Source organism: Tinamus guttatus, unplaced genomic scaffold (genome assembly GCF_059628265.1).
Source record: "Tinamus guttatus ecotype Peru unplaced genomic scaffold, ASM5962826v1 Tinamus_guttatus_pri_ptg000241l, whole genome shotgun sequence".
NCBI lineage: Eukaryota > Metazoa > Chordata > Aves > Tinamiformes > Tinamidae > Tinamus > Tinamus guttatus.
In genome coordinates, this window is record NW_028288775.1 from 490,636 (window position 1) to 560,999 (window position 70,364).

A 70,364-nucleotide genomic window follows, 5' to 3' on the forward strand; every position below is an offset into this window, starting at 1 on the left:
AATAAAAATGTTCAATGTATCCATGTTAAGTGTACGGAGATTTGACCCAAGCTGTGACTTCCAAGCGGAGAGTTGGTTTGTGACTCAGGTTCCCACCTGGCTGCACAGGAGGCAGGACAGACGGATGGACGGATGATGGTGGCACCTCCAAGCACTGGCTGGGACCCTGAAGGGCCAGCGCCTCCCTGCCAAACTCTGACAGCAGCAGTGCTGCTTCCCCCAATGCCTATGCTGACCAATGGCTTCACCACGATGGGCAGAACTAGCGCAGACAGGGAAACTACCCGCACCCACCTGGGCAACGCCAGGCTGCGTCGCCGTCGAGTATTTCCGTTTTGTTTTATTAAAATAACATACAATAAAATAAAGGAAAAATAAAGTAAGATAAGATAGAATAAAATAAGACTAGGCAAAATAAAACAAAAATAAAAACAAATAATAAAATTATAAAATGAAACAAAATAAACCAAAGTAAACCGACCCAACCCAACGCCCAGACTGCGGCGGGACCCCCCGTTTCTCCTGGCACAGGTGCCCATGGGAGGCGCCCGCGAGCGCCGGGCCCCCCCGCGCGGAACCCCCCGTCGGGGGGCGGCGGGGCCGGGGGGCCGTGTCCGGCGGCGCCCTGCCCCCCCAGCGCGGCGCCGCACCGCCCCCCGCCGCGGGCGGCGGAAGTGAGCGGAGGGGGCAGTGTAGGAATTTCCTGTGACGTCGCGGGCCGGACTCCATTAGGCTGCAGCTGGGCTGCGAGCGGGCACCCCCGGCGGGCGGGAGCGCAGCGGGCCGGGCGCCTGCGGCTGCCGGGCGGGGGCTCCGGGCAGCGCGGCCGCCATCGCCAGCGGGAGCCCGGGCGCGGGCGGCGGCGCTGCGGGCACCCCCGGGGGGGGCATAGGGCCCCGCTCCCCCGCGCCGCGCCGCCCCCCCCCCGCCGGCCTCCCACCACGGCCGCTCTCGGCGAGGAAGCTCTGGCCTCCGCTTCCTCCTCCTCCGACTCGGACACCGGCGGCGCCTCCCCGCCCCCGCGCAAGAAAGCCCGGGCCTCGCCGGCGGCGGCGGCGGCGGAGGGAGCCGCAGAGCCCGGCGCGTCCGCGGGCAGAGCAGGCCTCACCCCGTCCCAGCGCCCCGCGCCGCCCGCCGCGCTCCGCGCCGCCGCCCCCGGCAGCGCCATGCAGGCCAACGGCGCGGGAGGCGGGCAGCAGCAGCAGCAGCCGCCGCCGCCGGGCGCAGAGCTGGGCTGCCCGGGCGCGCAGAACGGCGAGGCGGCCGCGGGCCCCGGCGCCGCCGAGCAGCTGGCTCACGCCAACGGGCTCCTGCCCGCCGCCGGCGGCGTCAACAACGGCGTCCCGGCCGCCGCCGGGCCCGCAGCGGCCGCCGCCGAGCTGGGCAGCGGCGGCGGCAGCGGCGGCCTCAAGAAGAAGAAGCGACTCTCGCAGTCGGACGAGGACGTGATCCGCCTCATCGGGCAGCACCTGCACGGCCTCGGCCTCAAGTAAGTGGCGGCGGCGGGAGGGGGGCCCAGACGCCGGGGGTCTCGCCTCGGGTCGGCGCCAGCACTGCCGTCGGTGGCTGCTGTAAACACCCCGGAGCCCTCGGCCCAGCCTGGGGTGCAGATGAGCCCCGAGACACCGTGTGGCAGCTCGCAGGATCCCGACAAAACAAAACTAGCCGTAGGCCGCTCTTTATTTATTTGTTATCTCTAAGAAAAAAATCCTCCCCCCAAACAGTGAAGGGCTCTGTAAGCTTGTATTGGATATTTGCTTTTGATACTGGCATCCAGTCCATGGATAATCTTATTATGTTGGTCCTTCCTTAAAATCAGGGGAAAAACCCTCCCAGTGGAGAGAGGAAGTCTAAGAACTTATTATCTATATGTATAGATAGGTAGAGCTATAGATATGTATATTGACTTTTATGAGTAAAGCCAGGAATGTATCATAATCCTGGAAGGAGGCTATAGCTAGAAGCTCTGCAAGGCCTTTGTGTAGCTGCTCCAAGCCCCATGTTGGTGGCAGCGTGGGATGGGTCGGCTCAGTCGTACAGAGCTCGAGACATAAAATAAATCGCCCCTGACACAAGAGGCAAGTTTATGGCAGCACACAACTCGTGACTGCTCATAGATGACAACACAGTAAATAGGCTATTTTTAGTGTAAAAGGGGGAGGGCTGCAGGTTTGGGAGCTTGCTTATTGTGTTTTAGGGAGCAGCTAGTTCTCTAATACATAGTGAAGAAAAAAAAGTAAGGCCTGTTGCACATGTATTTCATGACCAAGTAGTGATGGCCCTTTCTGTTGCTCTCCTTTGGGGAGGGGAAGCGGAGGGATCCTTTGCAGTAGCTAATAGGTTTACAGTCTGTATCTTCCTTCATGAAGCCTGTATCTTCCTGTCATGAAGCCTATTCAGGGATGCCCATTTGTGGGGGCTGGGAAGCAAGATTCCAGCAGAGCTTTCAAGCTCATCCACAGCCTGCTTTAGACCCAGATACTCGAGGGGATCTTCCAAACAAGCTCCGGAGTCTGCTCATAGTGTTCTTACTCTGTTAAAGTTGCTTTTAACTATGGTAAACTGCTGTCATTGGAGGCGGTGTATTTGTGAGGGTAAAACTGGTCGGGTTTTTTTACACTGTATCTCTCCTGCAGCCAGACTGTTGATCTTCTCATGCAAGAGTCAGGATGTCGTTTAGAACATCCTTCTGCTACCAAATTCCGCAATCATGTCATGGAAGGAGAATGGGATAAGGTAACGTAGGGCTTAGGACTGTACTAGCCGCTGTTTAAATTTATAGTGTCTGTGAGAGAATTCGCAATCCAGTCTCCTCATACATTTTTTTTTTCCCTTATGCCAATTTCTGCAGGCTGAGAACGACCTGAATGAACTTAAGGCCTTAGTGCATTCTCCGCATGCAATTGTGGTAAGAGGCACTTCGACTATTTCAGAGCTTTGTAGTGGACTAATTGTAGCACTGGAATCTTGCACGTTTGGGTTAGTCATCCATAGTTCTTGTTTATTTTTTTTGTTGTTCTCGTTTGTTTTTAAGCAATTCGCATGGTATTTCAAAAGCTGTACTGATTTTACTTTTTTATATTCTTTCTTAGAATGTGATAGGAAGCCCAAAAGCATTAAGGCTGATATTCAGCACTGAGTGATAAGATTTCTTGAAACATTCTTAACTGCCAAAATATAAATCCTATAACAGTCCTAAAGTAGGGCAGTTTATGTAGAAACTGCCCATTTTGAAGGCAAATTTCAAATTTAAAATACTTTACAAGATTTGTATTTATTTGGGTTAGACTCTATGGAGGGAACAAAATGCAGTAATACTAATGTGTAGTTGGCAGCAGTGTGATAGGATAAAAATATAGTGGCTGCTGTAGAATATGAACAATATTGTTGTTTTTCCAGTTGGCTTCTAGAGAGTAAATGTATTGGTTTTGCTGTTTGGGTATTTTATTTGGGTATTTTTTTCTCTCTGGCTTTTTTTTTTCCTCCTCCTCTCTCAAGTAAGAATCTAGAAACAGGTTTGTAGATCCCATGATTTAACAATTATGTGTTTTGCTATGAGTTCAGTTATTTCGGGGAAGTGTGCTGACATACAATACTGTTTCTTGGCTTGCTTTTGTAATCTTGAGATCAAAATAATTAGTTACTTAGCTCTCTTCTTCAAATAGCTTGTTATATTGTATTTAAATGTTTATTCTAATGAAATGTAGTTAGAACTGCAGTGGTCCCTTAGAAAGAGGAAAGTGGCACTGCTTTTTGAAGTGTCCGTGCCTGTAAACAGTGAAGAATCAGCTGATGGCTGCTGAGCTCTACTTCTAGCTGATTCATTTGTTGTCAAGACAATTTCCTGTCTGGTGGGGGAGGGAGAGAGAGAGAGAGAACAGGAAGTGAAGTAGGAAAAACAGATGTTTAACAAAACATCAGAGAATACTTGAGAGAAGTTTGTTCTGTTAATCTGGTTAATGCTTAGCACTTTTTAATTAGACTAGTGTTCCAGTTTCTTCTTTCTCAGATTTAATAAGTGTAGGATTTGCTGCTGAGATAGAGTATTGGATGCATCTTTCAATATAGACTATGAATCTTGAAAGTATAAAGGCATTGTATGTGGGTAAGAACATAGTAATCGAGGTAAACTTTCTCCTATTTCCAGCTTTTGAATTTACTCAGCTTCATACTATTCTATTTACGTATTGATTTTTGTCCTAGAGATAGAGGGTTTATCTAACTACGTATCAGCAGCATACTTGGCAGTAGAATTTCATTGCAGGGTGGGGGCATCTCCCTTTTGTAAATCTGGAGGATTCTGCAAGTATGTTCCTTTCCTATCAGCACTGGTGTTTAACTACTTGACTAAGATGTTGGATTATGTAATTTTTTTTGACTGAGATATCTCTGAATTCACTAAATACTGCTTTTTTTTTTGTTCTCCTTGTGTACTGAAACTTTGTCCCAGTTAAATCAGATAATCTTATTAAAGATCTTCAGTGTACTTATTAATAAGGAAATATGGGAAATATATTTATTCTTTATCTTTTTTTTCTCAAAGTTAGGTAGATCTTGTTTGCTGTCATGTGCACGTGTACTCCTTCCTCCTTCCTCCCCTCCTTCCTTTGAACTTAGTTGAGGTTATGGATGGGTATTGCTATAATTGGTAATTAGCAAAAAAAAAAAAAAAAACCCACAAACAACAACAACAACAAAAAAACACTAGCAAAAGACCATTCCAGGTAAGCAGGAATGTGTTATGCTCTGTGCATAATCCAGAGTGCAGCAAAGTTGGACTGCTAGAAAAAGTGACAAGTGTCTTGATTAGGGAAAGTCCAAGCAAGATGATGTTGCAGGTAATGCTTAAAAAACAGAAAAGGCGATTTTGGATTTCTTGACTCCTATACCTGTTACTCATACGGTATGACTAGATATCTGAAAAATGTGTGCAAACAGGAAGAATGAGTTTCTGTAAGTTTGGGTGACAGAGTATTTAACTAAGTAGGTTGTGAGTGTGGCTTTGATATTTTTTTTTAATGTATGTATAAAAATAAAAGCTTTAGTGACCTGGTCAAAATAACCAGAACAGCTGTTTTTGAAGGTTGAGTCATTTTAAGGGGATTTGCTTGTATTTTGAAGGTTTTGTCTCTGTTTTCATCTCCTTATTTCTTCATAGTGCTACCAGTTCTACAGATCAGAAGCGTGAAGGTGAAATGACTGTTCTCGATCTGTACTACTCCACTTTTTAAACGCTGCATGTGGATGTATGGTAGAGGGAAGAGATGCTCTGCTCTTCCTATTTGTCTACACAACTAGGTCCTATATATTAGTAGTATAGTGTGTGTGTGTGTGTGTGTGTGTGATAAGTCACGTTTGCTTATCTAGTTTTTAAGGTACAGCTGTCTTCAGACAAGTTGTTAGAAAAGTTTAGAATTGGACCAGACGTGATAACTATAATTTTTCCTTGAGTAACACTTAGAAAATGCCAGCTCTGAGCCAGCCCAACACTTTGCTTTGTTTAGGGCTGCCCAAGCATATTATGGCATCTATCTTGGGTAACTAGTTGAAGCTGGGAAGTCATCTGAGGTTTATACATCTGTAGTCAGCTAGAGTATACTTTCTAATTGACCTTTCTTTTTTATTTTTGTTTATTTGAGCGGTTTTCCCCAAATACTGGAACTGTACTGCCCACAGTAGGAAAGCCAGCATGAAAAACGACAGAAGTCTCGTGGTACGAGTGAAGTGCTCCACCTGCCTGTGTGGTGTATGGATTTGCCACCAGTATTAAAGGCACAAGCCACATGGGAAAGGATTGCTTTTAAGTGACACGATTAGGTGTGACTGAAGCGTTGCTGATTCCTGTAGGTGCAGAATATTCTGGCCTTTACATATTAAATACAAGTTTTAGATTTTTTTTCTCTTCTTTTTTTAGAAGTGCCGTTTATCATCAGTGTTGTTATTTTACTGCATTACCAGATGAAATAATAGGAAATAGGATCTTGGTGCTGGAAACTTATGAATGATCAGATAATTTGTTAGGTGCCTGTTTTGAAACATCAGCCGATAAATTCAGTGTAGGTTTTTGGTTACCTTTCTTATTTCAAATAGGAGTTTTCAGTAGTGTTTGCTTATTTATTTTGAATTCCTGACTCTTCAGACAATAATAAAACTGTTGTTATTATTAAGACATGCAGGTCAAAAATAAATTCCACAACAAATCTAATCCCAAGACTAGGTTCCTGTGTGCTTTAGTCTTTATACTACCAAAGATTCACTGCTGTAACCAGTGATCAGAATGGCCTGTTTTCTGGACTATGGTAGGATACATTGTCCTATTATTTTTGCAGCTGTAAGTAACTTGTTCAGGCTTTCAACTTCAGCTGCTTAGTGCTGGTGAATCATGGTGTGAGCACAATTTTCTAGAACTTGCCATTCTGCAAGTGACTTTTCTGCCAACAATTAGGATGATAAAGCAGCAAAGTAATCCCCCACTTTAATAATGTAAGGCTCCAGTTTGGAGAAAGCATGCTAGCACTACATACACTTTAAAAAGAAAAAATCCTGTAAGTCTGTTTCGGTTATCACTGCTTTACACTTGATCAGTAGTTTGTGGAAATGAGCGGCACACCTTTGTATCATTATTGTCCTCTTTATAGCATTGAAAAAGCAGATTTATGTAGTAGTAACTGAAGGGAAACAGGCTGCTGTGATGGAGCTGCTGCATGGGATATTCTGTGGATTCTGAGTAATCGTTGTGGTGAGCTGAGCAGCTGCAGTATCTTCCATTTAAGATCATTCAGCAACGAAGAGTGCGCTGGTGGTGAATCTCCTGTGCAACCATTGAGACAGTAACAAATATGAGGCACTTGTGTTGTATGTAGTGTCAATTGGCTTGCAATATGCAGGAGTAAGCTTTGTTTGTGGGTACACTGCGTCTGCTTAGTTGGATGCTCTTCGTCTGTTATACTTAAATGGTGACTTTTATGCTTTTAGTCTATAATTGTCAATATTATAAACAATTTTCTTCTATGAAGAAGTTGCTTGGTTAGGAGAGATACAGTTCTTTTAAATGGGCTTGTCTACCCTGAGAAGATGGAGAAGAATTGGAATTAATTAGCAGTACTGTCAGTATGTGCTATAGAAGTAGTTAAGAGAATGAAGACAAAATTCAATTTGTCAGAAGAATCTGTATCAGAGAAGAGGCAATGTTTGCACAAAAGTCTTTTCTGAGTGGTGGGAGGTCATGAATGCCCTAATATCAAAATGACTTGGTGTGAAGTCAGTGGAGTCTGACTTCTGCCTTAAAGAGTTTGTATTTGTGCTCGTAGCAAGTGTGCTGGGTGTAGGGCAATTTTGGTGCATTTATCAAAATAGCTCGGAGGATGTTTCCCTGTGAACATTTTACCTACTCTAGTCCCTGCATTTTTAAAATCACAATTTCAAACTGCTAATCTTTTATTCTGATTCTCCAAGTGTTTCATGCTATGTGGTTCTGGAGGCTTTTGTCTGCTACTAAGCCAAAGTCATGCATGGTGTTGATTACTTTCTTGGTAAATGTTCTTTCTTACTCAAAGCTGAAATTACACCTCTTTGGAAGACTTGGCAAGAGCATACTGCATGGTAGGGTGTATGTTTTCATGCTTCCATGGGATTGTTGGTGTTGGCAGTACAAAAGCTCTACTGTGGGACTTCACAGTAAATTCTTTAGGGAAAAGGAAGTAAAAAGAAAACTAATGTGCCGTGTTCTAAAAGCAGGGACAGAGGAAAAATAGTAAGATACAGAGGTTAGCACATCTGAGGAAAAGCCAACGTGATTTAATAAATAGTATATGCCATGACTGAGGAGGAAGAGTTGGAGGAAGCATAATTCTTGTTGAGGGCTAGAAATACTGGATTATTTTTGAATGTTGGTGATACTCAATATCAGGTGACCAAAATAAGTGAAAAACGTGAATGCGACAACAGCATACTTGATGCAACCTTCTGAGCATGTCCATGGCTAGGGAAGGAAGCTCTTGCCCCTCCTGCTGCTGGTTTATAAGCAAGCAAAGTGTGGGGCTGCTGGCTTAGTGCTTGAAACCACGTGCTGAGGCTTTAAATAATTGGGTAAGAGTAGTTTAACATTAGTGCTTGGGACTTCTTTTTTATTATTATTTATTTATTTTTCTTTTCACTCTCTATTGGAACACCAAAATGTGATGTCTCACCTTGAAAAGTTGCAGAGTGGTGTTTTGTTTTCATACACATTTCTAACAATTCCAAACACGAAACTAATGTGCTGGATAAGGAATGTAGTACGGGCTTGCCTCTCGTGTACAGAACAGAAATACTTGAATGTAATTACCTTCACTATGTAATCTCTTATGCTTCAGAAAGCTGTGTGGTAAGTTAATAGCTTTGTATATGAAAACTGTATTAAACAGGGCTGCTTTTGAAGATGTGAGCAGTGTTGGAAGTTGATTTCTAACTGTGGGGCTTTAGAAGACTTTCCTGCAAGCTTTAATAGAACAGGACTGTATGCAGCTTCTTGATTATGCATTTACTTAAGAGGTCTAGCAGTGTGCTCAAAACTAGTAAGTAAACATTGACCAAATATGAGCATGAAAATAGTGAGGTGCTTGAGATGTGGTGAAGCAAGGGAAACTGCTGTTTGAACTACTATTGTCTGCATTAGAAAAACGAATATGATATGTTACACTTAATTATCATTTCTTACTGATATGCTGAAGAACACATTTTTTTTCTTAACTTGGTGAGTTTTGTGGGCCTGAGATATCTTCTTCTTCTGAAAACCACTAGCAGTAATGAAGATGTGCAAACTCAGAATAACTGATCTCATCTAACAATCCCCAAAATGTCTATATAATAAGTTGCTACAATAAAATTCCTAGGTCTCCAGGTTTTTAATTGTAGTAAACGAATGCCTTTTTATCCACAGATGTTAGTTGTTGAATAGTGGGCTTGATTTGACCAAAGGACTTGGAAGATGAAAGAAAAAGTATGAAGTACGGCAAATATTTGAGAAAAGTGAATCAAGCAAGTCTTAAATATAGGAAGTTATGTTATTTCTGAGTTTCTGAAAAATAGTGAAACACCCAGGAAAACAACTTAACTTGGAACTACAAAACAAGACCTTGGGCAGTGTCAATTTGTTACTGCTGTATGTTATGCCGCTATGCAAACAACCAATCTCATTCTGTTTATAAAGGAGCTGAGAACTTGTTGAGTTGGCCTGGTGTGCTCTGTGCTGTCATGCAGTATTAAATATGTGGTTAGTTGCTTTGGGCTTTTTTGCTTAACGAGCATGGGATTGGGAGCCTGATCTAATGCAGGCTTGGAAAAGGTGCAGACATGAAATGGAGAAAAGCTGAAGTGGGGAGGGATAGGGTCTAAGGAATGAGCCAGGAAGACATTTGGAACCCTGTAAGTCAGGAAAAAATCATGGAAAACTTAATTGCTGCAATGTTATTGAAAACCTGGCAAAAATAAATTAATAAACATATAGCTGTATTTCTGAAGGGCATAGTAGAATGGTTTCTACTGTTCTGTTTAGGCTCAAACGTTTTCTGAAACTTCCATCAACCTTTTTCCCCTGACTGCTGCTTTCTGTCATGTCAGAGGATGAAGTTTTTGCTGCTGCAGCAGAAGTACCTGGAATACCTGGAGGATGGCAAGGTTCTGGAGGCACTTCAAGTTCTACGCTGTGAACTGACACCGCTGAAATATAATACAGAACGCATTCATGTCCTCAGCGGGTAAGTGTTTGGCTTTTGAGAGCTCTATCTATGGAATTTGCGAAGGAATTCTATACCTTGGGAGAGAAAAAGACCTGGTTGTTATTTTCTAGTCTAAAATATTTTAAAAAGCCTTTGAGAATAAATGTAAATGAAATAGTTACAGCACGAAGGCAAGGCATTTTTTGCCCATCTTTGGGCCTCACTCTAATCTTGTTGAAATCAACAGAAGAACTCTAGTTAAGAGGCATGCTTCCTCTACCTGCCTTTTTAAAAAAAAAAAATTACTGACACTTTAAAAGAAGTTATATTTTATCAAAGCTCTTATCCTGTCGATTAACATGCAATAGTGAGATGCTTGAGATGCTGTTTAAAATAGTGAGTAAAGAAAAACATTCCATAGACAGTGTTCTTTTAGATGAAAGTAACTCATTTATGATTTACTTTCATAGTGCTGGAACCCAGATCAATCCATACATGTGTTTGGTTGTGCGTTTTTGAAAAGTGTTAGTCATCTTGTAAATGAATAAGTATTCTTAAGTAGGTAGATATCATTTGGTCTGTTTGGTTTTGTCTTCACCAAAATCTGTGCGCTGTGTGTGTGTGGTGTGGTTTTTTTTTGTATTGGCAATTTATAGACATTAGTTTCAAAAAAGATGTATGAATGTGTGGAATAGTCCCTGCTATTGTTCTCATCAGTCTTTAAGTCAGTTAATTTCAAAATATTTAGAGTTGGAAAGAAGAATGCTGTGATACATATCACGTTTAAAATTGGAAGGAATGATTCTAGGAAGACTTGGTCTGTTACTGTGTGTGCTCTCTCCCCCCCTTTTTTTTCTTGTTTTCTTTCCTTTTAAACAGGTATCTGATGTGCAGCCATGCAGAAGACTTGCGTGCAAAAGCAGAGTGGGAAGGGAAAGGAACAGCTTCCAGATCTAAGCTTTTGGATAAACTCCAGAGTAAGAAGTTCTAGTGTTTAGAACTTATTCCCATCTTTGTAAATCCAGTACGTTATGCATAATTGCATATTCCAGGGAATTGATTTTTGTTTTTAAATAGCATTTGCCTGTTGGTGTTCCTGTAGTTCTTGATTAGGAAGGATGAGCAGAGGTGCCTTCAGCACTTTGCTCTACTAAATCTTAATGTTGTCTCTAAGAGACATTGTAACGGCAGCTCTGGCCTCTTAGCTATGTTGCATGCAAAACTAGTATAATCTGGTGTAGAGTTTTTCTTCCTTTCTATACCAGCTACGTTGTATGTCATTTAAATGTCCTATAATCACCCTCATACTAGTACTGCTTGATACTGGTGTAAAACTGTACTAGAGTAATGGTTTTGCCTCACAGTTCCTTGTGGCTGATGTAATACAAATTTTTCAGCTCTTAAGAGTGTTGTGTTTGGGCAGTATTGATGTTAGAGTCCCTCAAACATGAATGCTGTATTCCATAGTTTTATAGATTTTTTTCTTAAATATAGTTTTGATTAAGTTCATGTAAATGATCCTGTTGGCCAGGACAACATACTGTAACTACAAATGTTCTGTATACAGCTCTGCTTTCCAAAAGTTTATTCTTTCAGTTTCAGCTGTGCAGCTATAAACTTCACAAGCTATGTGCACTCTTGCTTGTAACATTTAAGTTGTAATTACTTTAAGTCACTTCCAAAAACATTCAAATATGCTTTTACTTGTAATGTGATTTTGATATATCTTTTTATATAACTCTTCTAAAGCATACCTACCCCCATCAGTGATGCTTCCTCCAAGGCGTTTACAGAATCTGCTGCGTCAGGCTGTGGAGCTACAACGGGATCGGTGCCTATATCATAATACCAAACTAGATAATAATCTAGATTCTGTCTCGCTGCTTATAGACCATGTTTGTAGTAGGTAAGAAACCTTTGCTATTTTTAAGATGGACAGTGATGTCTCTGTCTTTTGCTAAATACTCTAATTGCACCTGCTGTTTAAAGGAATATGAATACAGTTTTGGTTGTCAGTTATCAAAGAAGAATTTGATAATAGGCTGTGGGATAACAGGGACAGGCTTAAGATTTTAGTCAGATTTGTATGAATAGAATATGTTGCAATGCTAAGGCTTAAATGCTTGTTGCTTGACTTTGGGCAGCTAGTCTGTTTATTTATCAATACCTGATTCCAGAGTTATAACTGGAGAATCACTAGTACGTTACTTACCCAGGCTGTCTTTAAGTTCAGTAGCTTGTAGAAAGCATACCTGCTTCGTGAGGTCGTCTTTCATCTTCAGCTCCTAATAGTAATATATTTTTAGATGCACACTAAAGCAGGAATGTTGTTACATGTTTCTGCTCTGTTCTATCTAATACATAATATGACTGACAAAGCTCTATTTTTCTTAGATTTGTAAAGGTATAAACATTGAACTTTTTTTTTTTTCTGTATGTGTTAGTTCTTAAGGCTATTTGAATTTTAAAAAGTCCTGCTCCTGAACCTTAAAAATGCTATCTTCCTGTGGAGATCAGGCAGGAAGACTTTGTTTCATACAAATGGCTGACTTGACTGCTTTTTTTTTTTTTTTTTTTCAACCACGGAAAACTCAATTGAGGACCGAACACCTCAGTGTGCCCCTGTAGCTCTTGTGGGAAAACTGCTGTGCATGATGTAATTGGGGGGAAGAAAGGGCTATAAGCTCTAGGATCATAAGGCACCTAGCAAAAAGGGGCAGATATGATACCCTTGTGTGCTTTTTGGTGTAGTAAGTTAACACTCAGTCTTGCAGGGAAGCTTTTTCCAGGTTAAGGTTAGCTGATAAGCTTGTTTTTAGAAACTTTCTGAACTCCAGCTGCTTTTACTTCTGTTCTCAGGTTACTTGGATTTATTTTATTTTTGACAGATTTCAATAGTACTTCATTACCTATTACTTGAAGCCATCTTTAAGTTTTAAAAGTTAGTGTCTTGGGCACTTCGTCTACTTGAGTAACAACTTAGACTATTTTCTAGCTTGCATTTTTGCCACATCTGATTCATGCTATTGCAGCAGTTTCTTGTGTATGTGTGGACATATGAATGACTTTACAATTATAAAAGATATTGGATGACAAAAAGATATTGGATGACAAGATACGGGAATTGTGGCTTCGCTACTTCAGAAATGAGTCTTAACATTAGACTGAGTGCAAGTAGTGACTTTTAATTTTAGGCTTTCTGCAAGTACATAACACTTGATGTTCCCTAGCTCGTTTGTGATTAATCAACCCCCAAAGAGCATTCAAATAAATTGTGAAAGATGGTTTACTGAAGATAAACTAGATTAGAACCAGATATAAAATATACTATATGCTCCAAATCTGTACTTGAATTTCAGCCATCTGAATCTACTTGCTGACATAAGTTTGGCAAAGTATCTTTCAGCTAATGTGGTGCTCTGTAGGCTAGCACAATTGGTATGTATATGTACATACTCATGGCTATAATTTCTCCCCCATCCCCAAAAAAGAAACATCCCAAAACAAAGGCTTCCATTCTGTCCTCAACTCAACCTCTTGTACCTACCTATTGCAGGGGTCAGAGATCAGTATGTGGGGCGCTGTACATGCTGCAATGCTTGGGCATAATGAGGTGAGTTAAAGACAGTGGAAGCCAAATTTTGATTAAACTCACAGAAGTAACAGTCTAATAGTTTTGACAAGTTCTGTAATGCTTAAATGATAGAACACTGACAACTTCCACGTTTTTGAGTTGGGACTAATCTGTATTGAACTTGTGGCAGTGCTCTGCTTGAGCACGCATGGATTGTACTAGGGAGCACAATGCTGGGCTAAAATTAATCCCTTGGTAAGGGTGGGAGATAGGAGGGAGTAGCTGCTGACAGTGAAGATGAGGGGTTTTTCTCCTTGCTTTTTCTGAGATGGGTAATAGAAGGTAGATGAGGGCAATTGTTTAATTTGTATTCACTTTATTGTTTACTCTTGAGAGCTGTAAAGCTAGTCTCTTTTTGTGGAATTCTGCCCTGTTTTTTCATGCAAGTTAGGCTGTTTTTAGAAACAGACATTGAAGCCCAAGAAAGAGGTGAATGCTGTTTTTTAGTTACTGGGCTAATGTAGCTATTTTGAAAAAGAGTATCTTAACAAGTGGAGGGTATATCTTTAATTGTATGTGTCAGGATTAGTGAAGCTGTTGCTTGAGATCAAATTTAGAATTTAAAACTTTGTAAATACAGTAGCAGATGACTTTTAGAAGCCTTTTATCGGTATGTGAACAGCATGATTTAAATTTATGTGCAGAACAATTTGTAATGCAACACTTACTGTGGCCCGAAGAGGTTTTACATTTTAATACCTAATTATCTAAGATGGAAACTGTTAAACTCCTATGTTAAGTTCCTTGTTTTGAGACTGCTGCTAACTTGTGGAAAGTGTCTTTAATATAAACTCCACGATCTGTCAAGTCAGACTTGCTGGATTTTGTGCCTCATCCATAAAGTGAGGAGAACTTTTCATGAGTGAGCTCTGATCTAACTGGATTGGGATGTGTCTGCAGCAACTGTGTTGGCTCTGCCTGTTACCTTTCCCAGGATATAAAGACTGCTTAGAGTGAAGACTGAGGACTATGGCATTACTCTGCTGCTTTTTTAGGACTTTAACTTGAGCTTTTTTTTCTTAAGATGGAAAAGTTGTTATTTTTTTTCTTCAATAAAATATGCTGAAGAGGCTTGGCACTATGTCCCTTGTACCCTGTAGGATTTAGGGATAAAGACTCTTTTACCTTCAAGAAGCAATTGCAGCTCTGAAGAAAAACATTTAACTTACTGGATTATGGCTAAATAATGATGCAATCCTCTTCCTGTAGGAGCATGGACTCATTTGAGGGTTTGCTTGCCTCTCTCCAGACCCCAAAAAAACCCATTCTCCATCATGGATGCAGCTTTTTGGTGTGGCCTTAGCAGCAACCAGGCAACTCCTGGTCAGCTTCAGGCGAGAGCAGACCAGCCTTGTGCCTCTGTGTAAGAGGAAGCCAAGCACAGATGTGGATGTGTGTGGCTTGTTGTTTATTCTGTGCTGTGATAAGGTGGTGGTTGAGTGTTGTCTCAATGCTCTCTCAGCATGGAACTAGTAAGTGTCTTCTAGTAAATGAAAATGTAATGGCAGGGTTTGGCGTATTAAGTGGCACTTTTTCTGGTAGGAAGTAGTTTTCCTGGTGTCTAAAAGCTTTGTACATCCAAACTTTGTTTTAAATGAAGTTCCACAGGAACTTAAGGAAAAATTTCTTGACAGTGATGGTGACGGAGCACTGGAATAGGTTGCCTGTTTCTTTGGAGATGCCACCCTGTGCCACATGCTCCAGGTGTCCCTGCATGGGACTAGGTGTCTAAAGGTCCCTTCCCACCTTAAGGATTCTGTGATTCTAAGAGTTAATTCCCTGTTTATCTCCAGTGTTTCATACACCAATGCAGCGTTTTCTCGCTATAGTTGCGTCCCTGTGTCCCATTGTGGGCTGGTTTTGCTCTGGCAGGCCGAGTACCATTTAAAAGCTCGGTATAAGAGGGAGCTTGGAGGGGGCTGGTTTTGTTTAGGAAAAAACGTGAACAGTTTGGCAGGGCCTTTCAGTGTGTCTGAACAATTAGCCTGTAATAACTGCAGTATTGCTTAGAAAAGCACTCTGTGTGAAAAGCTTGGACTTGTTTTAGGTCTACAGCGGATGACCTGTAAATTAAAAAAAAAAAAAAAAAAAATTTGTTACCTGAACTTATTCTTTTGGCCCTTTGCTCTTTCTTGGTGTAACTGGCTGATTAAGTGCTAGCTACAATAGAAAGTCAAACTTTTTACAAGTTTCTCTTTCTATAGTTTAATAGTTTAGTTAATAGTTAAGGTATATAATATTTAGCTTGATAAACATTTAGTATTTTATGAAATCCACAGCATTTTGTGAGGGGAAAACCAGTTGAAAGCTTATAATGGTGCCTTGCTAGTTATACTTAGATGCTGTATGTGATTCTCTGGCCCAGAGAGTGGGATGAGGGAGGGGAGACATAGAATAAAGGCAAAAATCACTAGCTTATTGCAAGATCACAAACAAGAAAAAGGTGTTCTTATTCAGCTGTTATGTAAGAAACATTTCTACAGATCTGACAAAACATTAGATACTTTCAGTAGCTGTACATACAACACACCAAATATTTTCTGTAGGGCTCAATGAGCCTGGGACTGCAATACTTTGTACTTACAGGAGTATATAGGAATTAACTGTTACTGTTCTAAGAAGATCAGTTTTATTCCAACCTACACGAAAACATAGTTCATTATGGGGAAAAAATTATCAGAGTAACTCTAAATTCTTTCAGTTAACTGCAGTCACTTGGCAGCCTGATGTTTTCTCCATCTAAACTTCATCCTGTACTTGTTTGAAGCAGCTGCTTTTCTAAACTGTCTGGTTTCACATCTAATAGATTTTTATTTTTAAGTAGTCATTTATCTAGCAGCAAAAATGAAGTCTTGCTACTTTCTGAAGCTGTTTAATACATCCTTGTTCTCTTCCTCAGGAAACAGTTCCCGTGCTACACACAGCAGATACTTACGGAGCACTGTAACGAAGTCTGGTTTTGTAAATTCTCCAATGATGGCACTAAACTAGCAACAGGATCAAAGGACACAACTGTTATTATATGGCAGGTTGATCCAGTAAGTTTGCAACATCTTCTAAAATGTGCATGACTTGTCTTTCTCTCCTTACTTTTTCTCGCTAGGATGGCCTTTTTTATTTATAAGGCAGTCTAAAACTTACTGTAGCCCAGTGGTTAGGGCATCTCTTCAGGTTATGAAAGACAGAAGATCAGTCTGATCCAGGTTAGGTAAGGAAGACAGCTGAAAACCAGATGCCTGAATGTAAGAGGAGTTTTAGTGCCTGAGCCGTTGCCTGCTTTGAGGCAGGATTTCCCTGTGCTTCTAACCAGCATCACTGGGAAGGAGGAAGCACTGGGTGAGAGTGGAAGGAGGAGAATGGCCATGAGCAGAAATGGCCTTTTATTCCCTAGTGCTTATAATGACTATATAATAGCAAGACTTTTGATGTATATGCCTGACTAACCTTTTTCACATGTTTATTTTATCTGGTTACTACTAACATTTTTAGGTCTAAATACTTTAGTCCACCATTTGTCATATTATAAAATGGTGTGTGATGAACTAAAACTGCATTAGTCCACCACTGTGCTAGTTGTCACTGTGTGATTTGCCTGTGTTTAAGATTTAAGCACCTGCCAGAAATTACTGACACATCAAAGTATATCCAGTCACATTTTGCAGGCTGCATTTCTAGCTTTGATACCAACATTGGCACTGTTCTTCCTATATGAAATATAAATCTTGTTGCTGCAGGATATCTTTCCTACTTGTATATATTACTGTGTAAATAAAGAGCTTAAGCAGTGAATCAAAGACTGTTTTAATTGACTCTGCTAGAAATGGGGTGAAAATGTCAGTGTTCCCTAACTGAAACCAGCTAACTAACCAGAGCCTGTGCACACAATTTCTGGAGTTTTCTTTTATTTTTCTGTATGTGTGTGCTGTTGTTGAAAGGGTCAGCTACTGAACTGAAGGGTGGTCTGTAGTGGGAAAGCTGGTGTGCGTGGTGGTTCTGCAAGCAGCTGTCACTGAAGCTTTCTGACAAGCTTTGAATTACAAGTTCCTTGGTCAAGGCAGCAGTAGAATAGTGGTGGCACAAAGGTGATAACGAGAGGCTCTGTGAGCAAAGTATGTGTGTGTGTCTTCTCCCACTAATTCTGGCAGAAGAGATGCACAACTTGTTCTAGGCAGCACTTCTGAAATAAGAACAAAGCTCAAGCTCTCTATTTTTTTTCCATAAAGTCTCTTGCTTGACCAACATGCACAAGATGCCTTCTGCTTGTAGAAGCAGCAGTAGGATGTTTCTTCTCAGCATTCATGAAGGTTTTAGGAGCTCTACTGCTTAACCATAGCAGGTTTCTAGCATGTTTGTGCTATTTTTTTTAAGAAAGTAACTTCATTCTGTAAACTCTGGATAATTGTACTTTTCTATTCCAGCAAATGTAGAGACTTGTTCTAGCCTGCGAGGTTCCTGTTATATCAAATGTTATGTAACATACATAGTGTATGCAACAACCTTTTGTGAATTCCACATTCAAAATTATGGGAGATGGAAACAGGATCCCTACTACATTTGCTCTGCATGCTTTGCTTTTTCTTTTTATGGGTCTACTTGGTAAACTAGCAGCTACTTTTTGAGAAAACTCATGTGACTTCTTAAGAAGCAGGTGCCAAGTTCCTCTGTGCAAACTTTCCATGCTGTGCTTGGACGCAGTGTGCATGCAGAACCTCCAAGGAGTTCATCTGCATTGTCTTAACAGCATCTCTCTCATGTTTCAGGATACTCATCAACTAAAACTGCTTAAGACGTTAGAAGGTCACGCATACGGGGTCTCTTACATTGCTTGGAGTCCAGATGACAACTATCTTGTTGCCTGTGGCCCAGATGATTGTTCTGAACTTTGGCTCTGGAATGTACAAGTGAGTGGTGCCTAGGAGTAAAAATAAAACTTCATCAGCCTGCTGACTTTGTTCAAATATTTAAATATGTAACCATAAAGGAAGTCATTTCAGAAAGCTTGTTCTACAAAGGTGTGAATGTGAAAGAGTGATCTTTCTCCCGGTTTTGAAAAATGACAGCCTAATAGATTACTAGTAGTTTTTGAGGAAAAGATGGATTAAATCTGTAGCACCTTGGAGAGCTACTGAAGAGAATAACAGAGAAAGCTAATGAAGAAAAACAAAGGGCAGGAGTTTGACCTGGAGGGGTGCAGAGTTATGGGAGAATTGAACGAGTAGCAAAAATAAAAGCTTATTTTTCATGTCGTGTAAGTCTCCCAGAGATTTTAAAGGAAGGTCCAGAGAGGCTTAAATTTATAATCTCAAGACTTTCTTTCAATTAAATGCTACAGAATTTGGCCATTGTCTTAAGTTTAAAAATCCTGTTTTGCTTTGGTTCTTATGTGCAGCTGTGTTGATATAAAAGCTTCCCCTGCCTCTGTTGTTGGCTGTGTATTAGTCTAGCATTGTCTTGTACTCTGGAGTAATTTAGCTTCCTGAAACGTTTTTTTCCCTTTTCTTTCATTCTTTGGAGACTTTTCAGCTGTTTTAATTAATTAAATTGGCTCAGTGAAGAGTACCAGGGCTGGCATAAAGGAGAGGAAATAAGTACTTATAGTTTTGGTGGTGGTAAGTGTATATTGGCTGTCTTGTGGAGCAGTAGCATTATAGCTCAGGGATGAAAGCAAAACTTTGGCATGGAGAGCTTCAGTTTGGGAAGAAAAATGTTCTAAACACTCTTACTCCCCCTGCTTACTCAAAGCTATTTTTATCATCTCTAGTGTGTGTGTTTTTTTTTTTTTTTTTGTCTTCTGCCTCCTCATTTTCCATATTTTTCTTCTATTCCATATTTATGTTTTATTGGTTCTCTTGCATTTTTCAACTTCTTTAAAATTCCTTTTTAAAAAATAATTTTCTTTGAGTTTACTGATGCACCTGCCATGTATTTCATCTCTCCTGATTTGAGGCACAAAAAAAAGAGATATCCCTAAAGTCAGAGGTTTCTGGACATGTTTGATTGAGTGTCAGTATTTATAGATTCACATTTCTCTTTAATTCTAATTAATACGATGAAACATACCTATTGCCAGACACAGCATGTGTCAGGTGAACTTACCCATGCCTTTTGAGAAATGGGTCTGCTGGTTGGTATAAGGTCAAGCCATCTGTTTATTTTCCAGACTGGGGAGCTGAGGACAAAGATGAGCCAGTCTCATGAAGACAGTTTAACAAGTGTGGCCTGGAATCCTGATGGGAAGCGCTTTGTCACAGGAGGTCAGCGTGGACAGTTCTATCAGTGTGTGAGTACTCTCCATCTGTCTCCTTGAAAACAAAGCTAGGCATGAAGGTTTTGTCACGGTGAAATGTGAGGTACATATCTTTCGAGGTTTTCTGTCTGTCTTTGCGTGTGCATGCATGTGCTAAAAGTTAAGTTAATCTTCAGAAATTGCAGTTTATGTATATGAAAAAAATTATTTGTAATCTTCTGTAATTCAAAAGCAGTGCAGTGCATTAATGCTAGTATTCCAGCAGCACTTTTCTTTGTTTTGTAGCAATTAGAAAGGTTCAGCACCTCTTAGAGAGTCTCCTACTTAAAGGAGAATTTTTGCACCAGGAATCTTTTTTAATAGCTGCTCTGAAAAATGTATTAATTAAAAAGTAGTGCCTTTGCCCACAAAAGTTGTGTGTTTCGTAGAACTCTGGCTATGTTGTTTTACTTTCTGAAAGCTGTTTTAGCTTACCATAAATGGAAGATCAAAATAGAAACCTTATTACTTGAAGTGCTGGTTTTGGGTGGTGGTTTAGTCTTACTCTGCATTTGTTGTTACTGGAATCAATGCCCTGCATAACAAGGTGATATGCAAAGCTCTGTCCCCACCAAGGTTAGGCAGCACATCTGTTTTCTGGCATGAACTAGATGTTACATGATCAAGCAGGAGGAAATAAATGGATTTTCAGTTCTCCAGAACAGGTATCTACAATAACCCTCGGTTAACCCAAGGCATGTCCTAATCTAAGTCATCTCTGCTGCAGGCTAATACCACTTTCTGCAGCAACTGGGTGAAGAGGAGACAAAAATACATGTGTCACGGAATTTGACAGAAGTCCAAGACTAACAGTTCTTTCTCTCTCTTCTGTAACCAGGATTTAGATGGTAATCTACTTGACTCCTGGGAAGGGGTGAGAGTACAATGCCTTTGGTGCTTGAGTGATGGAAAAACTGTTCTAGCATCGGACACACACCAGCGAATTCGGGGTTATAACTTTGAGGATCTTACAGACAGGAACATGTAAATACCTTTTTCATCTGTTTTCTTCCTGGTTCTTATCATGAGAAGATTAAGAATGGGGTTATGTGCCAGGGTGGGAAAGATGTTCTTACTATGGCCATATATAATATGGAATAGGAATTAGTGAGTGTGAGATGCAGCAAAGAGGATAAGATCAGTTGTTACAAACAACTTTCTAAGCATTGGAGTGGGTTTCTTGTGCATGTTTCTAAATCTCATTCTAGAGTTTTCTTTATACCTCACAATTCCTGGCCCATTTTAGATCTGTGCAGGAGTTGGGAGTTGGGTATGAGTCTTGGGATTCATTGTAATGCAAGCAGGCTATTGCAGACCTAGCTCGTATGGAATACATGCCTAATTTCAAAGGCAGTTTCAACTTTGAAACTGTTTATCGCTGATAATGTTGCAGAAGCAGTGTATGCCTTCTGTTTTTGATGTGGTGTTACTGTTTGGTTAAATGTATTCTTAACACTGATGCGTTTTGTAATTTCAGAGTACAAGAAGATCACCCTATTATGTCATTTACTATTTCAAAAAATGGCCGTTTAGCTTTGTTAAATGTAGCAACTCAGGTGAGTTGATGATAAATGGAAGTGCAAATAAACCTGCTTATAGCCGGTAAGCCTTTTGCAATATTTTGATGGAGCTTGGGATGTTTGCCATCAATCAGTTGCATTTCACATAATATGAAGACCTCAATGCTCACAAGTACAGAATAACATTCTCTGACAAGAAGGTGATCTTATTCCTAATAACAATTTTCACATTGATTTATAGTCAAGAGTTTCATACTGTGAACTATATACTATTGAATATTAATATCTGAGTGTAGTGTTGGGAAGCCAGGTACAGCAACGGTTGAGGTGTTGATATTTCACAGTCTTTACCTGTTGGAAGATTTTTATTTCTTCTGAGAATTGTGGACTTCTGGAGGTTGTTTTTTGGTGGTGTTTATTTTTTCTTAACTTGAATAAGAATAGAAGTTTTTGAAATAGAAGGGACTATAGAAAGGAAATGTAAGCTAGTAATTTGGTATAGCTAGTAATTCACCTTTACTTGCTTGAGCTGTTAACAGTAATGAAGTTGGCTATAGTAGTGTACTTTGTTTTTCATTGTTTGAAATATTTCAAGAATGACAATAGATAATGTTTAATGATAACGTTTTCTTTACTTCTTATTCCCAGGGAGTTCACTTATGGGACTTACAAGACAGAGTTTTAGTGAGAAAATATCAAGGTGTTACGCAAGGATTTTACACAATCCACTCGTGTTTTGGAGGTCACAACGAAGACTTCATCGCGAGTGGCAGTGAAGGTAATAGCATCCCCCGTTTTGCAGAAAAGTGGCACATCATTTATTTCCTGTATCTACTCATACAGTGTTCGTGCCAGCAGCTGTCAATCTCTAAAGCAAGCAACTGGTTCATTAAATAACCGTTTGAGCAGCAATGAGATTGTTGCATATTTCAAAAAATAAGTGTGTTAGAAGGGGGAAAAAAATCTTTAGAGAGGCTAGTGCTAGTAGAAAGCATAATTAATCTTCTGTCTTGCTCCTTTCAGACAGACCATCTGCATAGTTTTAATTAAAAGTGGAGGGAGTCTTCTAGAGGTGTTTTTTTGTTTGTTTTTGTTTTGTTTTTTAAACAGTATGACACTTGGACTCATGGTTTGAATCAGAAGTACTTTTTCTTGGAAGTAACAGCTTCATCTACATGTTCATGATAGGTGTGGCCAAATTATTTTAATTTCGGTATATGAAGGGAATGGTGTCCAGTGAAGCAGTTATTGATGTAGTATTTATGGTAGGGTATCCTGGTGATCAAAGGCTTGTGATGTCTTCTAATAAAACTGTAGATAGAGCAGGAATTAGTTAATGCTACTTATCTTCAATTGGTTTGGTTCTGTTGCTGATGTAGTCCCATCACCTCCCATCAAGGTCAAGTAAAATTCAAGCCTGCAAATTCAAGCAAAAATTTGTGCATACCAGATAAGTAATCAATTCTTGTATGAAGTAACTCACAGCTATTAGGAAATGTTGACCAGGATAAAGGGACTTGGAAAATACCCAGATGCATCTAAAATCAAACCAACCTTCCCACTCTGACCGGACCCAGTGGAAGATAGTGACTGAAGGACAGCATCTCCAATCCCAGTGTCCCTTCATCCTTGAGCCAGATCCCTGGTGTGAGGCTTGAGTACCAGAAAGTTCAGAACATGTGTGTAGAGCTCCACTGATGATGTGCACATATGGTGCACATACAGTGCACCAATCTCTCTTATTTTTTCTTCCTTCTCTCTCTCTGCTCACTTTGTGGGCATTTTGCTTGTGACCTACTATTTTGTGTGACATGGTGTGGTGATGACTTTGAAAAAAAATATTATCTTAAGAACAGCTTTCTCTAAGTTTCGCTGTTTTTTTAAAAAAAAGTACTTGATTGTAGTTGAAGCTGATGGTGCCTTATTTACATTTGGACTGCCTGCAGCTCTTGACTGAATTGTTGAATATGTGGCTGATGTGAAAGACTTTCTATGTATATTAAAAAAAAAAAAAAAAGAATGGTCATAGCTTCTTAAGTGAAAAAGGGTGTGTTATTGTCTGGATAGGGTTTTTTTCTAACACTTGCATCAATAGGAAAGAAACAGATGTCTGTCTGAGAGAAATAGACCGCTGCCTTAATCTAGCTGTCTTGTTTTTCTATAGTTAAATACACTGATTCTGACAAACACCAAAATCCTGGTTTGTGTTTAGGCTTTGATTCTCCCAGGTAGCAGAGGCTTGTGTGTCCAGTGTTTAAGCAGAGAATGAATTTTCTTATTTGCTGAATAGCATGGATATGTAGTCTCTCAATCGTAAGTGGAACGTAAGCACAACTGGGACAATTGCATCAGTACAAATGCTGTAGTGGTATTTTACTCAAATTCAGCAGAAGACAATTGAGTTATCACGTGCTTCTGTGATGCTCTTCTAGCAGGTAGGTCAGAGAGCAAGTTTGTTTTGTAAGGGGCTGGGAGGAGGAATAGCGGAAGAGTGTGTTGTCTGTTAAGGCTTTAGAATGACTTCTACATTAAAGTGCTTTCCTTTGATTTCCCAGGACTAAATACTAGGCTTTTGTATATAACTAGTAATATGTACTAGTTCAGTTCACATAGCTCCATTTGGAAGACTCCAAAGACATTCCTAGAGAGATCAACTCCCAGGTTTGTTAAAGGTTGTTAATGTACAGTTTGAGCAAAAAGAATTCTTTGTTTAGAATCATTACTCTTAAATATAGTTGGTTATTAGACCAGTAGCACTTAAAAATTACATTGAAATGTTTGACTGGTTCACTGTTCTCATATGTCAGTAGAAATAATTAAAAACTTCTTATCACAAAATAAAACATGTAGGGCTGTTCATTGAATCTTTTTTAAATAGGGATTCATATCTCTAAGTATCACACATGTATTAATTGCTTTCAGACTGTCAGCAAGAGCTTCATATTCAAGGCTTTAGGCTTAGTTGCTGTCCCCCTGCTTCTCCGTTTGTACTTTTACTGGAATATTTTTAAATCTTTGGTACCAAAACAACCTTCATTAACTACAGAGCTGTGACCTTATCTATTACTCATCAACAGATGGTTGTTCAAAGATGTTATGCCTTAGTATGCATAGTTTTATAATGCACATAAATATGATTGTTCAAAATAACTCTGCAAGCCTTTTTTTGATAAGGTTATGATCCCATATGCTTAATTCTAGAATAGCTCAGTTTATTTTTCTAGCTATGCATCAGAGTGAAAAGATTTTCTTCAAATGCCAAGCTTGGTAGACTTGCAGATTCCAAGAGAGATGTGCTATTAGTGGAGGAGCTTTGCCCATTTAAAACCAACAAAAAAACATATTGTTTTGGTCAACTCTAGGAGGGGAAAAAAAAAATCTTGTTAGTGCTGATGGACATCCAGCAGAAGTGGGATGTAGAATTTGCAACATTAATGATATTTTAGCTGCCAAGAGTTTGTTGTGTGGCAGTGTGATTTGACGTGACAGTGGTCTGTTCAGAACGACATTTCTCATAATGTTTCTTGAACTGCGTGTTTTCTTTAGATCACAAAGTCTATATTTGGCACAAGCGTAGCGAGCTGCCGATAGCGGAGCTGACGGGGCACACGCGCACGGTGAACTGTGTGAGCTGGAACCCGCAGATCCCAGCCATGATGGCCAGCGCCTCTGACGACGGCACTGTTAGAATATGGGGACCAGCGCCTTTCGTAGACAACCAGGATATTGAAGGTAAAAAAAACAAAACCAGTCCCCTGTGTGTGTGTTCTAACTACTAAAACTGCAGTGGGTTTAGTGGGCTTTGTTTGCTGTAGACTTCTCAAATGTTGCTGCTAGTGCTTTAAATACCTACAGCATTATTAAAAATGTAAATCATGTAGTTTAACCATTGAATTATAATGCCTGCAGAAAGAATTTGCCAAGTCAGGAGACTGAAGTCTTTGCACCTTAAAAGCTGATAGAGCACAGAGTGTTTCCTAACAGTTAGCACTCTCTCTCCTGGACATAGATGAGATCTAAATAAGTGTTTGTCCCAGTGCCTAAACGCACCCTTTTGTTTTTCCCAAGTTACATGCTTGCTTATTTTTTCCTGGTTTCTCCAGAAAATCAGTTGGAAATTTCATAAAAATCAAGCCAGTTGGAACTCTGGTTTTCTCATAGCCATGTATCTACAGCCAAAGTTTAGATGCATGGATTCATGCCTAACAACTTAGGAGTCTTCAAGGGATGACAGGCATCTTTGTTGTTAGCTTGCTTTGCTGGAGCTTGTGTGCAAATGTGTGTTATTTATTGGTATGCCTCTTTGGAAGAGGTAACTTTAATGTGCTAGCAGCTAACCTGCTGAATTAATCTTTAGGCACTAGTAGTCATTCCTTTAAGGTAGGCTATTTTTAGCATGTGATTTAGTTGCTGTGTAAAGATAAGCACTATTGACTAATGCATGCTCAGTAAAACATCTGTATTAATGATCTTGTAATAGAAACGTTGAACTGTTGGTACATTCTTCAAGAAGATATGATTTCTTTCTCTTGTATTTTTGTTTTTGCTCAGAGGAATGCAGTAGCATGGATAGTTGATGGCGAATTTGGAGCAGACGACTTCAGTTTAACTTAATTAGTCGTATTTTAAATGGCTTGGGATTTGGTGCAAACAAACATGATTGATAGCTGGACAGACATGCTCGTCATGAAAAAGAACCATTTCTGAAGCCCAGTTGGGGCCAAACATTTACCACCTTGCTTCATAGTAACCAGTCAAGATGAAGCACGTCGTTAGAACTTTGTTGGACACTGTGTTGAAATTACCGCCCCATCGGTTGTGAAGAACTGTGCTACATTCAGGCTAACCATTGAACTCAGTATATATATTTTTCCCTCCTGCCTTTTTGTCTGGCAGGCTACTGTTCTTGTTGCTCTTCTGTGTAATGAAGTTTAAATGCTTGTTTGGAACACTTTATTTAACAGTTTAGAAGGCTTGATAGAAAGAGTGCTTTAGTCTGAAGAGTATACATTGGATAGGAAAGTATTTCCTTCTCTTGTTTCTCAAATCTCTCTCCGCCTTACTTAGCTTGAGATCTTTGCAGCTTGGTTCATGGATTCTAGCCTTGCCCGTTGCGCAGTATATATATAAATTGAGATCAACCAATGAACTATGTCAAGAGCACTCTCAATATCACATTTGACAAAAAGTTTTGTACTTTTCACATAGCTCGTTGCCCTGCACAGGGGTTAACAGCACAATTTTTTAAAAATAAATTATTTATAGGATTAAAATGACTTCATTTGTATACATTTGGAATTAAAACAATTTAAGAAGTGTTGTGAAATGCAGTATCACTGATGCTCTTTCAGTGTCCTAAAACCCTTTCAAGAGCAGTGGTTGGAGGGAACTTTTATGTAGACAGTGAAAACTGTTCTGAAGGAGAAACTCACTGTTCATCTTAACAGAAAACCTGTGTTATTTAGAAGCAAAAGCCTTCAGAGTGCACCACCAAACCAAGATTTTAAACAGGACAAGGTGTTTTTGGTGTTTTTTTATTATTATTATTTTTAAGCTTACATAAATATGAGCAACAATGCTAGTAAAAGGTAGACTACACCTGGAGGGAAGAGTTAATTGTTTTTTAGAATAGTTAACATCCAAATCATAATTCAGCACTTGTATTATGATGGAAAACTTTATTTGATAAACAAAGATGTAGAAGTTGTCTTTTTGAGAAGATCCTTTTAAGTTTACAGATTTGAATGTCTCTCCTAGACCTTGCTGAAAGCTGGTGCTGTGAACATCTTGACTCATTTAGGAACAGTTCCACTGATATCCTGAGTTTAAAAAAAGACAGACATTTATAACTTAAGTATTTATTCCTGTCAGAATAAGCAGATGGCCTGGCATCCCTGTGCTGCTGCGCGACGTGCACGTCCATGAGGGGAAGGTGTTGGACTCCCTCTTCCCACACTGAGTGGAAGGTGGTGCTGTTGCTGCCGCAAGGTAAAGCGGGGGCAGGGAGAGGCACAGCACCCGGAACGATAGCGAGGAGAGTGCGGACTCTGTGTCCTTAAATGAGATGACAACTCCAGCGTCCTTGTTGGTGCTGTGTGGGAGAAGGGTTGGGGAAGGTTTGCCAGAGTTCCTGGGAAGACAAGGGTAGCTGTGTTGAAAGGAATGTGGTGTTCAACATAAACAGCCCCTTTTTTTTTTTTTTTTTTTTTTTTTTTTTTAACTCCCTAGAAAAGCCAAGTGAAGCTGAGCAGGTTAGATGTTAGATCCCAGCCATCAGGTGGATTGTTTCTGGCCTTGTGGGTGATCTTAAATGTGGTTCAGGGTTTCAGTGTTCTTGTGGAGACTGTCTCTGAATCTGACATGCTCTTCTTGGTCTCGATACTTCTAAAATGAAGTAAGGGCTTCATTTGTTATTGTTAATCTAGTTCATTTATTTTAAATATCTTAATTTTAAGGTGAATTTCTTATACAGCAACTGCCATTCCACAGGACTGGGCATACATGTATAAACTTAGAACCAGGAGCACTTTGTAGCCTGTTAGCTCACTTTTGGAGAAGCTGTTGGATTCTCCTGGTAGTTGGCAGCATTTCTGATGGTGTAAGGTTAGCCTTGATGTTGGTGTTGCAGGGAAATGGGCATCTTTCCTCATGTCACATTCTAGGAAGCTAACCCTTTTGGCTTGAAATAAACATTGACTACCTAAATTAATTGTAAACGGTGTTTTATGCATCCAAAACATGGTACAACTCGTAAGCAGTGCTAGGGTCTGAGTCTTTGGTAATTACCCCTGTGTACTCTTTCTCTGGAATATGTCTGAAAGCAAAACATCATTTAGGGGGGAGGCGGAATGGAGGTTTGTCCCTTAAACACCCTGGTCTGGCACTATTTCCTCACCCCATGCTCATGGGACCTGAAAGGGAACGTCAGGCAGGTAGTAACGGCTGGGTCAAATCTCAAGCTTAGATTTGAAGTCTTGCACTTGAACAGACATTTTAAGGTGGTGGCCATACCTGGTGAAAGCTGTGTGGTAGGTTATGCTGGAGGAGATACCTCCTCTCCACTGCAGTGCGTCATAACCAGAAGTTTAAACTTTTGCCAGAATGCTGCCCCTCTGTCCCTGGGGCTTTTCTTCTGGACACAGCATGTACCTCTGAATACCTGAAGCGTATTTCAGAAGCAGAGCTTGGGAGAAGTATGTGTGCTGGCATCTCTGCTTTGGCTTAGTTTTGTGGCACATCAGTGCAATATAAGGGAGAGCTCGTTGCTTGGAGAGGTGGCCCTAGTGCCAGGTCATGTAGATAGCTGTTTCCTACAGGTGACATGTGGAGGATGAGAGGAAGGGGAGACTAGTCTGAACTTGGCCACAACACTTGGTCCCACAGTGAACCTGCATGGCAGACGTGATAGCAACTTCAACTGTGAGATTAAAGAGGAACTTGAACTCTTTCTAACATGTCAGATACTCACATTGTATGAACTGAAAAGTACCAATACTTTTTGTGCACAGACCAGAATGAGACTATGGGGAGGGAAATTAACTTGCAACATTTTGCTTTCCATGTGCTTAAAAATGTTCATAGACTGAAGTCTTAAGGTTGGAAAAAGCACACATGTGCAATCAATTACTGTATTTCTAGTGGACTATGATTTTTAAAGAAGAAAATACTGTAAATGTGTACTTCTAGCTTTTTTGCGTGAGCTAGTAGCTACAAGCTATTAGCAAGAAAGTTCTTTTAACAAGTTATGCTGAAGCAATTTATTTATCTGGATGTTCTTTAGCTGTTCAGGTAAGTAACTTTCAAGGGACAATGGAGCACGAAAGGGAAAAGCAGCAATGCCAGATCTTCCCCAGGGCAGGTGGTGGTAAGGGAGGCACAGTGGACACAGAACACTTGTTTTGAATTCCCTCTGTCTCTTCTGAAGTTCTCCAACTTAAAAATCAACTTCTTCCTTAGCGCAAAGATGTGAGCTAGAAACCTCTTCAGGTCTTGCCAGTTACTTCTTAACTCGGTTGCCAGCAGATAATATTTAATGAAACTCGGTTTACTCTTGGGAGTTTGTGCCTAGTTGAATCTCCTTATGCTGAGAAATGATGCTGCCATCCAAAATCAGGTTTGAAGGCTTCCTTAGTAAGATGCTTCCTTGTGGAAACCAGGATGCTTATATTTAGCCCTAATTTGAGGGGACTTGTAGTAGACCCAAATGGGGAGGGAAGTAGAGAAAGAGGAATTAATATAAAAAGTAGGATTTGGTGGCCACCAGACAAACTACTGTAACTTGAGGAGGAGGAGGGAAAAAAATGCACTTTCAATAGCTTGTCCATATCTTTAGCTCCCAAATACACTTCTTTAAAATAACTCTTAAGGGGGACATCCAACCCATACCTGGGTAAAACTTTTTATTTATTTTTTTAAACCTCCTCCTCCTCTTTTCCACATTGGCTTGAGTCCATTTTCAGCTGCCATACTTAATTTTGAAAACTGCTACTTTTAATGATGATGTTGAGGGGGAAAAAGTAATCTCATTAATGCTGACACTTTTTTAAACAGGGTGGACTTAATTGAAGTATGCAGTTTTGAACTACTGCTGCAGAATCTGCCTCTAGGTGTTGAAATAAACTGTAGACAAGTTTTTGTCTATTAATCCAGGTTATCTGGAGTCAACAAAACGTCTGTGAGTGTTCCTTCCATCTGGTGTGAGTGTGTGTATGTGTGTGCGCGTGTGTGTGTCACAAACAGACATAGAACCAAACATTTGAGGTACTTGTCATGTTTTCTTGCATACTTTAAGTCGTGTGTATGTGAAGTGTCCTTTGACCTGAAGCTTTTGGTTAATATCAGTATATTTTTATAAATTGGAAATTCATTGTGCCCCATCTTTTTCTTAAACAGTTTTTCATTGTTAGGGTAATGTGCTAGATTTGAATCTTAACATTTTTAGGCACAGATGGAAAAAGTCATTGGCTCCTTGAAAACATATGGGACAAAATGGATCCTCAAAGCATGTATGTACTTACAAACCAAGCTGTAGAGATCAAGAAAAGAACTTTATTGTTGATCTCAAGATTTCTAAATTGTCAAGATTTATATGGAGTTGTGGTGGAACTAGTTAACACTTAGAGCTTTTGGTATGTAATGACTATTTGCTATGGACTGATATTAAATGTTTCAAAGGATTGCGTTCTTAAACTTTCTGGATTTTTGTTACTCTCCTTGGATTATATTAAGTAGTTAAAATTTCTTTGCTATATTACATTAAAAACATAAGAACTTGGGTCTCGTATTTATTTTCACTTGTTTTACTAATTATTTACAGAACACCATTTAAACTTTTTTATTTTATAAATGTGTAGTATTTTAAACATATCTTAAACTTGTTCAATTGGAACTACATTAACTTCTGATTTGTTTTTATTAGGATTTTTTAAAAATACACTTTTTTCCATGTTGGTGCACAGCACAACAGAAATGTTTGTATTCCCTTTCTTTCAATTCAATAAACAGAATGAATAACTGGAATGAATAGTTTTTAGTTTCCTAAGCTTCACCCATGACGATCACTATGTTCATTTCTTGATAATTACAATTTTCTTCCATAGTTGTATTGTTTAATTTCTTCAGTGGGAAGAAGCGCTTGGCACTTTAGCTGACAAAAAAAAATCCACTGGGGAAGCTGTGCCAAGACTTTCCTGTTCTTGTTCCTGCCATTTGGCTCTAACCAAGGCCATGCTTGTTTTCGTTGGGCACTTCAGCCACTTGGCACTGTACTTGCTTGTGCCTTGTTTTGTGCTTGCTGGAGCTGCTGAGTGTCTGCTCCTTTGAAGGCTCAGTGTAAGCCTTGTGCTGGATGCTCACTGAGGTGCCCTTTAGCTTGCTTAAATACAGGTGGTTCTACCTCCTTTTTTTTTTTTTTTTTTTTTTTTTTGTTAAAATATTTTTCTGTGTTAAAAAGATACTTGTGTTAAGAAGATCCTGAGTACTGCCATTTCTTGCTGATGCTTCTTTTGCCAGATGTTGGTAACGGGAGCTTGGGGAAGTGCTGTGGTCACCACCTCAGGCCGATGGAGCTGGGCTTGATGGCTGGCAGCTCTTGAAGCTCCATTGGTGCCTTTGTTCCCTGCACCCAAGCCTGCCATCTTCAGCCTCCCTTCCACACACTTTAAGCAGAACATTGTTTTTCCATCCCAAGCTCTGCATCGTGTATACCTGTGTCTTAGGCATTTTTATCGAGCTTTAGCTAAGGCTGCATTTAACATAAAGCTTTGTCCAAATTTGCTCCTTTGTAGTGTTTTTTTTTTTTTTTTTTCTCCAGATTAAACCCTTTCCTGATTATTGACTAGACCAGTTCTTTAGTAGCTCCCCCTTCACCTTCTGTACAGCTTAGGTGGTGCTTCTGTAGCTGTGTCTGCAACCCAGCTGCCAGCAGAATGGACCACTGTCACCTGTGCCCCCCATTGGCAGACATCTGTGCAGGCTGATTCCTTTCAATGCCAGGATCTGCTCAAAGCTGTTAAGCTGCAGAGCTAATTCAGCCATAAACCATCTACGCAGCAGATGAAGAAAGCCTCTGGAATGGGTTGTCACACTTCAGCTACCATCCTCGATCTGCCTCTTACTGGAGAGAGTAGAGAAAAATAAAAGAAAAAGGGGTATATGATCTCCTAAACTGAAACTTCAGTGTGTGTATTTATAGGATATGAAGAGTTGTGGTCTTTATTTTTGTTATTCTTTATGCATTGAAGTCACCTTAATGTAATATTTCTGAAACTTCTTGCACAGGTTTTGACTTGCAGCTTGGCTTTTGTGGGACCAAGGGGAGCCCTTCAGGTCATACAGAGAGATGATGTAAAGAACCCGACTCAGTGTTAAATATTTCATAATAATCTTAAACCCAAGCTCTGCCTGAGCCAGGGCACATCTCCAGAGTGATATTTTCTGTTTTATTCTGTCACTTGAAGTCTTTCCTTAAGCTTTCTATGCTTCTTTATGTGCATCCTGCTATTTTGCATGTGTTCAGGGAATACACGCACCATTGAAGGATGGCAGTCTGTTTGTCCTCCCTTTAAAAGGCCCATATTGTTACGGAGGGAAAAGGTGCTTGTGTGTTTTAATTACACCCTCCTCTGGCTGAACACTGTGTGTACTGAGGCTGTAGATGGTAGGTGAAGAAAAAAACAGCATTCTCATCTTATACAAAAATCTGAATCTAGGTCAGCTTCAGATTTATTTCCATGGGTTAAGCATGTTCTATAAGGCACACCTAGATATGGATAAAGTAGCAGCCCTGTTGTGAAGTTGTGCTTGGATACCTTGGCTCCAAAGGGAAATACATCTGAAGCCATGGACTGAAGCCAGGCTGTGCTTTTTTTTGATGTTTTCTTCTACATTTTTAGCAAATTAGAGCATTGCTGACTGAGTTGTGTAAAGATGGCTGTTAATCCCAGAAATGATCTGTGTGCAATGAAGGCTTCAAAGGTACCTGGGTGCCTGTAAAGGTACTCTGCACAACTGTGACCTTCAGAGCCTGCGAATGTGGGGAGGTTGCAACTCCTATAATAAACTCTTAGATGAACACTCAGAGACTATATTCTCTCTCCCTCAAAAAGAAAGTGGATGTGGGAAGCTTGCAATTATACGTAAGTATAGTTTGTTTAATATTGACAGCTACTCTTTAGAATAAATTTCTGTACTTTTTGTTGTTTCAGTGTGGTCAGAAGTACATCCTTAAGGAAGGAAGTAGGAAAGAATCCATGCGCTAGCATTCTTCTAGGTAAAGGATGTGACTTAAAACCTTTATTTATTTATTTATCAGTATGGTGTTCTTTCTCCTTATTCTTCCCTGTCCAGATCCCCTTCTCTGGGAGGGGAATGGAAGACTTTCCCAAGGACTGATGCATCTTACAACTCCGACAGAGAAGGCCGTGTTGGTCCTGTCTAAATCTAACAGCATAGCTCTGGAGAGTTAGCAGCTAGAAAGTAGCGAAGACAAGGAAAATGTTTAAGATACACTATTAGCAAGGCTCCTATCTCAAAATTGCATCTTTAAAATAAAATACAAAACTTTAGGTCAGTTCTAATTGTTCTAATATGATCAGGATAATGATCACATTTCCCCCGGTGCAATTTCTTTTAATGAAACTTATTTCCTGTTGGCACTGCAGGTGCAGGACTTAAGTGGCTTGCTTAAGAAGTGGTGTTCTGCTTAACCTCTTTCTTCCAATGGATAAAAAGCAGTATGTGTAGCACCCATTTTTTCACAAGGGTCAAATAAGTACAGCTATCTTCACCCACAACTAAAATAACTAATCGCCTAATCTGTAAACTACTGACATTCCTGTTTTTAAATTGTTTGCTCTCCTCTTTGTAGCCCCTCATCCTGTTTGGGGTTCAGCTTTACAAGGCCATACTTCATGGATTTTGGCTGGGTGCCCTGTCAAGCAGCTAGTTATTTCTTACTGAGCATATTTTCAGCATTTTTTTAATCTTTAGAAGAGCTAAACTTAGAATCCATTCCATCATAAATTTAAGGATAGTACTATCCTAGAAAAAATGTCAAATATGAGAAAGCTAGAGGAATAAAGCTCCAGTGTTCTACATCTCTTCACTGCTGGACACAAAACCGGTCTGTCACACATAAATAACATTAAAACCTCTACAATCTTATAGCTACAGCTTACGAGTTACAAATTCACATGAAAGAAAAGTTTAGAAGCTTAAATATGTAACTACAGGGCACTATTTCTGAAGTGTTTCTTGAGGCAGAATTGTTTCAAAAATGAATCTATTCGTTCTTATGTAAACATAGCTAAGATTTAAAAACAAGTGTTGGACAGTGAGAATGCAGGCTCCAGTTTATTGCTAATGCAAGGACAACAACAAGAGTTTAGTTTTGAGCTGTCTTTGAAGCAGAATCATGTTAGTCCCACACTTCCAACAGGGCTATTCTCTACCCCAGTATCTGCCCTGGTCGGATGGGTTCTTCATTCACCACCTCGGATAGGGGAACTGCTTCATTGACAGGAGTCTAAATGATCATGCTCTATTGTGGACTCTAAGGCCTAGTGTAATGTGTTATTTACTTTATAAGGTAGATCTATGATGTGTTTCAATGATAAAACAGCTACGGAAGGGAAAAAAACAAGTTCTCCTTGTGCTTCTTCATTTCCTCATTTCCGAGTTGCACAAAAGCAACACTTTTACCATAGGCACCTTATTCCATCCAAATATGAGACTGCATCTAGAGTGTCTGGGGTGGATGAGAAAAAAGTCCAACTTTTATTCCTTTACTTTTTAATTGAAAAACATGGATGTGTAAAGATGCAAGCTGTGTTAGCATTCCCCCTTGAAAGATAGTCTAAATGTTCCTTCAAGCTACACTCTAATCTTGATGGCCAGAGGCCCATTATGAGACACTTCAGAAAGAAACAGACATCAGAACTGCACTTCAGTTTCTTCTAGAACTGCCACCCCAAGCTCTTGGAAATGGGTTTTCCTCTCATCATCTCCTTCCTACAGGACCAATTTGGTAAGCAAGGATTTCACCTTCCAGAAGCAGCAGCAACCACTGTTCAGGTTGTTGTAAAAAGAACAAAAACAACTGCTACACAAGTCCAATGTCCTTTGAAAATATTTTATGTTAAAAATACAGAAAAATATTTCTTGTTCAAAGAGAAAAAATATACTGCATGACGACACTGGTCTAGGTATGTTCAGAAGGTGTCTGTGGCTCCACAACCAGTCACTGGAGTGATGACCCAATTTAGCAGCTAACCGTTCAACTTCTCAATCATTTATCAAAGCCAGAATCATACTGTGATAAAACAGAAAACATGAGACCAGAGTATTACTGAACCATTGCAAGTAGGAACCGCTGCAGTTTTTCAGGAGAACTGCACTTGAATCTGTTAGAAAGTCAAGGCCACCATGCAAAGTATTTCATTTATGAGGACACAGATTGCAGCTGTAACTGCAATACATTGATCTTTTATCTTGTACTGACTGACCCCATCATAGGACTTAGCAGGTTGCATCTTAGCCAGATCAACTTCATTTTCTCCAACAGAACTTATAAAGTACACTTTACCTCAAGATCATTCCTATTCTAAACAGGTCCTTTATTTTAAGTGGTGAAATCATGCAACTCAACTCTTCTTATAGTGCTAATAGTGTTTTTGAGACTAGGAAGTAATCAGAGTTTCCAAGCAGAGTTAGAAAGAATAAGAGCATAAAATGAAACTACAGATGGGTGTCAAAATATATTACTGAGGCTTTGCAAAGGCAAGAAGATGCTTATGAATATCAGCAATTATACCAGCAGCATAGAAGGATAAAAATAGATGGCAGACAATTCCTTTGTTACCTGGCAGCAATTTGTGAGACTAACCTGTAAAGGTACATGAAGAAACAGAGCAGATGAAAGCCAAGTTTGATCATGGCTTCCTTCATGTGTGATTTCAGTTGTCCTCGGTTATGGATCTCTGTGGGATCAAATACCCCCATGTTTCCGCTAGGCACCATAATAAACCTGGAAGTTTAAGAAAAAACAGAAGTGCAGCTATCAAAACAGCAGTGAGTATAAGGGTGAATGGCAGGGGGTGGGAGGGAGTTGGCTCAGAAGGGATTTTTTTACTGCATGTTTTACAGTTCAATATAAAATCCTGCTATTTTTCACTTCTAGGCCAGTCTCAGATATTACGTGCATCTCTGCCATTACTATTTACAAAAAAAACCCAAAAATATCAGAGGACAGGAGACATTAAAAGCATTAGCCCAGCCTCCTTTGTATAAATGGAAAATGTTCTGGGTAATAGTGAATTCCAGAGCAGTCTGATTACTGCTTTCAGTTACTCCATGTTGTTGGAGGACCTGCAGTGGCAAGATGCACTGGATGAAAGGGACTAAAAATTTTGTTCTTATCCAAAACAAAACAAGCTCTAGATAATCACAAACTCTAGTGGTCCAGTGGGATTGCAAAAGGCAGGGCAAAACGTCTGTATTTCTGTATTTGTCACAACTCTCCTATGTTACTTCAGCAAAGGTAATGAGCTTGTTTATAGCTGGCAAAACAGAAGTAGTAGTTTTCCTTCACTTTCTGAACCCACAGAAAAACACAAATTGAGTGGGAACAAACAGATAGGCAAAAGGAAGAAAAAGCCCAGCCAAACAAATGAAACAAGGGATCTGAAAAATGCAGCAAGCAGGATGCTTGCTTGACATGCTCATTTCTCAAGAGAGATGTGAGCACCTTAAGTTCTCCAGCTGAGGTCAGTCTAGAACAGTATTATTATTCTACTTGAAAATCCCAAGGGTTTTACCTTCCTGCAATAATGTTCTTTCGACACAATAATTTAACTCCTGCTCTAATACTTGGAGCAAAAGAAGAAAATGCTTTTTTATTTTCTTTACATACTGGAGGAGTGCCACCACTTGTTCTCCAAAAGGCATTCACCCATCCCTTACAACATTCTCCTTACTATGGATAGGAGGGGAAGAAAGGGAACATGAAACAAGAAGCGTTTCTAGCAGCCACAGGAGACAAAAAAAGTTAAGCCCACTGTGCATGTGATTTTTTTTAATGTCCTTATGAAAGAATTTACCGCGATTTACCCCAGAAATTAGTTCCTGAAATACTACAACATATGAAGAAGTTTAACACATTCATCTCATGATAACACTCCATATGTTAATGCTTAATTCTACTTTACTCATTAACACCTCTTCTTTTGGTATTTTCCAGCTGACTAGCTCACAGCAGACCTTACTTTTTGTCCATTAAATATCTGGGGTTAAATCTGAATTTTATTCCAAAACATCTAATTTCCTTTTTAATGCTAAACAACATAACCTTTTGCAGACTTTATCTTCCTCTGGAGCTATTAACATATGTGACATTCCTTGACCACTGAAGGCAGGCTGGATTAGCAATGTGGGCTTAAAATTTTTACCTCTTGTACCAAAACAGGCCAGGTATCACATTATCATATTTATTATATACCCTGCACATCTAAAATTGAGAAAACAAAACTGGATTTGGGATATTTGAAGTATCCCAAATAACAATAACCATAAACAACTATAAAAAGAGAGTTGTCAATTCAAAACAGCATTCAGGGGTTAGTGCCTGAAGCTTGGCAAGAGAATCATTGCACTATCCTTTAAACTTCTTTCTGATCAGCTGGAATAGAGAAAGCAACTGGCTACTTTAAATGCTAACATAATTAAGCAGAAGGAAGCAGCAAAAAGGAAACTAGCATGAAAACTTTAAGGAAAGTGCATTCTCTTTACAGTGTCTGTGTAGACACTATCTAACCAAAAATAAAAGACACATGCTAATTCTGTATTTGCCAAGAGGTACTAAAATGAACAGCATTTTTCTATGCAACAATTGATAATTTCATGGAAAAGGTCACACAAATGGAAGTATCTCTGTGTGTATATTTAGGCAACGGTCACCTATGAAGCACACAAATTAATGCTCTCTCATGGTGCTCCAGCTGAAAAGTATTTGAAGGCTTTAATAGCAGTTTTGTAGAAAACAAGGGTGATGAATGCATGATATTTTCCTAAAAAACAACTGAAATATCAGTAAAGGCTTTTCCACCTGTCCTTAATAATACCTAGGAAACCTCTTATTTGGATTAAGAACTCACCACCTCAGCAGTTAGTCATGGAAGGGTCACTGAAACAAGAAGTACAGTCAACTCTTTATAGCTAAATCTTAAAACACTTGGTCTTTTAACTTCCTGCGGTGTGGTGCTTAGTGGTTAGCTGCCCAAAAACCCACATTCACTATTGCACACTTTTGAAGGGTTCATCTGTATGGCTCAATTTTCTGAACATCGAGGGACATAAAACAGACAGGTTTCTGGCCTAGGACTCTACTATTTCTAAACAAAAGAAAATATATTAATGTTTTTTGAGCTGTCTCCCCACTGCCACCTTCAAACCCATACTAAGCAAATTATTTCGGGAGCCCAGTGCACAAAGACAGTTTACACCAGTAGCAGTAAAAGTTGTCTAGCATTAAAAAGACAGGAAAACTTTAAAAATGCAAAGAGACAAAATGGGGGACCAAAATTTCCCGTGAGGGAAATATACCCGTGAGGGAGAAAAACAGGAACATAAACCTACAAGTGCACCGTGTGTGCCTATGCGTGCCGAACACCACAATCTGACACTGGTTTTACAACCATCAGCTATGCTGCTCCAAGTACCTTTATGCCAGTATCTTCATTGGGCTTGGTAAAAACTCTTAGCAACCGGTTTTGCAGTAGTACTTTACAACCCCAGTTAACATGTTGCTACTTCCTACAAACCTGTGAATGATTCACAAATCAAGGGTTTTGAGCATTAGGGAGAATGCAAAGAAATGCCAAAAGCTTCAGATCCTGAGTTCTGGTGTTTTTTGGTGTGATTTTAATTGAAAAAAAGGGAGAGTTTAATGTTGGTTACATCCATGAAGACTGTTAGCAGCTCAAGAATCTAACTGAAATATCTCATCATGATATATTGTTTATCTCTACCCTTGAAGCTTACTCAGTAATAGTGGATGAAAAGAACATAAAATTCTTTGCACTTACCTATATATATTCCATGTTGCTACTGGCAAATTAAGGAGAAAGATGAACCAGTGCAATGAAATAAGCATTAATACCGTTACAATAGCATGGCCAACCAACTCAGGGACCACCCACTGTAAAAAGAAAAGCAAAGCAAAAAACAGTTATATCCACAAATGTGATTTACTTTCTGGAAAAAAAAATCCATATGCAGCTACTGTCCCATTCTATTCACATCAAAGTAAGACTAGATAGAATATTCACAGAGAAGCATACAGCCAGATTCCACACAAATAAGCCCCAAATCTGGCCCTAACATACTGTAGCAGAGGTAGTTTATTGCATTTTAATATTTGTGAAGAGAAGCACAGCAGCTGCTTACACACTATATTCCTAACTACATTAGGCAAATATTTTATTTTAGCAAGTTACTTATTTTATTTTAGCAGATAATACTGCATTTAGGAATAGAGAAGTAGATAACAGAAATCTGCACAGATAAAGGGCATATAAACTCCCTCAGGCTGGGAACAGAAAATTGATCGGTATGGAAACTGGCATAGCTAAACTGGGTCAGCCCCTGATCATTGCAGATTTTTGGTTTAAAAGTACCTTGTAGTGATTTCGCTTCCATTAGGACAGAAAACAGTTCTCAAAGTGAACCACCAGGCAGAATGAGATCAGCTTTATGGAGATTTAGTTAAAACAGTACTTTTCCCTGTTACAGAGAGCCACACATAGGATCAGGGAAGTGCCTTTTAAGACTAACTTGCTGAAAGACAGTGACATGGAAAAGGCGTGCGGACCCATGTAACGGGTGAACGCACGGGAGAAATACTGCCAACCCCGACTCTTTGGGTACATATTATACTCCGTTATTTGTGATGCAGAATTGCTTTCTGTTTCTTTTTTTATCTTAAGACGCATTAAATGCAAAGAAGAAATATTTACTTTATTGAGTTTCGAGCAGCAAGATCTGGCATTAATGTAGTCACATTCCAGATCTGACAGTGTAATTATCTGAAGCCTAAGATAAGGAAAACTTGTATGGGAGCTAAGAATACCCAAAGCCTTGTTTTTATTCCAATAAATTGGGAAATCTTGATCAGAAAGAGAGTTATTTATAACTCTCTACTCTCAGGGCAGATTTTCTGTTTGGTTCTCCATGAATTAATTACAACACATAAATCTACTTTAGGTAGAAGGTTGGGTCATAACTTATTTATTAATCCAAATGATTTTATGATAGCTTTTTTTTTTTCCCCCAACAGCAATGTTGCACAAGTGCTAAAGTTCAGCTCGACTAAACATAGACCAAGGAGACACACTAGCATTTTTACTACCAGACTCATTAGTACAGTACTTAAACAACCCTGAAGGGAAGAAAAATACAATGCACTTTTAAAGTCTTTACAATAAATCCAATCAGGATGGTTTTAATAAGTGGATCTCCCCATTTTATACTTAGTGCAATGTTGAATTATCTTATGTTCTACTAGGAAATGAGAGGATAGCATTGCTATCAAGCGTACTTTTAATAAATGAAATTACCAAGAGATTTAGGTAGAAATTCTTTTCAAAATAAGGCTTAATATTACCACCATTATGTTACATCCACGAAAGCTCACAGACAACCCCTTCCCTAGGGAAATGAAAAACATTAAATTTGTTCTCTCCTTAGAGTACACAAAGTCTTTTAATTTTAGCAAATATTATTTTGGTTTCCCTCATCCCCGGATTAACATAAAAACACATGGAAGTTTTAGCCTTGCGCGGAGCTTTTGGGGAGGTGACACACGCTTCCAAGCATCCCTCCCTCCACCCCCAAACCCAACGAGGTCTCCCCCGAAGGAAGAAGCCACCGTTGCCCTTCATGTCGCGCCGGCCGCTCCCGCCGACGCCCCAACGGCCGCAGCGCAGCCGCGGCCGTTGGGGCGTCGGCGGGAGCGGCCGGCGCAGGGGGACCCTCGACGCCCTCAGAACGAGGCCGCGACCGTTGCCCGCCCCCCTCACGAGGAGGATACGAAGTAGACGGCGAGGAAGATGAGGGCGCAGCAGTCGATGAGCGAGAAAATGAAGACCACGGCCTCCATCCCGCCCCGCCGCGCAGCACGGGGCGGTGCTGCAGCCTCCACCGCCCAAAGTGGGCCTTAACGGCCGGGCTGCCCGCGCGCTGCCTGCGCGCTCCTTTCAGCGCGCGCGGCGCCGCTCGGTGCAGGCGGAGCGCGCGGGCAGCCCCGCGGGGTCCGCAGCGCGGTGGGCGCGGGGAGCCGCGAGGCGATGCGGAGCCGCGTGGGGCCCTACGTGGACCTGCGACTGAAGCAGCGCGTGAAGCAGGTACCGTTGGGCCGCCACGCCCCCCGCTCCAACGGCTGCAACGGCCAGAACGGCCGCTGACTCCCTCCGAGCCCGCGCCCTCCCCAAGGGCCCCCCCGCTTCAAAGCTCCCCCGCCCCCCGTTCAGAGCTACCCACCTGGGTTCAAAGCTCCCCTGGTTCAAAGCTCCCTCTGTGTGTATGTGGGCAGATTGGAAGTATTTACATTTGGAAATCAGCAGTGTGCCCAGGTGGGCAAGAGGGCCAACGGCCTCCTGGCTGGTATCAGGAACAGTGTAGCCAGCAGGACCAGGGAAGTGATCGTCCCCCTGTACTCGGCACTGGAGAGGCTGCACCTCCAATACTGTGTTCTGTTTTGGGCACCTTACTAAAAGAAAGACATTGAAGTGCTGGAGTGAGTCCAAAGAAGGGCAGCGAAGCTGGTGAAGGGGCTGGAGCTCAGGTCTTATGAGGAGTGACTGAGGGAGCTGGGGTTGTTTAGTCTGGAGGAGGCCCAGGGGAGACCTTATCACTCTCTGCAACTGCTTGAAAGGAGGTCGTAGTGATATGGGGGTCCATCTCTTCTCCAGAATAACAAGAAAACTAACTAACAGGACAAGATGAAATGGTCTCATGCTGCGCCAGGGGAGATTCAGTTTATCTATTAGGAAGAATTTCTGAATGGAAAGAGTAGTAAAGTAGTGAAATTTGAGTGGCCGATTGAAGGAATGTGTGCATTTTTCATTTACAGCATCATTGTTGCTGTGTCTTAACCGCTATGATTAAAAGAGAGTCCACTGGACTGTGTAGCATCCTCACCTTGTCTGTAGGCCCATAGCTGCCCCTGGCTACTGTGCTGCATGGCAGTTTAAAGCTGTGTCTGATTTTTAATGTTTTCCGTCTCTTTTTCATTTTGTTTTTTGATAATTACAATTTGGAACAGGGGTCATCTAGGGTCCTGGTGAAGCGATTGACAGAGATCTTATTTGCATCTTAAATGTCTTTATTTCAGTACCTAACAAGTGGTAAATGTGGCCAATATGTAGACATTGGGATTTTAGCATCAGATTTACAGAAAACCTACAGGTAAGCAAAGGCTTATATCCTTATATGCTATATTAAAATAAAGAAGTTATATATATTATTTTGTTATTTTACAGTGGAAGATTACTAAGATTTGATTTTTTACATATTATCTTCATAAACAATTGCTGCCGTTAAGACAGGAAGATCTTTTCCACTTCAATGTTTTTCTTTCCTGACCTGTCCAGTAACAGTTATAATTGCATTGTCATTGCAAGGTTTACATGCTGACTACATATTTTTAATTAAACAGCTATGGATGCATTACAGCATAATGATCCTTATTCCTGAAAGCTTAAAATATGAGAGAAAATAACAGTTCAATGCAGACCAGTGGAGGAGACACAGGATTCAGTAAGACACTGTTACTCAGCAGGATAGTCAGTCCTGCTAATTGCTGTGTTTTTAGGCTGTTATACTTCTTTGGGTAGGGAGAAAGGTTGTGTATCAGTGGATAACTGGAGAAAGTGAAGGATTCATGGTCTATTTTCTTGTGTTTTATTAAAGAAAAGGCATCCTTATCGGGATTTTTGAAGTTCTTTACTAGTGATGAAGGTGTCTTTTTTTTTTTTTCTCTCTCTCCATTAATTTAAATAATTAAATATTCCCTCAGTGAGTGAAAGTAAAAGGTTGATGATTGCTGTTTTCACTTAAGGATGCTTTTGATAAGATTTTCATAGAATCATACAATGCTTGAGGTTGGAAGGGACCTCTAGAGGTCATCTAGTCCAACCCCCTGCACACGCAGGGTCACCTAGAGCACGTGGCACAGGACTGCATCCAAGTGGGTTTTGAAGATCTCCAGAGAAGGAGACTCCACAACCTCTCTGGGCAGCCTGTTCCAGTGCTCTGTCACCCTCACTGTTAAAAAATTTTTCCTCAAGTTCCTGTGGAACTTTTGGTGCTTCAGTTTCCAGCCGTTTCCTCTAGTTCTGTTGGTGGCCACTGCTGAAAAGAGGCCGGCCCCATCCTCCTCACTGCCTCCCTTGAGGAACTTATAGACACTGATCAGATCCCCTCTCAGCCTTCTCTTCTCCAGGCTGAACAGGCCCAGCTCCCTCAGCCTCTCCTCATAGGGCAGATGTTCCAGGCCCCTGATCATCCTTGTAGCCCTGCGCTGGACTCTCTCCAGCAGCTCCACATCCCTCTTGTACTGTGGAGCCCAGAACTGGACACAATACTCCAGATGCGGCCTCACCAGGGCTGAGTAGAGGGGCAGGATCACCTCCCTCGACCTGCTGGAGAGGCTCTTCTTAATGCACCCCAGGATCCCATTGGCCTTCTTGGCCACGAGGGCACACTGCTGCCTCATGGTCACCTTGTCGTCCACCATGACACCCAGGTCTTTCTCTGTAGAGCTGCTCTCCACAAGGTCGGTCCCCAGCCTGTACTGGTGTCTGGGGTTATTCCTCCCCAGGTGCAGGACCTTGCACTTGGCCTTGTTGAATTTCATGAGGTTTTTCACCGCCCAGTTGTCCAATCTGTCCAAGTCCCTCTGGATGGCAGCGCAGCCCTCTGGGGTATCAGCTACTCCTCCCAGTTTGGTATCATCAGCAAACTTGCTGATTTTCTCACATTGAGCTGTTGTTTTTTGTCGCAGGTAGACCTGGTTGGACTGATCTTTCTAGTCCTGTGTCTGTATGTTCTTGTGTGAATGAAAATGTGAAAAACAGTAGCGTTGTTCTGAAATAAAATCCAGTGGGTATACGTACAGTTAAAGAGAGCCTTGATAATTTGTACCAAATACCTGTTTAGGGACCACTGTAGTTTACCATTTTTGTTTTGTTCCAGAAATATAGAGTTACACGTTGCTGTTCGAGCTATTCCAGGTTTAAGAATAGTCACGTATTCACATAGTTGCTTCTTGATAAGAATTTAGAACGTATTTCTTCAGTGAGAATGACTATGTATTGTAATCTGTTATTTTGTTTTTCAGTGCAGAATATGGACGAAGAAAAAGAAATGCTTTCAGAATACAAGTTGAAAAAGGTAGCTTTGTTAGTATTATGTCTAAGATGCTAAGCACTAACGATTTCTTTGATTATACTTTTGCCATATTCTAATTCTATATTTGAAATTTTTCTTCAGTGTTTGGAATAATCAGTAATGAAAAAGGACGTGAAGATCTAGCAGCTTTGGAAGCTGAACATGTGGCAAAAAGAGCAAGACAAGGGCAAGAGAAAAATGAGTAAGCAAGAGGATTTTTTACTGGAAAATGACTTTAGTTATTTTGTTAACATTTAACATTTATTTAAAGCTTTATTTACATTTTAGTAGTTTCATGATAGTGTCTGGATTTCCTGCCTTCATCAGGACTTACCTATAGTTATTAAAGCACATTTTCCTGCTCGAGACAAATACATGCAGGAGAACTGATCATCATTTCTCTCTTGTGGTAAAGACATGGCTATGAATTAGTGGGTATCCTGATGGTGCTTCCCGTAGTTTTCTACATAGCCAAATGATTTGTTTCCTTTGTTTGATTTTGTTCTTGATCCTTCTGATATGTATTATCCAAATCTAAGAGATATGACTACAACAACAGGGTATTCAGAGTAAATCACCACTGGATGTGAGACTGGAGTTAAGATTTCCTAACTCCTAGTCCTGTGTGTAGTCTGCTGGACCATTCTGCTTTCTAACCTGTGATAGAGATGAGGGTCCTATGGGGAATTTAAGACAATGTTGTAATCAGAAGGGCTAGTCCAGGCCAGCAGTGATTTGTTACAGCTCTCCCAGTGCCAGCACTGGTTACTGTATGGTCTCCTCGTGAGCAGATTCAGTCTGCGGGTCTTGCATCACTTTTTCTGTGGGCCAGCCAGGTTGCTAACTTCTCCAGATCCAGCTTCTCACAGCCTTTGGAAATAACATATTTTTTTTTTAATTCTGCATGGTGGCAAATTTAGAGCATAGTAGTCAGGAGTTGTTTTTCAGTCTTAAACGATGTATTGTGGCTCTCCGTTTGGGAAATGGTTCTGTTTCTGAGTATTGTACTTGTGTGCTGCTCTGATGCATTAAAAGAGTAGTTTGTCTTTTTTTCTGTAAAGGACTGCAGAAAGTGGCACAGATGACTCTGATGATGATGATTATCCAGAAGATCTAGTAAGTTGTTTTTTATTGTGTTTGTGTAAATATATATATATACACACACATAACATAACATACAGTATGTTGTGCAATCCCAATGCTCTTGAAGTGTATAAAAGTGGAGATGACAAATAGGATGAAGCTGCAATTACAACTGAAAATCTTTAGAGGTTATTTTCTGAAGGGGAAAAACAAACAAACAAACAAAAAAACAACCACAGAAAAAATCTGTGGTGGTAATCACTTTTGAGAAAGTCCTCTGGAGGTCCAGAAGACTTGGGTATCAAATGAAGTGATTGAAGGAAGTGACAGTGGCAGAGGTCATTTAAGGATAAATTGCAGAGGCTGTTGCCTCTTCAACTCTCAGATGCACTTCTACATACAGTCATTTGATTTGCACAGGATATGTCAGAGGGTTGGAGGATACATCATCACTTTCCCCAGTGAGGATAATGCTAACTGATGTTTATGAAATAATTTTCATTTGTACTTTTTGCTCTGTGTTGATATAAATAATTCAAATTATAATCTGTCTATTTCAAAGTTTTTAAATTTATTTATTTTGATATATATATATATATATTAATAATGAATTTGCAGTCTACAAATCACATGAACAGCTCCTTGCTGACCTTATACAAGAAGGGAAATCCTGATTCTGTTCTGACAACTCCAAAAAATGAATCATTGGAAACGCCTCCTCCTGTGCAAGCAGCAACCCCCCATACAAGCACTCTGGCACCAGGGACTCGAGTTGAAACAAGGATCTCTGAAGGCGGTTGGTTCATTGACAAAACTCCCTCTAGAAAAGACTTCTTCACTGACCTTTCTGAGCACGGAGAGGGAGGTGAGAAGAAACTGATTTCTAAGGTAATGTTTTTTTTCAAGCCAAATATGATTTAGGTGGCAAGTATGTATATAATTTCTTACCTAAATTGACAGGCTTTTGAAGGATGATATTAAGACTAATAGGATTGTGTCTTTCTTTCTGGATTTTTAAATGTGCTATTATTATAAACATTCATGGTCAGTTAAAATTACTTGGCTCAAGCATAGTAGAGCTTTGTTTCTGAAGAAAACAGGACTTTTCCCATTTTTATCCCCTGCCGCATATAATTTTACAGTTATGCCTTAGTGAGCATGGGGAAAGCTGAAGTTCTGTAGATTGACCAGGGTTATGGAAGTTATGAAGGGCTTGGAAATAACATTGAGTTATAGAACAGTTGAAATAGATGTTACCTCTCACCCAAAACATATTGCTGATTTTGATTATTTTTTCTTTTTATCATATTTTTTAAAAAAACCCTTTATTTAGCTATTGAAAACTTTCCATTCATGTGTGGGAGATGACCTTTATAGTGCTGATTTTTTGTCTTTTTTATGCCTTTTTTATGTGAAGGAAGGACTGTATTTACTGCTACCTTCTTATTACAGAAAATGCTTACTGAATAGACAGGTTTCACAAGCAGTTCCTCTATCCTAATAGTACTGCATCCTCTTATAGAGGGAAGTGAATAGAATGAAAATGCCAAATTATAACTTGTCTGCAATGCTATATTTTAAAATAAAAGAGAAGTTACTGACGATCCTCCCTTCTACTCGTCGCCCTCCACCCTCCCACCCCCCCAAATATTGGTCCTTTTCTCACATTCACTTAATTGTGTCACCACTGCATAACACAAATTTACAGCTCTCATGATTTACTAGTAATTAATATTGCTTCCAGGGGAGTAAATATGTTAATACTTTTTTTTTTAAGGTATAAAATGGATTGCTATACAGTATGTATTTTTTTTTTTTAGTCTGTGTAATTTTAGTATATATTTTTTTACATATATTATATTTGGTATGTATTTTTAGTTTTAAAAAAGGACTTATATAGGTAATCCTTAATAGAAAAAAAGTCTTAAGTAAAATAATTATTTTCTGCAGAAAGAGTTAAAGATCTGCCTTAAAATAACTTTCATTTTAAGTGTTTGCAGAAATTCAATGACTGTGAAGGTTTTAGGTATGTAATTTTTTTTTTGATGCCCTAGAAATCAACAGATTTTTCTGTCTTGGAGAGTGAACAAAAGAAAACAAAGGGGAAGAGAGCAAAAAGAAAAAAAGAAGAAATTCCAGATGTAGATGAAGAAATTGAGTCTATCTTGCTTAAACAGAAGGGTGAGAAGTTATTTTTGGCATGCTGTTCCCAACTGAGAGATAGGATGGTGGGTGACTCTGGAATCCATGACCAGAGGAGTGCTACTTTTTCCGAGGTGCAATTGAGTGACCTTGAGTGTTTTAAGAAATTTAAGTTTTCTGTTGTACTAGCATATATTCCAGTCCCTTATCTGCTAGAAAATAATTTTGTTCTGTGTTCTTGATTGTTTAGGCCGTATTCTGTCCTGTTTTGTCTTGGCACCTACCATTATGCAATGCCCAAATTCATATGATTTATTTTTTCTCCCTTAACAGTTAAAAGTAAAGGACCAGAACTCTACCACCCTTCAGTGAGGTTTGAGGATGTAGGAGGCAATGATGAAACTCTGAAGGTGAGTTATAATTTTAATTCTGGAGCAGAAAAAGTATTGAATAAAATAATGCATGGGAAATTAATTTTAAAAAAGGAAATCTGGAACTCATCTGCATGGAACTGAAAGTGGTTGCATGTACCATCAGAAACGGATTCTGTTCCCCCCCCCCCCCATTAATGTTTCCAAAGGTAGTCACTGAAATTTTATGAAGAAACAGAACTTTTGTTTTGGTCTTTCTGTAATATTAGTAATCCGTGCTCCCAGTTTCCGCAGTTTAAATGTATGTCCATCCTGTCTTTAACAGGAAATCTGTAAGATGCTCATTCATGTCCGTCATCCTGAAGTCTATAACCACTTAGGGGTGATCCCACCTCGTGGTTTTCTTTTACATGGACCCCCAGGATGTGGAAAGACACTGCTTGCACAGGCAATTGCTGGGGTGAGCTAACCTTAAACTTCTTCCTTTTTACTTTTTGAATTAAATTTAGGGAAAAAAAAAAACTTCTTTTATGGCCTTTTTCTCTGTCTCTTCTCTCAATCCTATCTTACTCTAAAATACATTAATTTTTATTTCCTTTTTTAAATTATATCGGAATCTGTACTTGATAAAACCCTGCACTCTCTTATATGGTACTTAGCTTTGTCAGGAGCCTTGCCAGGAGAACAAGATCAGCATGGGTATTGAGAAGGCAATACATAAAAAATATTTCTGGTTAAAACAGTCTTGTCTTTCAAGGCTGGACGTCTTTTATGAGGTATAACAGTGATTCTAGAGGGTGGCATCTGTTAAACAGTAATTTCTGAATTCAGAAACTTGTGGCTGCCTTGCCGCTGCCTAACTAACTATTTCAGAACACATGATATCATCAGTGTAAATAACTTGGAGTATGGTGGAACTGTTTTGAGCCTGTTTTGGGTATAAATTTAGGCCTGTTTAGATCTGTTTGCTGATATTCATGGTCATACTTTTCCACTTGTTTTTAATACAGCCATTCTTTAGAAATTACAAAATATATGCATATATCAAAGTGTGTATATCAAAGCCTATCAAAGTGTTTTTTGTTGGTGAGTTCTTTAATAGCGGAAGACCTTGAATTAGGGGTTTGCAGGTATTTGGTTTACAACACTGCTAGGATACTTCTGGGGCAAGACTAAGGGAACCAGGCTTGCTGAGATCATCTCCATTTTGCTAATCAAGGTTTGTTGTAGAAGGAAATGGACAATTTTCTCAAGAAAGGAGGCAGGGCTTGTGCTGAAGTATATGTGTTGTGAAGGGTCTGGTCCAGGACCATTGAGTAAAGTTACTAGGCATTCTCCAGTGGAATTAAGGGAATCTTGTTTCTATGTCAATTTCTGTTCACTTGGTCAAATAACTCAGATTTGTTTATAAAAGGACGATACTACTCATCTTTTTAAAAGCACTTTAAGGCTTACTCTTGTTTACATGATCTTTGGGTACAAAAGATTTTGTATAGGAAAATACTTCTCCGTTAGTATTAACTTCTGTTTTTATGCTCTGCTTATATCCTACAATGTCCCTTGTCTCTTTCAGGAACTTGAACTCCCAATGCTGAAAGTAGCAGCAACAGAGATGGTGTCCGGAGTGTCAGGGGAATCTGAGCAGAAACTGAGAGAATTGTTTGAACAAGCTGTGGTGAGACATCTGTGGGAAATAACACTGAATTATTTGCCATTTTCTTTGTAAAGATTCACATGGCAAGATTCACATGGCTTGATTTATAAAAATTAAATAGTAGCTGCAGTTTACCATCTTTTATTCTGTTGCAAACTTTCTTTTTGGTCTGGCATTAAATTTTAGTGAAGATCTTGGGGATTTTTTTAGGCAGAAAATGAGAAATTTATACAAGTATTGGAAGGCAGGAATAAAGTTACAGTTAAGTTTTCTCTATCTTAATATCAGCATTGAATACACAGGAGAACTTCTAAGCTACTGTGTGACAATTCTACAGCTTTGTAGAGTCGTCATGACTTAGTTGCATTTGTTCTTTATCCAATTGAGGAAAAAAGTGAACGACAACTAGATGGCGCAGTTAGCGTCTGATAACATAGGAAGTAGGTGTTTAAACTGCTATTTTTATATGAGAATTTAGACTTTTTTTGAAAAGGATTTCGGTGTTTTCCTCAAATATTCCTTTGCACTATTTGCACTTCTTCATGATCTTGTATCATGTAAATATTCTTTTATATTAGTTAGACTGATTATTGTTATGTTAGTATTAGCTTTTTATGAACAAGTAATACATTAAATGTTAGAACCCCTGTAGGAGTTGCTTACTGCCCACTTCCTACAGCTCTTTTTTTTTTTTCTTTGATTACGTATGTGTGAAATACTAACTCAAAGTTCTACAGCTCTAATGTTGTTTTTAAAAAAAAAAAAAAGAGAGACCTTTTTCCGATTTCTTTTTTGGACTAAAGTTAACAAGCAGTCAAGAGGGAGCAGTATTTGTAGAAGACATAAAGCAACATAGGAGTACATCTGAATTTTAACCAAATATAGAGACATATTGAATCCCATGCCTTAATTGTTTCACAGCCTCAGCTCAGCACAATTTAATAGTTTGGCTGCTCTCCTGACAAGTGAATGAGAAGAACAAAATTATATTGGAGCAGTTTGATTGTTCAGTGAATGCAACAGACTTAAAGTTTTAAAACCAAGAAAATGTGTGATTTCTTTCTCTCTTCTAATACATAAGCTCAGTGGAATTTTGTAATTATTAATATTTTCTTTTTCCTAGTCCAATGCGCCGTGCGTCCTTTTTATAGATGAGATTGATGCAATCACCCCAAAAAGAGAAGTTGCATCGAAGGACATGGAGCGAAGAATTGTTGCCCAGCTTTTAACTTGCATGGATGGTCAGTCTCCAGAACAGCTCTGCTAAGCTTAACTTTCTAATCAACAGTTTCACCATTTTATTCCCTTTAGTATTGACCTATGCTTACTTTTGTGGCAAATGTGGAAATATGGGTAAACAGGAGTTGAATGTGATTTTCAGTTACCTTGTTTGTACTCTTATGAGTATTATTGTGTGCTGCAGAAAGAGGATAACATAAATAGCACAATGACATTGAAAAGGTGAGTGTAAGCACGAACTACCTTCCTTTCTTCCTTCAGACTTGAATAATGTGGCTGCCACTGCCCAGGTTCTTGTGATTGGAGCAACTAACAGACCTGACTCACTGGATCCTGCACTGAGACGAGCTGGGAGATTTGATCGAGAAATTTGTTTAGGGATTCCAGATGAAGTGGCAAGAGAAAAGTATGTGTTAGAAAATTTAAGCTTGTTTTTGGTTGGAAATTGTTTTAAGCTGGCATATAAATTAAGGAAAAGTGCTTTATTGTGTTTAAATGTGTTTAGTGCCTTGCACACATCTTTAGTATGTCAGCATATACTAAAAAGAGCATAAGAAACTAAGTGGTATTTGCTTTGTCTTAGCAGCTGCATTAACATTTGATGTGGTTTCCTTTTTTATGTGCAAGGTTGTCCTTACCATTATTTTTAGTGGGTTTTAAAGTACCTTAAGAGTACAGATAATGGATTTTAATGTATAATTTGTATAGTTTGTATACAATAGAATTGTATAATGTATATTTTTATAGTAAGAATTAGGCATTCTGTCGTCAGTGCTTCCTATTGCATTATGGACCCAAGTTAGGTATAGACCCTTTGTTAGTGCTTTTGAGCATGTTGCTTAAGCAACATGCCTGGAATCTTCTTTTTCACTCATTGAGGAAATGTATCTGTCCAGGCATTTACCTGGGCTGAAGTCATCCTGTTCCGTGTAACCTATCCTTTTTACTACAAAGATCTGTGATTAGTCATGACTGGTCATTTACAATTTTTTTTTCTTTTTTTCCTTTTCCTAATTAAAAAGGAACTGCTGCTCATTTCCGCAACAGTAAAAAACACATAAAGGAAAGAGTATAAACAGCTGTGGCTTATCTTCTAGTTAGCAGAAGGAAAGAAAGGTTATAGGATAAGTTCCTTCTAACTCAGCTATTCTTACTTCTAGCTTGAAAAAAACAAACTATTCTGCTGGAAGCATTACTTACCTCAGCAGCTTGTTAGCTGTCAGCACTGATAATTACTTGCCACCCTTCCCACCCTTTTTAAAAAAAAAGTCTTGTAATAATTGTGTTCCTTTCTAAGGTTATGGGAAAACAAATGGTGAGAGGTGCAGCTGAAGAGTTGCTCCTGAGAGCTTTGATTCTGTGATACTCCTTGGGCTTATGTTAAAATTACAATATTCCCAGTGCTGTTGCAAAGACTAAGAGTTGTGAATGAGTAAGCCATGGCTGGGTAGCAGCTTTATTTTTAAATTTTTAAATAGTTCAGACTGTTCACAAGTTGACTGTTCACAAGTTGAAGTGTAGTTGCATTCTTTCATATTATTATTCCTGGCTATGTAGGCTTACCAGAACTTTTGATTTTACTGAGGGTTTTTTGCATATTCTTTGTTTTGTTCTTTTTTTAAGGAAAGGATCATATATAAAAAATCTCATGTTGATGTATTAAATTTAATTGATTTACTAAGTTTAAGACAATCAATAAATCTGTCTTGTGGAAGGGATATTTTGAACTAGTTACTTGTTAGTGTTGCTAGTTAGAATTTTTTGATGAGGGGAAAGGAGCAAAAGTGTTTGTAGAAATCTTGTTTTATTCAGAGGGTTTTCTTATGCATGTACAAAGCCAGCTTGTTTAAGAAAATAATGTATATAGAACACAAATTTAGAATTAACCACTCAGAATTCTATTTTACACCCGAGTCTTCTGATTAGCTGCAGCTGTTGTCAGGCAGGTTTCAAAATCCTTGGAAACAAAGCTGCTATCTCTAATAAAAATTCAGATGGCAGGTGATGGATCCTGGTAGTAGAGAAGCATATAAAATATACTATCATATTAGTATCTTGATTTTTTTAAATAAATACTTCCAATGAAAACATTTCTGCAGTTAGTTATTGATCTGAAAATAACTTTAACTATTTTTTTTTTCTTTGAAACAAAAAATGTGCTAGTGATCTTTATTTCTATGGCTTGTGTTGCTTTTTAAATTAAAATATTTTCCTAATGAAGTGATGTTTTGCTGTTTGGAACAATTTGAAACCTGTGCTGAAACTTCTTCAGCACTAGTATTAGGATGTTGACACTGGGTTTTGTCTTTTTCTGACCAGTGATGTAATTTTCAGTTGTCCCTGTCTGGGAATTGTTAGCGGACCTAGAAGGAGTTTTTTAAAGCTTCAGCCTATGTATGGAATGAAAAACAAACCAAATTCCAATGAAAATGATTGTAAGGAAGTATAGGACTTTATTTTTGATTTTACAGAGCTGTTTTATATTAATGATGGAAACATACTGGAGATTAAAAGACAGAGATCCTTTCACAGTCTGATTTCATTTATTTGTTCCTCAAGGCAATGGGTTGTTATGGATGTTCTTCAATAGGTAAATAGAAATGAGGTGAAGCTGGAAAGCTGGATTGTGTGGGAAGACAGGGCGGGCAAACATCTACCTGAACAGCCTGTTTGAGCCTCTATGCCAGACTCCCTGAAACAAAGCTCTCCGTTCAGAATCATGAACTAAGGCTTAAAGAATCTGTAATATTTGGATTCAGCAAAACTATTTTTATCTTTTACCCACTGAATGAGATTGCTTAACTGGTACTGTTGGCTTTCATTTAAGCATCAAAAGGAAATACATAAAATACTTTTGTGGGTTTTGGTATCACATTCTAGTTGAGTGCAGGTTTTTCCCATCGCACTACTTCCCTTCATGTGGGCTGAGGGAGACCTTCTATCTTAATTTTTGTATGAAAACAAACAGCATTGGTTTAAAAAGACCGCAGCTTCACCCTTGTTTATTTGTTCATTTTTGCTGTTCTTCTTCTCTCTGCTTTCTCAGAATTCTAAAGACTCTGTGTCGAAAACTTAAGCTCCCCGAGTCCTTTGAATTTCGTCATTTAGCCCATATGACTCCAGGTTATGTAGGGGCCGATCTGATGGCGCTTTGTCGTGAGGCAGCTATGTGCACAGTGAACAGGATCCTGATAAAATCTGAGGAGCACAAACGGAAATGCATACAGGCTGGCGGAAACACAGCTGAAGAAAGCATGGAAATTGGAACAGCAGTCCTGGTGGAAGAGGATACCAAACAACTAGAGCTTCCTTCCGAGGTATTTTGTACTTTCAAATATATGTCATTAAATTTCTTAACAACCAATTTAGGCTTTTGAAGGTCTTTGCTTATAAATCTTCAATCCAGCTACATTTGATGCTAAATTTAGATTTAGAAATAAAAGTTTTTAAGACAGATGGCCCACTCTTACTGGCCCACATGACGAGTCTGAACAGGAGGCTCCACAAAACTGGGCCTTCTTAAAACCATACTAGACGTTTATGCAGGGAGGAGCAGACCAGGTGCTAAAACAGTAGCAACAACTCTCTTTAAAAATATATTAGTTACTTGGGGTAAATCACAAACAATACCTGGTAGCTGTAAAAAAGTGTGAGGAAGAGGCGTTTTAAATACTATCCAGAAGAAAAGTTAGATTAGCAATGTCATCTGAGCTGCAGAAAGTATCTGTTAATGTGCGGTACACCTGGAACTTTATTGCAAGAAATAGTGTTTTTGGTGCTGGGATTATTCTGCAGCCCATTTGACATGCTATGGTTAGTGGATCAGAACATCTTTATGTAGCCTATTGTCCCTACTCCTCAAAATTTTGGGTATGTTTGTGCATATTACTTGTTCTGTGCCAGCACTATGTATGGGCTTCTTGAAGATTTGCCTGGAGAAGTAAAACATCTAGCTTTAAAAGCTGATATTTCAGGCTGTTTTAAAATCCAGTGTACTCATATTCTGTTTTTAGAAGGACTGTCAAAGAAAACTTGATTTAAGTAGCATAAACATTGAAAAAGCTGCATAAACCCCTTTTTGTTAGTGTAGTATAATTGTACTACATGCCTTTTAGTGATTCCTGAGGCCTGATGTAGCCAAGAAGTGGTGGGGGTGGCGGGGGGCAGGTAGTTACAGCCTTTTACCAACATCAGCGTGATCAAAGCGGTTGTTGAGGATAAGGAAATCTAATCATAACAGAGCCATGTTTTGATAGCTAGCAGGAGGTCAACATAGTTTAACACAGGGTTTTGTCATTAAAACAGTAATATTATGTTTATCATGGAAAAATAAACATACAAAGCCTTTAAAAATAATCCACACAGTTGAAGTAAACAAACCCAGTAGTGTTGGTTATTTCACGTTTTTCTCTTAATAGTTCTATGTAGAAGAGGGAGGGATTAAGAGGAAATATCAGGCACTATAAACACTTCGTTTCTTTGCAGCTGGCTGTAATGCTAGCTTAGTTGCAAAAAGTATGAAGTGATATTTTTCCCATTCCCTACTAACAGGACTTTTCACCCTTTTTTCCTGCTCTGTCTTGTAATAAAAATCCTGGTACAGTTTTCCTTGTGATTCAGTGTCACCTCACTTTAACCCTGCCTTTCCATATTAGACGTGGGGTGTGCTTATGTTGTGACAGTATGGTTTTAATTCCATCATGTACCTGGTAGGACAGGAATTCTAGTTCACATTAGGAAGCCCTTAAACAAGTTGGACATAACACAGGTCCAAAGGACCTGATGGGATGCACCCTCAAGGGTTGAGGGAGCTGACTGATATCTTTCCAAGACCACGCTTGATTATCTCTGGAGGGGTTTTGGGAGAGTGCCTGAGGACTGGAAGAAAGCAAAGGGCCTCCCTGCGAGACAGAGAGTTAAATCAGGAGCAGTCAGTGTGGATTTGCAAAGGGGAGATTGTGCTTAACCAACCTGGTTGATGCATATTTTAGTAGAGATGTGTTAGCAATTTCGACATGCAAAGGATTTCTCTTAAGCACTGTGGGAGAAGTAGTAGAAAGAATTTGAAGATTAAAATACTTTCAGTAGCTCTGTTTGTGTAGTGTTTAAATCAAGACTGTAGTCTGTCAGTCAAGTAATTTCACCAGTGTTAAGTATTTTATTACCTGTTTTGCTATGTATTATACACTGTTTTTATGTTAATTAATGTTACAGTTAGAGAAAGCGTTGCTTAGAAAAAAGGTACTGTTGTGTAGCCTTTCTCTCCTCTTCCTTGTACCCTAAGGATGAATTGCAAAGACTTTTGGATTTGCTGAAGCAGGAAGATCCCTTGCCTGAGGAGCAGCTGCAAAAGCTGTACATTGAGATGAACGATTTTATTGTTGCACTGTCGTCAGTGCAACCCTCTGCCAAGAGAGAAGGCTTCGTCACAATTCCTGACGTGACGTGGGCAGATATTGGAGCTTTGGAGGATGTTCGAGAGGAGCTGACCATGGCAATACTGGTATGCCTTAATGTTGCTTTCAAAGTTTTTGCACCTTTTCCAAACAAGGAAATAAAATTATTTGGAAGTTGCCATTGTTTTTAAATATATTTATTTTCTTGTTTGTTTATAATATTCTGCCTGTGAGTTTTAGCATGCTGTGAGTTAGAAATTTTGCAACATCTTCATTTGTTTTAAGTCTGCTGCATGTATTTAAAATTTCCCTTACTGCATCCATGGCTTCTGTTTTCAGTATGTCCGTTATTGCTGAATCTTAAGTGATCTAGAAGTTTTGTGCCAGTAACATTAGGTGTGCTGCTGTTGTATGAAGAATTGGAGACTGCTTAGCCAGAAGATAGTCAGGTTGACACCTTGACGCTGACACCTTAAGATGCCAACTTAGATAAATAATAAAGGCTTTGATTCTGAATGATGATGCTTCTTCCAATTTGAAGTATTTATTATTGAAAAATAATATGATGTTGATTCATTGTGTTTACTGCTCTAACCTTTTGAGATTTAGGAAAAAAAAAAAAAAAAAAGAACTTGCTTCTGAATGAGTTTTTGTCCAGCAGTAACAGAAGCCAAAAGTTTCCTCTTGGCTTTCTGTCATGTAACTGTGACACTTCCTTTTATAGGCACCTGTGCGGAATCCAGAGCAGTTTAAAGCTCTGGGCCTGACTACTCCAGCTGGTGTTCTCCTTGCAGGGCCTCCTGGGTGCGGTAAAACTCTGTTAGCTAAGGTAATATTTTCTCTGAATATACTCAGAAGTACTGGAGAATCTTGCAAAGTGAACATTTTTGTAGGAGTGACTGGATCTAGATATTGACAGAACCGTTGTAGGAGTGACTGGATCTAGATATTGACAGAACCACAAGTTGAGCTTTTGCATTTATCATCAGAAATTTAAAATCAAGCCTTTTTGCTGAAGTGTTTTTTTTTCTTTTTTTTTTGGTCATATAGTCACTTCTTTGTTCGAATGAGAAAAACATTACAAAGCCTGTAGGCTTTGTAATAATAAAGAAATAAGAATAATAAGAAAGGAGTAGCAAACCTGGGATTACTGGCTTCTTTATTAAGTATCCACTTCTCTGCAATTGTTGTGTAACTAAAAGATGTAGCTGGAAGTGGTCTGCACTTCACTGTTCATATTAATTATATTTACTGCAAATAATTTGGCTTGCTTTCTCATAGGCTTCCATTGTCAATATGTATACTCACTGAGGTTTACAGATTGCCTTGCATCTTTGTTTATGCGGTTGAGTTTATCTCCTATCAATCATAAACCATTAATCATACTTGATAACAATTTCATGATACATCTGGGCCACAGCTTCATTAAGCAGATAGAATACCTTGCTAAATCTGCCACTCCACTCCCCCTGATTAGCTGTAGTTATACTTTTACTATATTTTATAAACAGTTGACAGCTATGCTCTTTCTGAGTTTTTTGTAGCTCTATGAACAGAACCAAAAAATACACATTCTGCACCATAATACCAGCCTCTGAAATTTCATCAAAACACAGGAAAAGGAGGTTCCTTTGAGACTCCAGAGTGTTTAATGCTAAAATGGGTGTGTGCTCTATATATCTTTTTCTTTCTGATAGGCTGTGGCGAATGAGTCTGGACTGAACTTCATATCTGTGAAGGGTCCTGAACTACTAAATATGGTATGCTGATTTTTGTGTTTTTCTTATTTATGGAATTTTTGCCTGAAGCCTGAAACAAACAACATTCCTGATAATTACACAACTGATACTGATACAGCAGAAGTTGCCTCATGTAACTGCTGCTTAAAATGTTTAGCAGTGAAGCAGTTCACACGTTATATGAAAAGCTACCTGGCTGTCTTATGTTTATTTTGGTTTAGATTACGTGTCCCGTGAGCTATTAGACAGATGGAGCCTGCTTGTTTGAAGTAAGATTTCTAAGTGACCAGGTACCTGCATCGCTGCGTGAATTGGGAAAAAGAACAAAAAATTCAAATGAGCAGTGAAAACTGTTGGTGATCAGTAACTGCAAATCAGCACCTTACACTTAATATTCAACATTCAAACTTGGAAATGTGTTCCAAACACTTTAACTTCTTAATGGACATTTGAAACCTTGGAAAGCAGGGCCATTTTAGTTTATGAATATGATATTTAAGGATTTTAATGTTAACCTGATAAAAGTGCTATAGTCTCAAATTTTGAAACACAAGACTTAGAAATGTGGCAAGAAAGTGTTAGTCCCTTTTGCAATTAAGAGAACACCTTGAACTGAACAAGGTGGCTACAACCCACATCCTAGCTTGCAAGTTTCTGAGATTTACCTGTTTAACAGTAATATGGAAACTAAAACGCTGAATTTGAGCATTTTTTATTTTTCCTAGGCTTTTGCTTTGTTTTATTTTCTAATGTATACTTCAAGGGTTGATATCGGGTAGAGACCTGTACCTCTTTAAGTTAATCAGAACTCCTACTTCCTTGAGGAGAACAAGTTAAATATTTGGCTGTGATTGTATGTTTGCATGTTTATTTGGCAAAAAATCAAGTGTTCCTGTTCACAGCTTGGCAACCTCTTCTCCCTCCCCAAAGTATTCAGGCAATTATTCTATAAACTTAACATTTTCATTGTGTTCAAATTGTTCACTGCATTTTTTATGAACAGTTAAAGTTCAACAGGTCCTTAATGAAGAATGTATTTGTTAACTCCCTTAATAAGAATGATAACAAGTTACTTATTCCCCAGACAGGAGGAGTTCTCTTAAGTTGTGGGCATGACTGAGTGCTATCCAAATGAGCTAGTGCCAACTAGTTCACACGTAAATCTAGTTTGATGTAAAAATAGATATAGCAGACTTAAGTAAATTGCTTAGCACATTGCCTTCCCACTTGGAAAGCACCTCAAATTGTTTTTTTTTTTTTTTTTTCTCAAGCAAAATCATCATATCTTACATCATTTCCTTGTGATTTGTCTTCTGCTTTAGTATGTTGGTGAAAGTGAACGTGCTGTACGCCAGGTATTCCAGCGTGCCAGGAATTCAGCCCCTTGTGTCATATTTTTTGATGAAGTTGATGCTTTGTGCCCGCGGAGGTCTGACCGTGAAGTGAGTTTGAAAATATCTTCATAAGTAAATTGCCTCAACTGTTGTTTTTTATGGTCATGTGCTTGCAACAGAAGTAACTGAAAAGGGTACTGTGTATGAGCTTTCCTTGGAAACTACTATTTGAGCAAAAATGTGTTGGTAAAATTTTATGAAGTTTAATACTTTTGCTAGTATCTGTGTAGATATCTAGAAATGTCCACAACTTTGACTATGTCAAGTTGTAGTAAAAGGTGAGGGAATGCAGTTTATTATTATGATTAATTTACAGCTATATTGTGATTCTTGTATATAACAATAGTACTTGCTTGAATATTTACTGTTCTGGACAATGTGAACAAAGTTATGAAAGTATTTGAGACAGGAACATAATGGGAGGTGAAACGTAAGTGGAAGTAAAACCCTGAGGTTTTGCGTGTCAGGGCTGTTCCATTTCAAAACCTTTCTGTGTTGATTGTGTTTTGGGAAAAAAATAGCCCAGGTACTGTCTGTGCTTTTAACTTTGCTTTTGAGGAGTTTTATTTTGCTAACACATATGCTTAGTGTATTTAAAGAATGCTGCTGTTTTAAACGCTTGCTCTTCCCTTTTTTTTTTTTTTTAATTTCTATTTTTCCTTTCGAAGTCAGGAGCCAGTGTCCGAGTAGTTAACCAGTTACTCACTGAGATGGATGGCCTGGAGAATCGTCAGCAAGTCTTCATTATGGCTGCCACCAACAGGCCAGGTAAGGACCCAAAAATCATAACCAAGCTAGTCCTAGGAAATTGATGGCATTAATTTTATTCTCATGGAATCATGTGTCCTTACTTGTTTAATTACATAATTTTAAGTACGGAATAAAGTTATGATGTCTTTTCAAACCCAGACCTGTTCTCAGCAACTGTGTTAGCATATTAGTCAGTTCTACATTCATGGAAATAACAATATGAGGTGAAGGAGCATCTTTAAATGTCTCTTAATTAGTACCTGGTCCCATTGATGTAAAATGCTTTTAAAAACCTCTGGCTAAACTGGATTTTGAATTATCTCCTTAGAATATAAACGAACAAAAGTTAAACTAAAACAAAATTAAATACATTTTCCTGCTTATGTTGGTTTTCTGTCCAGAAACAGTTTTATGTTATTTTTTTTCCCTTGAGGCATCTTTGTCATTTTTTTCCCAGTTTGTTTTTTATCTTTTTGCTGCTTAATCTCAGGTTCCAATTTTGTTCCCTCTTCCTGAGTTTATTCTGCTCTTCCCTCAAATTCTGTTAAGCTTCGATCCTCAGTGCTTTCTGTGCTCCCTTTCTGTCTTCTCAGTATTTAGTGGCTTTTGCAGTTCCTGCAGCATCTTTTGAGTTAATGAACTAAACACTGAAGTCCACTTTTATGTATTTTACAACCAATTCTCTGTCTCTCTTTTTCTCATACCATGGAAAGGTCTTGTGTATTACATGACAAGAAGCTTAACTTGTCCTGAATTTACACTGTACCTAGACACTGTTTCCTGCCAAGGGAATTTGTTTTGACTGTGGAAAGAAACATGCATAAAGAAATAGCATTTCCTTAGTTATGAATATTCTTCATTCAGCATACTGTTGTGAGTGCCTGAATTTTGGAAGGAAGTTTTGTGCCCAGAGGAAGTGTTTGGTAAATTACTGGAAAAGATGAAATGTGGTTTGGGTTCCATAATTCATGTATTCTATAAGGATAAGATGTAGAAACCCAGTCAGAAGTGACTTAACAAGGGAAAATAGCATAACTACTTTGGATGTGAATTTCAGGAGGATGAAGTTAAAATACTTGACAGATTGTTTGAGACATACAGACTAAGGAAATCTGTGCTGAAATAACAGAATAGGCAACAATGAGGGTTTTTTTTGTTTTGTTTTGTTTTTAAGTCTTGAAAAATTCAAACCTTCATGAGGAAAATCTTCCTGTCTGCTGCACCATGACAAACTGTTAAGCCTCCTGCATGGTGAGATATGAGTAGTAGATGCTAAGTCTGTATGTGCTTGTAGAAATTCTTTGATTTTAATGCAGCAAGCTTTCATTGCACAAGTGTAATTGTTCCAGCCAATCTATTCGGTTCTAGATGCAGAAATTGAAACAAGGTATATGACTATAAAACATGTATATACAGCTACAGTTGGGTATACGAAGACTGTTAGTAGTAATGTCATGATGTTGCCTTAGAAAACAGAACTCTTTCTGAATTGATTATACTAGTGTATAACCTGTATTGAGCAGCTTTATTTAATTGTCAGCATTTCTGAAGGGCTTGTTTTCATTAGGGGTGTGTATCTAATTCCTGATTACAATAGAGTCATAATTATCTCTGGTGACTTGGGTTAAGATCTCCAGCACGACTTTAGATGAGGAAACATCCAGCCTGACTTTCTGCAGTGCCGGCTTGGGAGTACCACAGGTATAAATGGGATGAACACTTGCAGGGCCAGCATATGCATGGCACTGTTTTGAGCTAAGGCCTCCTCTCAAGAGACTCTTGAGCATCTTTGTCTAGGTGTGCAGGAACAGTGAGTATTGCAGCCTGGGAATGGGCTGAATCCCTCTGGATCCAGCTGGCTGTTTCTGTATGGTGCTTCCCAGATTTCTTGCAGCACTCGTGTTACATGACTTACATTATCTGGGATATGCCAACCTTTTTATGAGAGAAGACCTTGAAGACGTGACTGATTTTGAAGTAGTTTAATAGTTTTATAAGGGCCACTTCAGAGTGACTGCCAGTATTTGTAGCAGTCCAGTTTACCCTAATTCCCAGTTTTAGTTGGTTTACATTAGAATAGTTAAAGTTTTATTTTCCCCACAGCTTAAAACTGATAGCAGATTTATTTTTGTAAAAGTTTTTACCAACTTGGAATTGTGTAATTCTTGTTTTGCCAGGAGGACAGGCACCATGGACTTGCTTGTCTGTCAGATAAAATTTGCAAGTGGTAATTCTTGTTCTGGGGGTTCTGAAACAAGTCTTTATCCTTGCAAGCAGAATATTTGAATGTTTCTTGCACTTAATTGATGACTTTGAGTCCTCTGTAAATCATTCTTGACTACTGCTGAATTCACAGGGATGTAGTATTCCCAACTCAGCCTCTTTGCATTGAATGTAGAGCCAATGACAACCGTTGTCTAAAGATAATTGAACATTTAAAGCCCTCAAGCTCATTAAGAATAAAGGGAGCAAAAATAAAAGGAGAAGCAGAAATGATGTCTTGTTAAGACTTTATGGGTCAACATGGTTCTATTTTTTTCAGTCTGTTTCCTTCCTAAAATCTGAAAGTAAATACCTGAAGAAACATTGAACACTTACGTTCCCACATCTTTTTTTCATATACCAGTGTGAGTTCAGTACTGGGTGCTGCTGCTGTCTTCCTCTTTTCATACTTCTCCAGGCCTTGCACATTTACAAACTCTTTGGAGAAGTGCTGCAAAGCATCGGCAGTTACTGTGGGATCCACCAAGCCTATGTGTAACCTGAGCAGACTAGAGATCAGTGCAGCACTACCAGCTGGTAGTGGTTTAAGCCAGGCTTAAACTGTAATGGTAGTTTAAGCTTGCTTTTACTCACTGTCTTTTCTCTAGTCTTACTAATTCTTGTGAAATGTCTTCTTTTAATGCTGCCTTAGAGCGTGATCCTAGTTTCAGCAAGTGCTGTTTCCTTTAGCTGTATTGTTAGTCCTCCAGAGTTGTTGGCATGAACCACATGTTTTTAAAGCATAATTTAAAAAAAAATATATAGTTTTTCATTTATTCTCTGGCAATAGTAACTCAAAAAGTCCTCATTTTAAGTGTCTAGTTTGGATAGATCCCAGTGTTACTGCATGGACTGAACTCTGTTACCACAACATGTTTGACAAATCAGAATTATTGAATCTAAAGTTTTGTTTCAGTTTTGGTGGATAGATCTGTTCTGGTTTGTGAAAGTCGTTATTTAGCTACTCTTGGCCAGTAGTATCCAAACACTTCTAGGTAAAGTGAGGGCCATCTTGTTTTCTACCAGAAGAAATCTGTTCTGTGGAGTGTGTTTGCTCAGTAAGGGTTTGGGGAGATAAAAGGGGTAGTTTGTATTTTTTCTTAAAGACGTGTTTGAAAAAATGCACTTAACATGGGGCAAAGAACAATTTCTTTCATAATGGTCCTTAATTCACAAAAATTTCTTTTTTTCTTTTCCTTTTTTTTTTTTTTTTTTGGCTTTTACCAACCCTTGAATGCTACCTGCCTTTCACAAGTAACCTCAGTAATGCAGAGTTTGGTTGTGCTGGAGCCGTTAACCAAGGAAGTCATCCTGGATTTTTAGGAAACCTGTTAGGTCATCTGAGCCTAGGCTCCTGAACACCATGAATGTGAGGAATTGGATTTCATTTGCCCCAAAGGTGATTTAAACAGCTGTTGTGAGTATAGAGAAGTTTGAGGGACTCAACACAATAGCCTTTGTTGCTGGGATGGAATGAATTTTCCTAAATGTAGTTGACTGATAATTGAGGTAAGACGTGAATAACCAACTGGAAGCGACTGTGGGACTAACGGATTTTATCATAGGACAACATAGTGTCACGTTATAGGAATACTAGCAAAATAGGTACAGTGAAGGGTTTGAAACAATCTTGCAGTAGTATAGGGTCCAGTTTGGTAAACTGAAGCGATATTTGGTAATATGGCTCTCTAGAGGATAGTGCTTGTCTGAAATGAAGAACAGCCAGGAATTTAAGGAGCAAGGAATGAATGTGCTCATTTAATGTTGTCTTATAGAAATTTATTTGGAAAATAGTATTGTCATTTTCCAGTGTTGGTGTCAATACCACTGACTATATCAGAAAGCTAAGACAGAACATCATTACCAGCCTTTTCTCTTAATATAAATACCTTATTTCCTTTAGGCAGCTGCTTGAAAAATAAGTACTATGTGTCATGAGGTTTCCATGCCTCATTTTCAAACTTGGGAGATAATTGTTCCACTTTTAAACTTGGGAGATAATAGTAGGCTTTGAAAGAAATCTATATCAATTTCATTAAAATGCTAAAATTAATTGACTCTTCTCTGTTGACGCAAGTCTCCAGATGATAAATAGTGAGAGAACATTGTAATTCAGCAGGATAGAGTGATTTGAAATCCCTAAAAAGGAAGCATTATTCAGTTGTTTGAAGCATATGGAGTGCATCTAAGGATTGGCAAATAAGTAAAAGTAATTTCTTTGGTGTGTTACTTCAGTTTCTCAATGATTTAAGAACTGCTTCAGGCCCAGAGACCCAGCCCTAAAGCAGCAAATTGAATGAAAGTGCCCCTAAGAGATGAGGTTAGAGCTGTGGTTTAAATTACAGCACAGTCCTCTCCCTGTTGACCACCCTGCTGCAACTTGTCAGGTTACTGCACCTCACTGACAGGCAGCAACTCTCTGAATCTGGATTCTCTCATGGGCAAATGGGTGAATGTGTCTTTAGATTGGATCACTAATCTAATATCCTGGGGCGGGTAGAATGTAAGTTCTTTTCGTGTAGAATGGAAATAGGTTTTCTGTATCATTCCAAAAATTCTTACAGAGCTTTTGAAACTTTAGACTGGAATATGATAAGCGCGTGGTATTGTAATGCAGTCCCTGTTGGGAGTATTTTTTTTCTTGAGTGCAGGTGACCTATTGAGCAAACCTCAGAGAGGCGGAAATAGGAGCATATATGTCAAAAGCACAAGATAAGGTATCACTATGCATAGAGCTACAAGAAAGACAGTCTTCTCTGGCCCTGTCTGCATGTCTCCTGTTTAACTCTATTTTTTCACTGGGTCTGGACTAAATAGCGCATCAACTTCAGGGTTTCTTTTCTTTTTTCATACACTTTTTTGTTGCATTCACGATAGCTAATTTTGCCTGCAGAGATGTCATTACTGATCATTACTGTTATGTCTTGAAAAACAATAGCTTTGGCACGAGAAAAAGCCAGTAAAACTTTTAGGTATGAGGTGAGAGTGTAACGTGAACAAAACCGCATACATGTTTAAAGGGAAGGAAGACTGGCTTGTGGCAGGATCAGGTAGCTAGAATCTCAATGGCAACCCTGTTAAACAAACTTTTTACTCGCCAAAGAAGGGGCGGATGTGCTTCCATCTTTGCTGTATTTTTTTTCCATCCATGTAATGTTAGTTCTTCATTTATTTATACACACACACACACACACAGATATATATATATGAATGTGTGTAGTTTGTTTAGTAGCTACATTTTTTTTCAAGAGGATGTAAAAATTGCAAGGGTACCAAGAGCTTCATTTGAAGTACTTCTTCATTTCCTGCTTAACACTTAGGTTAATTTTCAGCATTAAATTTTGGAGAAGGTTCTTGAAATAGCTGTATTACACATCTATAGAACTTGCAGTCTAGAAAAATTTGATGTACTAAAAATGTATTTTTTGTCTTCTATTATTGTTTTAGTGACTTTACTGTTCGCGTTAGTATGTAGGACGTTGATTTTTCAGAATCTCTTTGTGAAGTAAATGATTCTATCTGTGTTTCTGAAGTTGGAGAAGTGGGACATCAAGAAGCCAAGTAACTTAGAAAACATCATCCAAGCAGTTGGTGTGGAAACATGGAGAACAATTTAGTTGCATATTGAGGCCTGAGGCCAAAAGATTGCCAGAGATTTCTGTTACATTTAAGTTTTGAATGATTTTAAAGGAACAGTTTTTATAAGTTTTGGTTTCTTGCTTCTCCATGTACATAATCTGGAATCTGCACTGTTTCCTGGGAAACACATCTGTACTTCATAGCTCTATTTTGTGTTTTCATGAGTATCGAATATCGTCATCTAGAAAACTAAAATGTAAGAGTGCAAATGACAAATAATATTAAATTTATATAAAGACCCTATGATTGGCCCTGCATACTTGTGATTCTTAATTTATCAATATCGTTTATGTCAATATCAGTAGTGCAACAATTAATATGGATAGAGCTCCTTAGGGTAGAGCAAACTGTGGAATTCCTCACTCAACTGTGCTGAGAATGATAGAAAAATATACTGTATTTCCAAAGAGTTGGCTTCATTTGTACATAGGTGGTGTTTGTGGGTCATGTTTGACCAGACATGGGTATTGGAGACTCCTACTTGGCACGGGTAAATCTGTTTTAAATAGCTCCTTTAGTGCTCTGAGCATCACATCACGGCTGCAGTGCTTCTTGAAATGTCTGTACAGGTGCAAAGAATGCCTGTATTCCTTCTCCCATACACCCTTCCCTAAAATGTCTCCTATTTTTCAGACTGTTTTGTCTTTTTCTTCCCCAAGATATAATTGACCCAGCTATCCTGCGTCCTGGTAGACTTGATAAAACACTCTATGTGGGTTTGCCGCCACCTGAGGATAGATTTGCTATTTTAAAGACCATCACCAAAGTGAGTATTTGGAAGTAAATCCTTATCTTGAAGCTTGGTGGAATGATGTAGTATGGGCTAAATTTTACAGAAGAACTGCAGAATCCTGTCACAAGAAACACCTTCAATTATTAAACAGATCATAAAAAAATACATCTTCAGCCACATCTGTTACGTTTTCTGCAAGATTGCTTGGATTGATAAATCTTGACTAAGGCAAACTTGTTGAATATGTATATTGCTACCTTTGTAGTCACAATCTGAACAGTTTTAGTTAAAAGATTCCTAATGCAGTGAGTAATGGGCCTAGAAGTGTTTTGTACATTTTGGGGAGAGGAGGAGTTCCCACATGTTCGACAGAATGATTCACTGGTTCCAGCTGTATTTGCTCGATGGTAATCGTCACGCTTAGTTCCCTTTGGATCAGTGGGAGTTGTGTGCATGGTAGAGGTGATAGGTCAAAGTGAATGTAAAAATTAAAAATACTCTCTTTGGGGATCCTCTTTGAATTAATGGCATATTCTGCACATAACTTGGAGCACAGAATTGTTTTTCAGTATTTTTGCAAGTACAGTACGGGAGTAATCAAGGCCTTAGACAAAGAATATACAGAGAAGAGAAAAAAAATAAAGCTGCTAAGGAAAAGCTAGTAAAGCTAATAAAGAAAAAGAATATGCAGAGCACTGTAGATCACTCAGATATTTCATCCTTTTTCTAATAGAAAGTATAGATAGAGCAGTGTTCTGTCAGATTTTCATGAGCTGCAAAGGAGGCAAAGTCTTGGCTATAGAGAAGAGGTAGAAATTTAGTATGAATTTTGTGGAAAATGGATCATTTTTATGTATTTTCTACAGAAAGTCCCTCATACTTGCATAAGAAGAAAGTTGTATGTTAGGCATTAGTTAATGTCATGTGGGAATTTGGGAGGCGAGGACATATTTAAAGCATGTCCTCTCATGCCCTAATAGTTGTGTAAAGGTTAGACTTGTTAAACCTTCAGGATATTTGACTTGCCTTTAAAACATTAAAACATATGGCATTATTTCATGAAGAAAAAAAAGTAGTAAGGATGCCCATTGGCAATTAGCAGTAGAAAAGTTAGTAGATACATTTATTTTTGAAGGTAGATTATGAAGTATTCTTTGAAAATGAGGCTCTGACTTAATAAAAGTCAGCTGCTTCTGAAAGAAGTGGGTGGTGATGGTCAGTCACTAGCTTGCATAAACAGAGCACAAAGATTATCTGTGATCTAAGCAGTGTCCATCTCCTTTGTGTGTGTGGGGGGGGGGGTGTTGTTTGATTGTTTTTTTAATATAGAAGCTTTGTACCTTGCTCTGTATTTTTTGCTGAAAAAATCTCCAGAGATTTGCAACCGTTTCAGATGCTCTTATTGTAGTCAGTGGTACAGAAAATTAATGTGGCAAAGCTTTGTGCAACCATTTAGAGGAGCAGGAGGTGATTTTAAACAAAATTGGTTCCACCCACGCTCCTTTTCTCATAGATTTTGCTCACACTCTCAGCCACATGTGAATGCCATGTGAGCGCATATAAGTGATGTGGCCAGGGTCACTTACATGCAACACGGAGTGCAAGAACTTCTGGCTGTTGAATTCTCTCAGCTTATCCTGCCTTCCTCTTGATGAGCAGTGACGAGCTAGTCACTCTAGTCTTCTCTAAAGAGAATCTCGCTTTAAGAATCAAGCAGAATCTCACTTCAGCTGCCATAAATCTTGGGCAAGATTACTGCCCATTGTTTTCCTTCCCTCATTTTTGAAATCATGAAGGCTACTGTCTATCTTCCTATTGCAATAACACCAAGAGGATGTGTTGTGAAAGAGTTTACTTTCAGTAAAATTGTACAAGTCAGTCATTTCCAAAATCCATATTAATTAGACAAGAGGAGCAGGCCTTCACATGTCTAGTTTATCGTCATGATGTTCCTACCAGCTGTATCAGCTTCTCTGGTGCACGTACTGCTCAGCTTGTCTCCGTGTCTCCAGAGCAGCTAGATCGTCCCACTCATAAAATGCTCAGCATACATTTCTGTTTGAAAAGTAGTACATAAAACATTGCTACTGGCAGAGAAGGTATCTCGTTGGCTTGCAATCTTCTATCATATAAATACCTGAGGGGAGAATGTAAAAAGGATCGGGCCAAACTCTTCTCGGTGGTGGCCAGTGACAGGACAAGGGGTAGTGGGTCTAAGTTGAAACATGGGAAGTTCCACCTCCATGTGAGGAAGAACTTCACTGTGGGAGTGACAGAGCCCTGGAACAGGCTGCCCAGAGAGGCTGTGGAGTCTCCTCTGGAGATCTTCCAAACCCACCTGGATGCCACCCTGTGCCATGTGCTGTAGGTGTCCCTGCTGGAGCAGAGCGGTTAGACTAGATGATCTCTGGAGGTCCCTTCCAACCTCAGCCTGTGATTCTGTGATCATTTTAACAATTTCTGAAGTATTGTATGTGAAATTGGGGGTTGTTTTGTTTCCAACCTAGTTTGTCTTTTCTCTTTTCAAGATGGTCCATAATCAGGCTGTTTCTTTGCATTTTTGCTTCCCTTCCTAGCAGTATTCTACCCAAGGCTCATTCCAGATTGCCCTTAGTTTGCCTAGTCTCTCCTTGATTATTCTGCTGTCAGCTAAATAAACGCTTAAGGGTTTTATCTTCCTAGTTCCCAAAAATACATTTTATTTCTTTCTATTGAAGGTATTGTAGAGTTTAAAGAATTTTATTGGCTAGTTTCAAATATAATTTAAAATGCCATTTGTTTGGTTTTGTTTGTTTGTTTTGGATGGGGTGTGCAAAAATAATAATAAAAGAAAGCACCTCTGGGATCTTTGTGCAGGAAGCAATAATAATACGTTAAGACTAGTGTCAAGAGGTCTGCAGAAATGTCCACGATTTATAAACCTTCATGAAATTACAAATGGAATAATTCTTATTTAGAAGTGTATCCTTGTCTATAACGTATAAAAGGCATATATAGGTAAATCAAGTCTTAAAGTTGTAAGGCAAGGCAAAATCTGAATGCTTACAGCTGGGTGATTTGATTTCAACACTTCATCTCAGCAGAGGGTAAGAGGAAGTTGGCTAAGGGATGCCGTTGGTGTAACTAGCTATTTAAACTATGTCCAGTGTCAGTGTTACTGCCTTGTGACAGGCTGGCTCGCATTTTGTTGGAGAAAACCTATCCTGTTCGTGGAAAGTTTTAAAATTTAGCTTTACTTATAATACTGCATCATATGTTTTTAGGGCTGGTCATCATCCTTCTTGCTTTGAGATGAAAACTACTGTAATATTAATTGATGTTTGGGAAAATTGTCTAACCTCTGTATGGCTCCTGACTAATGAACTTAATCGCTTTGGGGATGGTATGTGTAAAAGAAATAATTTATTTTTCCTTTTCATCACCTCAATTCCAATAGGATGGCACTCGCCCTCCACTAGATGCTGATGTAAATCTTGAAGATATTGCTTTTAGTCAACACTGTGATTGTTACACGTGAGTACCCTCTGGTTTTGGCTTTAATACCTGCAGTTCTAGCAGCCCTCTGATGCATGGTGATGTGTGTTACATTATTCCTACAAGGACCTCTTCATTTCAGGGGCTCTAAGTATTTTCTCTTGCACCATTTTCTTCACTCTCACTTGTGCTTTACAAGAAATTGATAGGAATACGTGGTTATTAAGGTCTTTTTCATCTAAATTATTCAACTTCATGCTGTAAATGCAGATCAGTAGAGGCCACTCTTTCATCTTGGCTTTGTTTACTCTTCTTTTACAATGCTTGCAAAATCTGATGTTAACAGAACGCTCTTTAAATTGTGGGTCTGCAAACTCAGTGTTCTACATAACTTTGCAAAGCTATAAGC

The 70,364-nt window shown here is 39.1% G+C and overlaps 3 protein-coding genes across 5 annotated transcripts in view; 2 read left to right on the plus strand and 1 right to left on the minus strand.

Annotated features, from left to right (window-relative positions):
* The first annotated feature begins 1,166 nt into the window (after positions 1-1,166).
* WDR26 (WD repeat domain 26) lies at positions 1,167-26,411 on the plus strand. 2 transcript variants are annotated; one of them, XM_088525975.1, is made up of 15 exons: positions 1,167-1,489; positions 2,637-2,736; positions 2,852-2,908; positions 9,601-9,737; positions 10,578-10,675; positions 11,448-11,604; positions 13,255-13,311; positions 16,232-16,370; positions 18,093-18,233; positions 19,493-19,612; positions 20,457-20,602; positions 21,096-21,174; positions 21,787-21,916; positions 24,685-24,870; positions 25,690-26,411. In XM_088525975.1, exons 1-15 carry the CDS (start codon positions 1,167-1,169, stop codon positions 25,713-25,715), a joined length of 1,896 nt encoding a protein of 631 aa, XP_088382101.1. In that variant the 3' UTR covers positions 25,716-26,411. The 2 variants fall into 2 exon arrangements, with proteins under 2 accessions (XP_088382101.1, XP_010215569.2); XM_010217267.2 differs by lacking the exon at positions 13,255-13,311.
* Positions 26,412-34,752: 8,341 nt separating this feature from the next.
* Positions 34,753-40,805, minus strand: CNIH4 (cornichon family member 4). The gene is made up of 5 exons (XM_088526004.1): positions 40,721-40,805; positions 39,648-39,716; positions 38,718-38,830; positions 35,522-35,662; positions 34,753-34,948 (listed from the first exon to the last, which is right to left on the minus strand). Exons 1-5 carry the CDS (start codon positions 40,787-40,789, stop codon positions 34,921-34,923), a joined length of 420 nt encoding a protein of 139 aa, XP_088382130.1. The 5' UTR covers positions 40,790-40,805; the 3' UTR covers positions 34,753-34,920.
* A 140-nt stretch (positions 40,806-40,945) lies between these two features.
* Positions 40,946-70,364, plus strand: part of NVL (nuclear VCP like) — a 34,381-nt gene continuing 4,962 nt past the window's right edge. The window contains exons 1-20 of one of the 2 annotated variants that reach the window (XM_088525986.1): positions 40,946-41,033; positions 42,023-42,096; positions 44,030-44,082; positions 44,182-44,281; positions 45,141-45,195; positions 45,781-46,050; positions 47,217-47,343; positions 47,638-47,714; positions 48,001-48,135; positions 49,249-49,350; positions 50,453-50,570; positions 50,830-50,974; positions 53,615-53,885; positions 55,853-56,071; positions 56,689-56,793; positions 57,662-57,724; positions 59,026-59,145; positions 59,766-59,865; positions 66,408-66,514; positions 69,918-69,994. In XM_088525986.1, coding sequence (XP_088382112.1) covers positions 40,977-41,033; positions 42,023-42,096; positions 44,030-44,082; positions 44,182-44,281; positions 45,141-45,195; positions 45,781-46,050; positions 47,217-47,343; positions 47,638-47,714; positions 48,001-48,135; positions 49,249-49,350; positions 50,453-50,570; positions 50,830-50,974; positions 53,615-53,885; positions 55,853-56,071; positions 56,689-56,793; positions 57,662-57,724; positions 59,026-59,145; positions 59,766-59,865; positions 66,408-66,514; positions 69,918-69,994 — 2,375 coding nt within the window. In that variant the 5' untranslated portion in view covers positions 40,946-40,976. Of the gene's footprint in view, positions 41,034-42,022; positions 42,097-44,029; positions 44,083-44,181; positions 44,282-45,140; positions 45,196-45,780; positions 46,051-47,216; positions 47,344-47,637; positions 47,715-48,000; positions 48,136-49,248; positions 49,351-50,452; positions 50,571-50,829; positions 50,975-53,614; positions 53,886-55,852; positions 56,072-56,688; positions 56,794-57,661; positions 57,725-59,025; positions 59,146-59,765; positions 59,866-66,407; positions 66,515-69,917; positions 69,995-70,364 lie in introns of those variants that run through there. The other variant, XM_088525987.1, reaches the window with a different exon arrangement.

Coding starts and splice junctions, on each gene's coding strand:
- WDR26 (XM_088525975.1), top strand. CDS start 1,167: ATGCAGGCCAACGGCGCGGGAGGCGGGCAGCAGCAGCAGCAGCCGCCG. Junction 2,737..2,851: donor TGGAAGGAGAATGGGATAAG/GTAACGTAGGGC, acceptor CAATTTCTGCAG/GCTGAGAACGACCTGAATGA. Junction 2,909..9,600: donor ATTCTCCGCATGCAATTGTG/GTAAGAGGCACT, acceptor CTGTCATGTCAG/AGGATGAAGTTTTTGCTGCT.
- CNIH4 (XM_088526004.1), bottom strand. CDS start 40,789: ATGGAGGCCGTGGTCTTCATTTTCTCGCTCATCGACTGCTGCGCCCTC. Junction 39,717..40,720: donor TCTTCCTCGCCGTCTACTTC/GTATCCTCCTCG, acceptor CTTAGGCTTCAG/ATAATTACACTGTCAGATCT. Junction 35,663..38,717: donor GCAACATGGAATATATATAG/GTAAGTGCAAAG, acceptor TTAAACTTCCAG/GTTTATTATGGTGCCTAGCG.